This window comes from Phyllostomus discolor, chromosome 6 (genome assembly GCF_004126475.2).
Source record: "Phyllostomus discolor isolate MPI-MPIP mPhyDis1 chromosome 6, mPhyDis1.pri.v3, whole genome shotgun sequence".
NCBI lineage: Eukaryota > Metazoa > Chordata > Mammalia > Chiroptera > Phyllostomidae > Phyllostomus > Phyllostomus discolor.
Genome location: NC_040908.2, coordinates 145,514,918 through 145,585,639, shown reverse-complemented (window position 1 = coordinate 145,585,639; position 70,722 = coordinate 145,514,918). Strand labels below are relative to the sequence as shown.

Sequence of the window (70,722 nt, the reverse complement as noted above, 5' to 3'; positions counted from 1 at the left end):
CCTAGGTTGATGGAAGAAGATCTCACTGACTGTGCAGTCTAGTTTGTGGCTGAGAGCCAGTCTCACCTTCAGTGTTGGGCAGGCTGGCAATCATCTCACGCCAACCAACTCTGGCTCCCTCAGGAGCCTACGGCCCATGATAGAGTTTTCACCAACTGTTCAGTGCCAGAGCGACCCCTTACTGGGTGCTGGTTTCTATGGCAGGATAATCTCTTCTCCATCTGTAGTATCTTCATGGAAAATAACAAGCTTATTAAGAATATAACATTTTAGGTCCTGGCTGGCGTAGCTCAGTGGATTAAGCATGGGATGCGAACCAAAGCATTGTAGGTTCGATTCCCAGTCAGGGCACATGCCTGGGTTGCAGGCCACAGCCCACAGCAACCGCACATTGATGTTTCTCTCTCTCTTTCTCCTTCCCTTCCCTCTCTAAAAATAATAAATAAAATCTTTTAAAAAATTATAAAAAAGAATATAACATTTTGTTTTCTCAGAGAAATGTCTGTTTTCTAAAGAGTCTGTGGCCCCAAGTAATTATTGAAAAGACAGACTGTTCAGTGCTCACCTAGATCTATCATATTGAACACTATTTTTATGTGGTGGTGTAACTAAGACATTTTTAGATGCTGAGTAGAATTTTTAGATGCTGACTATAATTTTGGATGTTTCCACTATAGTGAATTTTTTCTTCCCCATCTCTAATGTGATTTGCCTAAAGAATGTATTTTAAGACAGAATTTCAAGTTTAATGCTTTCAAAAGTCACTTAAGGGAAAAGTGACTTTTCCAAAAGTGGATAAACAATTCCTTTTTCTGTCTCTATAAATTTTCATTATAAAATGGTTGTTGGGACAATCTGTTTAATAGATTGATTCTTTTAAACAAAGATTATTGGGGATTGAACTGGGCAATTTAAGAGACTCCGGAAGAGAAAAGATCCTATCAACTTCCAGAGAGAAAAAGCTAATTTCCTATGTGGGCTCCAGAATCAGAATGCCTTTGTAGTTCTCAAAAGCAGTGCTAGGAGCTAGAAGGCAAAGAGCAATGTCTTCAAAATTCCAAGGGAAAATAATTTCCAGTTTATAATGACCCAGCCAGCCCAAGATCAGCTAAGAAAAGACTAGAATAAAGTCATCTTTAGACACACAATCCTCTTCCAAGTCCATCTCTACCTTTCTTCACCCCATGATGGGTCCCCGGAGGCTGGCCTGTAGGGGTTGCCTCACTGGGCTCCGTTACCTCCCACTTCCGGTAGGATGTGGCCAGTAAAAGATATTGGCAGAGCTTGAAGGGAGAAAGAAGGAGGAGGTCAGGCTATTTGTTCTCTGGCTCCTTCCCTGTCGAGTCAGCTCAGGTTGACCTCCTTGCGGTCAGTGTTCTGATAAGATGGTCCGCAACAACTTCAGCTCCTCTGTCTGGGTTCCAGGAGGCATTCCCTCCCTTTGCCCCTCTCTCAGCCCCAGAGATGGGAACAGGCTCCCTGCAGTGTGTAGGGTCTGGGGGCTTTACCCCTTCTTGTAGGTTTCCCTTAACCTTGCCCACACTTCTAAAAATAAACCCTTAATTCAACATTCCTCAGTTACCCCATCAGAGCATGCTGTCTGTTTCCTGCAAGACCTAACCAACACAGATGCCTGGATAATCAATAGACAACGTCATGACTTGATGGCCGTACAGTGGTGACAAAAGGCTTCAGAATCACATCGAACTGTGTACACATCCCAGCTCTGTGATTTTCCAGCTGTGGAACTTTGGGCAGATGACCAGCACTCTGTGCCTCACGTATAAAATGGGGATGTTTATATGACCCTTCTCCCAGAGTTTCGGCGAGGATCAAGTGAGATAATCCAAGAAAGTATTTATTGCAGTGCCAGTCATTGAACTAGCGCTCAATAAAAGGGGGTTAGTATTATTTATTATTATTATCGTTATGCCACTGCTAGTCTGCCAAGAGCTGCCCACTCTTCAAAGGGGCCAAATGACCCAAATGGCCAGGATACCACCCTTCATAAACCTCACAGCCTCACTGGTGGGTCTCAAAGGGATGCAAAGGAAAACTGAGCCAAGCGAGGAAGCTTGGTGCCCAGCCCCTGATGTGCAGCTTGGTTTGAGAGGGCTGCTCTTGCTTTTTGGGTGGGATCCTGATGGGCAGGATGGGGCATCCTCTTGCAGCCAGTTCCAAGCTCCACCCGCAATCCTTGGTCCATGATCACGGTGCTGTTTGCCAGAGATAAAGGGGAAGCTGGAACCAAGATGCATTTCTGAGAAAAGTCGTGATCCCCAATGCCTGCCTGAGGCTCCGTGGCGGTCTTCCTAAGGCACCCGGCCAGGCAGAGCTGTCTCAGCCTTCGAGCACATGACTCCCAGCCTGGGATTGTTCATTAACCCCTGTCTCCTGCCAGCGCATGAGAAGCTCCAGGAAGTCCACCTTGATGGAGCTCTTCCTTTAATATAACTGGAGGGTGCCAATGTGCCCCTGTGAAATCGTCTTCTTTTTTTATTTGCCCCTTTAGCTCAAGACTTCAAGATTATTGGGTGATTGCGGGTGGGGAGTGGATGGGAGAGGATGTGTGAAAACACTACTTTCCAGAAAGAGGTAAAAGTGAGAAGGGCCAGCTCAGTAAATGTCAGAAATGAGTGTGTGTGTGTGTATGTGTGTGTGTGTATGTGTGTGTGCACACGAAAACATGTCTTCATATCTATGTGCTTTGGGGTTTATAAAGGTACTTTTCTTTTCCTGTGACCATGAGAAATGGCCTGGCTCTGAGGTCTTTGGAGAGCCACTGTGGTCAAATACTAACTGGGCCCTTCAGTCGAGCTGCCTCCTGCTTTGTTTGGACACGATACTGGTGCACCTGAACATCCCGCTCCTGCTCTCTCTTGAGCCCTGGCAAACGAAAATGCAAATTTGGGAAGAGAGAGCAACGCAGAATGAATCAGAAAGGGAAAACCAACCTTAGGATTCCTTGAAATAGCAACTTCATAACTCCCCCACAGTACCCTGACACTATTATTCACTGTATTTGACAAAAAATAATAGTAATTTCAGGGGCACAGCCATTGTAGGAAGCAGGGTATGCCAGAACGTGATCCAAACAGGAAGCGGGTGGGTCAGACTTTAGTAAACGCCCGCGGAAGCAGATTCTGGGGCAAAAGCAATTTCATTTCACTTTGGTCTGTGGGCCTTGTCATGACTGGGCCGGAGAGCGAGTTCGATTCTGAGGATAAGTTATGCTGAGTGGAAGGTTTCCCACTTCACTTCCTTCCAGAATTCTGATGCTGTACCACCCAAAACGATGGCCGCTGCTCTGGAGATACCACATCCTGGGAGGTAACAGTGGGTGAGCCACACCTCCCAGCACCTATTCCCTCGTCTCAGGAATGTTGATGAGAACCTGTAATTAAAACAGTTGTTATGAAAAGTAGAGAGAGTATGAGAGAGCCTAGGTACTCTGTAATCATGGCTAATAATAATAATAATAACTATTATTATGAGAAGAAGAGAAAGAGGAGGAGGAAAGAAGGAACGCTAATTCTGATTACATAAAAAAGTCACCCCACAGGGCCATCTGGGGAACATAAAGAGTTATTTTATAGTACGCTTTAAAGAAATTTTAGTGAGCCTTCTTTTAAAGAAGCTTGCTAATTTTCCTGTTGGGATTATTTCTTTGTTTCTAAGCTTTATCATTGTACCCCATTTTAATTATACAATATTTTAGGTCTGACTTCAAAAAGTGCATCATCTGTTTTTATCTTTCTCAGCCTCATCCACATCCTTGGTTACTGTTGCCAGGTATCCTGGGGTCACCCAAAGTACTTTTGTTCTAGAGACCTTTCAAAGGAAGCCAACCCAGCAGTTTAGAAACCTTCTCTTGTGTGTAGACAAAAATACATTAAAACAACCAAGGGAGTGATTACTCTCTGGAATAATTATTTTTAATGTCTTACTGGACACATTTGAAATGCTTTTCAGGTCCTTTGGGAGTTAAACTAGGAGGAAATCTTTTTTGTTTTAGTCTTGGAAGTTGTTTGGTAAATGTCTGTGATGTTTGCACATTGTGTAACACTCACCGCCCCCCCAAACTGTGCACCCAACCCCCCCCCTCCACCCCGTCCTAAATGATGTCAGGATTTCATCAGCATTAAACAGGCAACAAAAATACAGGGTGGAGAGGATTAATGGTTTCTTTGTGGCTTTCTGGTTATCTTCCTTTTTGATTATACTACTAAACACAGGTCTAAAGGCTTGTGCTTTTGAGTTCCATCAGCCAGTCACTTAGGTTCAGTTCCAAACCAGAAGAGCTCCCCCTTGGGGTCTCCTTGTTGCTGAACCTCTAGTGAGGCATCACTGACTAATTCCGGCAAAAAGATGCTGTCAGCACGCTTGGTATCTTTACAGGTCTGGGCCTCTGCAACTTGCAACTACGCTTTCCTAATCTTAACCATATCGTGATTAGCTAATTACAAACCCGGGAAAGGCCTTCTCTGTGAAACTTAACACCTTTAGTCCCTGCGATTACCAATGAGAGGAACTGGAGCGAATTCTTTGGCCTGGTGTCAGTGAGGGTTGTCACAAGGACACTTTTCACAGCAGAACGTCCACATCCCGCTGTGACTGTGACCAAGTCCTAGGGCACAGCCAGACTGCATGCAAGCTGAGGGCAAGGGCCGCCTACACCTGGCCCCGTAACGGGGCCTGTAATAGGCCCTTGCTAAGTGCAGATGAGTGAACGCCGTTCCGGAAAGATGGCTCTTGCCTCCCACGGGCCTGGCCTTAGAGAAAGCTCTGCCACTTACTCGCTGTGTAATCGCGGGCAACTCATCTGGAAAACGACGGGGGAGTTCTGCCAGCCTCTTGTAAAGTCCCTTGCCGCTGAAACCTGCTGCAAACTGTTGGTGCAACCTGTTGAGAACTATGGATCCTGTGTGCACTGAGTGACACCTGGGGAGAGGAGGCCATGAATAACTTCTTGGTATTTATTTAGATTCCTCCGGCCCCCAATAATTCCTTAGAGCACGTACATTTCTTTTAAAACAAAGAAGGCCAGCTGCCTAAAATAGTCTCATCTTTTGAAAATGGTTCTGCTGACGGAGCTCAGAGAGAGAACAGCAGTCTCCCTGGGGCTCTCCACGCAGGCAACCCCTCTGAAATGAGCAGGGGGGATTCCCCTCCCCACCTTTCAAATCTTGTTTTCAAACAGAGGTGATCAAGGAGCAGCAGCTTCGGCATTCCCCCGCCCATCTCAGATCCATCCATGTGTGATAGACGTAATTGGAACTGTCCCAGTGTAGCCCACTTGCCTTAAGGAAACAGGACAGAATTGAACTAACAGATGTTCCTGCTTATCCAATGATAATAATGATACATGGTGTTTATTTGGAACACAACTAAATGGTTCCTACTAACTTCAAGGTCCCAGTGCAAAATCCTGGATTCGGATCCCCTGGATTTATCTCACCCGCTGGAGTACATTGGCCGTTCAGACCTCTGAATGGATTATCCTCTTCCATTAGAGTGGCCTCATCCTTTCCAAAAGATAACATCTTGTTTCTCTGGCCCGAATTTCTTTCAAAACACAATTTGTGAAAACAATGTGTGAGAACACAGGACAATGGGAAGTGCTCAGAGGGAACGCTGCAATAAATATGTCAGGTCTATAAACTAGCTGGTGCTATTTATTTGGGTCCTAAGAAGAAAGTATTGGGATACAATAAATCTCAATCATTTTTCAACATCTCGGATTTCTCCAGTAACGCATAGATGATGGCAGCCCTTAGTGGATCGTGCTAATTTATTCGGGAATCATCAAAGGGAAGAATAAAACACATGTCTCCAGGCGACAAGAGCGGAGTTCGAGTGGACTGGAAAACCGAACCGTGGGGCAGCAGCAATATTTTTTGACGCCAGAAGTAAACGTGTCAACATGGTGAGAAGGGTTTTGTCCCACTCCTGGCTGAACTTCGAGGGGCGAGGTGGCTGGTGTCAAGGGACCCAACTTCGCAGTCTGTTCTCACACAGTGGCCCATGATTCACGAAAAAGACAGTCTGCAGCGTGACACGGTGAACTAGGTCAGAATAATATTTCTTAATGGCGATTCTTACAATGTCCTATTAATTACAGCAGCGGTTCAGAATTTTCTGTGCCTTGATAGGTTGTATTTTTACGTACGCACACATTTTTTAAATTTAATGTGATATAAAACTGAGCTCCAAGGAATCTCTACTATGCAAGTGGTGAAAAACGGTGTGGGGGAGAGGCAGCAAAATATGTGCCTGTCCGTCTATACCCCGAGAGCCTGTATTCAAGAGACGATCTCTGTGAGCATAAAAGTTTATGCTGCCTTTGATTTGTGTGGTTAAAAAAAAAAACAACACTAGCAATATTTAAGGATCTTGGAGCACAACATCAGAGCAGAAACGGTTTGCCCTAAATTTGCATGTATTCTCTGTTTTTTTTTTCCCTTATTGCTCCACAAGGATTCTCCCTCTTTTCTAGTTTAGTTAGTTTACGCACAATTCCTGCTGTGAACTGCCTTCCCCACAACCTGCCTTGCCACCTCTCACCTGCCCGTTTCTGTTCCTACCACTTTTTGAGCCTGGGAAGGACACATCCTCCAGCTCCATGGGGCGGGGCTGGGGAATGGAACTCAAAGCCCCCTCCTCCATGAGGCTTTCTTCTTTCTGCCCCTGTTAGACACGACCTTTGCTGTCAGTCCCCAGAGCAGGGTTTCTCACCCTCAGCACTCTCGACCAGCTGGCCGTTAGGCTGGATACACCTTTGCTGTGGGGGGTCTGCCCTGAACAGTAACAACATTTAGCAGTGTCCCTGGTCTCGACACATGGGAAGCCAGTAGCATCCACGTTCCTACCCCCACTGAGTTGTGACGGTCACAGGTGTCTCCAGACCTTTCCTGATGTCCCTCAGGGAACAAATCACCTCAGTTAAGAACCACTGCCCTGGGGCTTTCTCCAAATTGGATTGCAGAGTCTGAAGAACAAGGGTCAGGCTCTCAGCAGTGTTTTGCTACTTGTTCAAAGTTATCTGATGATTAACAAATAAAAGCGATTTTTAAAATTATCAGTTGGGAGTTTCTGAAAATTGACATGTTAGGTTCATTTGAATCAGGTTGGACCCCCAGAAAAATACGAAAAGGGATTGTATTCCTGCCTCTCTCTTCTTAGAAAAAAACTTTACAGAACTGTAATTTTAACACTATCCTGTTGGGTTGAAATGAGAAACCATCAGTCAGAGAAGGTCTCTTCGTCTTTCGAAACATTGTTGTTTTGAAGTCACAGTCACTAACCATCATCTACTGGCATCTACCAACCAGTGAGACAGGCTGCTTTGTTTTCCTTCTGTTGTGTATTGAGAGATATGTAACTAGTTTTAGTTTCCCTTTTCGACTTGGCTCTCACACACCTCAACACGAAGGTTTCTGCTTGATTACGATAACCATCCTCGTCCTTTCATTTTTAATATTAATCTGATCTTTTCCTCTTCTCGCCAGCTTCACTTAACTGGTGTCTTTTACCTTTGCTCTAACGGCATTCTTAAATCTTTTTTATAACATAAAATTTTAAGCAAGTGGAGTCCTTATCATTTACCATCAAAAGTACCAGGATCACACCCGGACCCTGACCAGTGGGGCTCAGTCCGTTGGGTGTTGTCACGCAAAGCAGAAGGTGGCCGATTGGATTCCTGGTCGGGGCACAGTCCTGGGTTTCGGGTTCTGTCCCCAGTCCAGGCACGTAAGACAGGCAGCCACTCCATGTTTCTCTCCCTTTTTCTCCCTCCCTTCCCCTCTCTTTAAAATAAAATAAAATAAAATAATTTTTAAAAACTTTAAAAAATGTACCAGGAAACTTTTGGGAGTAAAAGGAGAACAACTGATCATTAAATTGGGACAACAGCTTAAGCTGAGACTGTTGGGCCAACCCAAAATGTGGAGAAGTCCGAGAGTCTAGAAATGAATAATAAATACGACAGACAACAGCAGTTACTCCACTCCCAGGTTGGGGATGATTAAAGATAAACATTCTCACTAAGCAGCAAATCAAAGTTATGTGTTTCTTACTCATCATGTGTCACATCTGTCGATTAAGGTCTAATATATATATATATTATCTCTTGGGAAATTTTGTAATTAGCCTCCGTATCCACAAAGCAAAAAACTACTTGGGTTTTCTTAAATGTGTTTAATTTCTACCCGAGGGGAGGGGGGACCCCTTAGATCTGCAACAGTGATCACAATAGAAGTTTCATGGGTTTGTGATTTATGGAGACTCTGAATAAATGCACTATTGACCAGTATCAGATTGCTAGTGACTCTATCTTGTTTTTCCTAAGCAACTTCTCATAAACTTTTGTAATATCTTGAGCAGCCAGCTGATACTATGTTCAAGCCTGTTTACAAAGCTATTAATAAATACTATGTGGCAACTCCAGGAAGAGAGTCAAGCTGTTTTTTTCCCTCTCCATTGGCTGAAAACAATTTCCTGCTTATTTTGAAAAACATGGCATTACCAAAGTCCTTGATATAGGCTGGGTATTTTGCAAAGAAATTTAGTGGAAATCAATGGGATTCTAACTATTAGTCTAACTGGCTTCTAGTGAAAAAGGAAACATTGTCGATGCCCTGGTGGCGAAAGTTGTTTCACATATGAAAGTGTAAACGAAGATGGGAATTTGTTTTGGGGCATGTTCACATTCAAGTTCTTGATAGCTGATCTGTTTTGGGGGAAGTCAGTTAATATTCTCTGATAGACAAATGGAAAATTTAACGACTACCATTTGTTGATTTCTGACTACACTCAGGCACCATGGAGGCACTTGAGATGTGCTGTGTTAATCTGTTCTCAGAATAACTCATCGAGGTGAAAGTATCATTAGCCTCATTTTATAGTTATGAAAATTAGGGCTCCGAGAGAATGTAGAAGTCACCCAAAGTCAAACAGAAAATGAGTAACAGAGGAGAACTTAAAGCCCAGCCATCCGATCGCTAAGCCCTGCTCTTTGTACTGTTCTGTACTTCCAGAGTAAGAAGCTATCGCTGGGAGACATAAGGCTCAGCTCTGGGCCCAGGAAGATGGCCAGGCAAGGGTAACAGCAACAGTAACAGTGACAGTAACAGCAGCACTCAGGTTGTATATACTCCATGCCAAGTACTGTTCCTAAAGTCTTACGTATCTCATTCAAGTCTCACAACAGCCCTATGAGAAAGGCACTAAGTTCACTTTACAAATGAAGACCCACGAGAGCAAACGATGTACCCAGCCAGCACTCCCAGGAGTATTCCTTTCCATGGTCAGTTCCCATGTTGCTGGTCATCCGGATGGTTCTCTGCATTGCCTAGCCCTTCCTGGTTTTCAAATCTCTGTAATGCATTATTTAAGTTTTACTATTATCTTCACTTTACAGATAAGGGAACTGAAGAATCGACAACTTAAGTTAGTCCCCCAAAACCATGAGCACTGAGAGGCAGGATGTGAGAGAGCCCAGGTGTTTTTATACCTAGCCCAAGAGTCTTACTGTGGACCAGGCTGCACACCTGAAACGTGACTGGGAGGATCAATGCAATTCTCAACTTCGCAAGTTGAAGTTAACCTATAGCCTTTAGCACTAAAATGAGAGAATCTAGGCTTGATTTTGAAGCAGAGGCAAATGTTCCCTGTCTCAGAGCCTGGGTCTAGGACAAATGATTCCAATTTACTTCATGGCAGCAACAATCTTGCTTAAGGTCAGACTCCTTGGCAAAGGACTTTGCTTCCTGCCCTTCTCTCCAATCCAACAAGAACAAAGATTGCTACCTTTTCTTAACTCACACCAACGACACTAAGTCTAGAACTAATTCATTAATTAGAAGCAAAGAAAAGCAGAACCTGTCAATATAGAAAAGCAGCCACCATTTATTCAGCGCTTCCTCCAATGGGCTAAGTAATTACATGCCTTATTTCATCTGGTTCTCACGACTTGAATAGGTGCTGTTGTTATTTTTATCTTGAGGAGAAAATTGAACTTTTCAGAGATTTAGTAACTTCTACAGTTCGTCAGATGGTGGTGGTGACTGTAACCCAGCTCTATCGAAAAAGATGCCCTCCTGATTCCATAAAGTCCAGCCACTCATGGGCAGGAATTTACCCAGCCCAGGCAGTCTAAATCCTTTGGATCCTTCCTGTGTCTGGACAGCAGGGTGAGGTATCTGGTAAACGCGCTGAGGTGTGGCAGTGTGGATAGAGGGCAGGAAAAGGGGAGAGCAGTGCGTCTCACCTTACGTCATTCTCTGATCCGGCAGATCTTGTTCCTGTATAGTGGTCATCCTATCTGAAAGTATCTGACTTGTTTGCCTGTAATTCGTCATTCCTACTGAAATGTAAGCTCTGCACGCAGGGCAGAGCCTGTCCTGGTATTGCTATATTCCCAGTCCCTGCCACAGTGCATGGCATGAAGCAAGTGCCTATGAATAGTTGCTGCGTGCTGAATGAACTGGTGGCACCAAAAGGATGCAGATGCTGTCCTAGAAAAAAAGGGGGCAACACTTCCCCTTCTGTGGTAGACTTCTTGATATTTTTAAAAAGCTTCACAACAATAATTTCTAAAAGGCAAAGAATGCCTGATTTGCCAAGATTTACAGAGAGCTGTGATAATGATCTTTGCAAGACCTTGCTCCTTGAACTCCTTGTCTTGATAAACCTCTGCTAGGAATTCTGGCAACTCTCCTTCCTCACTCTCCACCCCTTTATTCCTCGTCCACCCCTAGTGAATACATATCCGTCTGCGGACCAGCTGCATATCCGGGTTTGCAGACGAAGGCCCAGGTGGCTCTTCGCTAAGGGCTCATCCGTTATCTGCACGAAGAGCCAGTGCCTCTCCTGAGTAGATTTTTTAAAAAAGCTAATCTGACCTTTGGAAAAAAAATGCATTATGCAGAAAGCAGCGCCTTTTGCTCTCAATTCTTTCCCTATTTCCTTATCTCTTCTTTCCTTGTTTCTTTGCTTCCTATCACGTATATCCCGCATATCTTTCTTTTAGAAAGTTGCCTACTGAAGACTGCATTCGAAATGCGAACTGCTGACTTTTCCCTTTCTGTCGTACTTCTTGAAGCACCACCACCACCACCACCGCGCTAACAGGCTTCTCTTAAAGAACATTCTCCCCCCTGCCCTGCTACTGCCCCCACATTCCTAACTCAGCATTTGGGTATTTTTGCAGCATCTACTTCGTTTGAAAGATAACACTGATAACTTGTTTTATATGAACCTTTATACACCAGGACCCTGCGGAGGGACTGACTGACTTCATCGGGATACTTTATGGCTTCATACATCTGAATGATTTATATCTCGTTTTGTCTAAGCATTTATGCTAATAAATTTAACAGATTCCCCGGTACTGCCGGGTCCTTCGTTTCTTCAGGGGGTCAAAGTGAGAGGAAACTAAAGTAGCGTGTTACTAAAGAAAGAAGGAAGAAACTGGCCCAACCAATTTAAAACACAAATAAAATTAGAACACAAATAAAATCTCTGATTACAGTTAAGCTGGAGCAACGGTCAAAAAAGTTCCTAGATCCAGATAGATTTCTGTAATGAAGCTCTTTCTCGGAGGCCAAATCACAAAAGTGACAATATTTAGCAAGTTAACTTACTGAGGAATACTTTGGTCCTATATAATTAAGTCCAACACTGAGGAAAAACTGACAACTATTAAACTGAGTGCAGCTGGGAGAGAGAAAGGGGATAAGATAAAATCCAGTCTATAAAATATGTTCCATTATCTTTTATAGGTTAAAAAACACAGAAGAAATACTTGGAAAGAGTTTTCTGAGATGGAAAGATTTTAAGATTGTGTGGGGATTTTTTTTTTTACAGGTGCAGAATAAACTGGGTGTTTTTTTTCCTCTTTTCCCCATTTTTCCCCTGTTGTTTGCAAAGTTGAATCTGGGGTCAGGAGTTCTAATTGTAACCTCAGACTGGAATTCCAGATGGTGCGCTCAGGACTGGAAGCAGCTCTCAGTTCATCAATTTCATGGGCCTACGTATCTGCTCTGGCCACGGCCCGGCCTCCATCCCCACTGTGGCATTAATGCAGAACAAATTGAGACATATCCTCTATATAATTAGTTCCAGAATTTAAAAAGATTTACGGTATAAGAATAGACGCCGCGCTGCTGAATCTTTTCATTGGGGACGCTCTGGGAGCTCGGGGACCATCTCGTGGTGGCATCAGAACAGACGGTTAACGATGCGAGCTGGGGGTCGGGGCTAATTTTTACACGGCGCGACCGGCAGTGCGTGCCGCCTCCAAACCGAGTCAGAGAATTGCGTTTTAAATGTCGATGGGGGTATTGGTCCAAAGATCGAGTTAATTTTCAAATTAAAGAGGGAGCAGGCGGGGGACTGGGGGTGGACTCTAACAAAAGTCCCTCCCTTATTTTCAATTTAAAGAAGTGTGATTTCTACCGCCAGCTCGGGGTTGGAAAGCAGCCTAAAAGCCTGCCCAGCAGCCCGGGGTTGGCAGACCCTTAAGAGTTGGAGTCGGCGGGGCAGGCAGCATCATCAGCGGTCAGACTGCTGGTGCTGCGCGTGGCACTCCGGGTGCTGGCCTCTGCGCCAGGCACCGTTACAGCCCCTGCTCCTCCCGGCGCGGGCAGGCGATCTCGGCTCTTGACAGATCGCAGCGCTTTGCTGTGTTTATTCAGTTGTCGGCAGCCGCGAGGTGACGCCCGGAGCGCAGCCGGGGGGTGCGCGCTGGACCCTGGGGCCGCGGCTGCAGGGCCGGACTCAGGGCTGGGGCTGCTGCAGCTGACAGCGCCAGGGTCAAAGTGGAGGGTTTATAGGTTCTCACTGCCCCCTCCCACTCAGTCGCGATTTTTTGATCTTGCAATAATTAAGCACCTTTCAGGCCAGGGTGCACTTTACGGATTGTCCAAATCCACATAAGTTTCCAGCGTCTCTCTCTCTCCTCATTCTTCATTCCCCATACCATTAGCTCTGGAGAGGCAGAGGAATGGTAGCGGGTAAAACCCCGAGTTGGACGTCGGGAGATCTGGGTTTCAGCTCGGCTTTACCACTAACGCGCTACGTGTCCTTGAACAGTAGTAGTTTAAAAAATGGTAACGTTTATTGTGTACATAGGCCAGCACTATCCCCTTCTCTACTGCTCACGACCCCAGGAGGCAGGCGCTAGCATCACATTATCCATTTGACCCATTGGGAAACTGAGGCTCACAGACGCTATGAAAATCGTCCAGGGTTACGCAGCTGTTCCTGACCTAGTAGAACTGACGCTCCATTCTTTGGCGACCAGTTCCTTGCTCCTAACTACTGAGTTCTACAGTTGCCTTTCCTCCTCCTGTCTGGGCCTCAGTTTCCTCCTATGTAGAACCAGGAGTTGAATTTCTGCCTCTGCTAATCGGTGGTGCAAACAAAATCCTCTGCATCACAAGTATCGGAGCTGGCGAGGTGGGAAGGTGGGTGAGAGGAGGGTGCGACCAGCCTTCCGCAGCCCTCGTTTCCCCTGGACTTGGGCCAGGCTTCGACCCACAGGAGGTGCCGCAGAGCGCCTACCTGCCCTGCTGGTGGAAGATGGACCACCCTCCCGACCAAACTGTCTGCCCTGCCCCTTCGCTCAGCTCAGAGAGCCGAGGGCGGCGGGCCGGGCGCGGACATCTGGGTAACCGCTGAGAAGTTACCCAGGGGTAGGAGAAGTGGGGAACGTGGGCGCCCTGCAACCGCAGTAGTCCTCGGATTCCCCAGCGTTGGCCCTGGGTTGCCAGGGCTTCCGAGCGTGAGGATTCGGGTAGGCGTTCAGAGATGTGGGACGCGCAGCATTTCTGGATCCCACCTCTTCGGACTACGAGTTCGGGGGGTGGAAAAGGGGCACCCCAAGGTTGAAATGGGGAATCACACCACAATGGTCTCAACCCCTCATTTCCTCCCACTCCACCCCACCCATTTCCTGGGCAAAAACCTTTATTTGTTTATTTTTTAATGGAAAGGCAGGGGGTTAAACGCCTTGCCTCATATGTGATTCAGAAACACAAAAGCTCACCACATTCACACTATCCTCTTTCAAATATTCCCCCCAAACTTGCAAACGAGAATAAGTGAGAAACAATCTTGACCTTTCGTTTGGAAATGGAAATCCCTGGCTTTTCATGAAGGATTCGCCTTCCCTTGTATCGCTTCAGGGAGTCTTAGTTAAGACAAACGACTTGGAAGTAGAAATAAAATTGGGGGGTGGGAAAGGCGTCTGGGGCATTCCAGGGACAACTTGGTATCATAAGTTTTGTCTCGCTGGGCCCTTCTCCACCAAAAAGACCAAATGCAGATGCCCTCCGCCCAGCCCTCGAGCCCCGCGGCCGGCTGAGAGGTGGCGCTTGCGGGCGAGGGGCTGGGGGGTCCACAGAGTGTAGGGGTGAAAAAGACCTGGCCTCTGGAGCTTTTTCATTACTTTAAGAAGCTTTTGAGTGGAGACGAAGCAAAGGCAGGCACTAAAGTAGCACAGAAATGTGTCCACTACCGCAATAGTGGCTGGTGGAGCGAGCAGGAACCGCGTGTTCCCGACCTTTGCCCTCACGGTCTCCTGCGCCTCCAGGACCAGCGACCCCAAGAGGAGAGAACTGCGCTTAGCGTGTAGGCCCTGAGCGCGCACACGCTTTGGGTCAGCTGCCAGAACCCACCGCTACTTCGTTTACTCAGTGCAAATCAACTAAAGCCGAAGCATCAGGCACAGGGAGTAAGTCAAGGCTCTTAAAACGCTCGGTTTCTTTGTAAAACTCTAACTGACTTCACTGCTGCTTCGCGTGGGCGTGGCTGGCAAGCTTCGGGCCCCATCCCCGACCAGCCTGGTGTAAAAGACCTGGCGACCGGCCGCTTCCTGCCGTCCCAGGCTGCGCCGTCGCCGCTGCCCCCTGGCTCTCCTGGGCGTTTCCACGCGCCGCTGAAACACGCTCTAGCCAGGGTTCCCGGCGCTTCTCGTTGCTTAGAGTCAGTTCCCACATAGATACCGACTTATTTTTGGAAACAAAACAGCACAAAATCTCAAACACTTGCTCTGTAGTGAGGGGGTCCCAGAGAGTGATTAGGTGGAGGGGGGAGTTTGATTTGGAGATGCCAGGATCCCGGAGCTCCCCACGGTGCGAACACCGGCTTGGAACGTGGGCCTCCGGAGGCTCTCCTCCGTGGTCCGCCTAAGTTGCTTGCCTTTCCTGACCAGTCACTGCGAATTCAGAATGATATTCCCGACCAGGGATGGAAGCAGAGCTCCTAGAGAGCGGCTCCGGAAACCAAGCCGCCCCTCCCGCTCCCATGGGCTTCGTACCCCAAACTGGGCGCCAAGATTCTGCGGCGGGAGTATATGGAGGCTGTGTGAACGTTTCCTTAAGGGTTTTCTTCTTTCCCAAACTAGCCACTATTTTCCCGGCTTCACCGTACAAGAATTAGATACTCCTCCCTGGAAAAGGAGGTTAAATGCCGCTGACACCAGTGTTAGGTAGGCGGTAACCTCCCCAAGTAACCAATTACTAGACGGTCGAAAACCGCCCCGTTTACCACAACTGAAAGCAACCTCCCCAAGTCACCCACATTTGCCTTGAGTGTGACTTCCAGAACCCGCAAGGGGCCACGCCCCTTCCCAGTGATCCCGAGATTATGACCCACTCCAGCCTGACCGCTCTAAGAGCGAGTCCCGGACTAGTGCGCGCCGGGCAAGCGAATCCGCCTCCTTGGAGTCCGGGAAAGTTCTCAGCGCTTTCCAGAAGTTCCCGCCCTCGTAGAGCCCCCTGCCCCTCCCTCCAACCCGCCCTTTTGGATGAACAACCCCATCCCTACCCGCGTCACCCACAGTTGCGGAGGGGACATTCGTTGCTCACCTGGAGAGACTCGCCAGTGCCTCGAGTCGCCCACGCTCTCGAAGGCCGAAAAGGGGAGGGGGAGAGGGTTGTGTCCCACAGGCCAGCTGAGAGCGCGTGGCAGGTAGGAGAGGAGGGTGTCTCCGAAAGGGACGCTCCCTCAGGCCCGCCCCTCACCCTCGCTGCGAGGGCGCCCCCGAGGAGTCGCGCGCACCGCCTGGACCCAACTGGGCTGGGATGTGAATGGAGCGGCCGACACTCCAGGCTCCTCCTCCTCCCACGCCGCCGGCCCCTCTTATTTGAGCTTTGGGAAGCTGGGGGCAGCCAGGCAGCTTGGGTAAGGAGTTCAAGGCAGCGCCCACACCCGCGTGTTCTCCGAAACCCGACCGCCTGTCCGCTCCCCCATTCCCGTCCGCCCTCCCACTCATTCAGCTATCCACCCACCCAGAGCCGGGCCTGCAGCTCAGGAACCGGGGCCCCGCCGCCTCTTCACCGCGATCCTGGACTTCCTCCTGCCGCCAGAGCCGGCTTCCACGTGTATCCTGGAGCCGGCGTCTTCGCACACGCTCCGCTCTGGACCTGGGTATCTTCAGCAGCCTGAGCAGTCCGGGATCCGGGGCCCCGGGGGTATCTGGGCCAAGTTAGGCGTGGCGGAGTCGAGCACCGAGCGTCGGCAAGACCTGAGGAGTCGGGGGACGTCCGGGGCCGAACTGCAGCAAATGGGCTCCGACTTGCGGGACCTGAACGCGCTGCTGCCAGCGGTACCCTCGCTGGGCGGCGGCGGGGGCTGCGCCCTGCCGGTGAGCGGCGCCGCGCAGTGGGCACCAGTGCTGGACTTTGCGCCCCCGGGGGCCTCGGCATACGGTTCGTTGGGCGGTCCTGCCCCTCCGCCCGCTCCGCCGCCGCCCCCGCCGCCTCCGCCGCCTCACTCCTTCATCAAACAGGAGCCGAGCTGGGGCGGCGCGGAGCCGCACGAAGAGCAGTGCTTGAGCGCCTTCACTGTCCACTTCTCCGGCCAGTTCACGGGCACAGCTGGAGCCTGTCGCTACGGACCCTTCGGTCCTCCTCCCCCCAGCCAGACGTCCTCCGGCCAGGCCAGGATGTTCCCCAACGCGCCCTACCTGCCCAGCTGCCTGGAAAGCCAGCCCGCTATTCGAAACCAAGGTAAGCCGGCCGGGGAGCGCCCCCTACGCGCGGGGTGGTGGCGAGGGGGCCGTCGTAGCGCGCCCGCACTCTGTCCAACCCCTCCCGGACCCTAGCTCCTGACGGCTGCCGCCCCGAGAACTGTGAGGGTAGCGGAAGCAGCCGCTGGGGAAGCGGAGGCCAGGGAGAGGGGGGACTCTTGGGCACCGGCTCCTGACATCCTTGGGAGCCGGGCTGTTCGCTTGAGGCGGGAGGTCTTCTGGGGGCCCCTCCGAACCCTGGAGATTCCGGGACCGCGAATGCCCTTGGGAGTGGCAAGGGAGAATCTGTGCAGTGTCTGGCTGTGCCTCGGAAGAGGTTTTGTCATTCAAGACACCGCCAAACTGTCACTTGGCATTGGACTTTTTAGACGGACTGTGGATTCAGAGTGGGACCAGCACGAGATGAGCAGCCCGTGCTGCCTCCGCAGAGCCCAAATGTCCAGGAACTGCGCTCGCCCTTACTACGCTGTCGGCACACGTTAGACGCGCGATAGGTGTCGTGGAGCACGGCAATGAATCAGTGAACAGGCTAGCGACGAATCAGTGGCTTTCCTGAAACTACGGCCGTGTCAGCGTGTGGCTCCCTAGTATGGTGGTGTGGAAGCGGATCTCTCCTAGGCTCAGGTGGCGGCCCCGCGGGCTTCAGGGCTGGATGAGAAACCCAGCTACCCGGCTCCAAGCTGTGCGGGGCCGGCTCCTACTGTAGTCAGTGAAATAAGGCCTGGGCTTCAGGCGCCTCCTCGATGAACGCGGGGCTCAGCTGCGGAGAGATTTTTTGCAAGACTTGGGCGTTAGAGGGAGGACAGGTTTATTTTGCTTCCGTCGTCGTGCATCGAGGTTCACAGCTCTAGTTTGCTCGCCCCGCGCTGGCACCCGCACTTGTCTTTCTCAGTCAGGAACCAGAACAGAACCAATTGTGCCCGGTAGTTTGGCTTCTACATTTATTTTAATTGTCCACCCTCCTCCCCCGCGTCCCCCGCTGTTTGAGAACCCCAAACCAATCCGGGTTGATTCAGTATTTTACGAAATACTTTAAAACGCAGTGGAGGATGCCTTTCCTGGAGCAACATTTCTCGCGGGCCTAGGGACTGGGACGTTTCTGGAATGCGTGGGGTGGTGGAAGCAGAGTGTGTGCTGTTTGCAGGGGGCGCTGGGACTCCCCAGACACGGAAGAAGGGCTCTGTTCTTCCGAGGTCGCGCTCAGCGTCTGAACGCTCCCTCCAGGTGGTCCGCCCCTACCCGAGCCCAGCGGGGAGCCTCTGGCCCGCAAGAAGCCCTGGCGAAAGCGAAACTGCCCTCTTCTCCTCGTCCTGGGAATCTGGGCTCCCTGGCCCTTGGAGGACAGTTAAGCCGACTGGACCCACAGGTCCCTCTACTGTAGCTCTTTCGAAGGGTGTTGGAACAGCTCAGTCCCTCTTAGAGGCTCGTGTTTTCCTATCGTGCCACTTCTGATTAGCAGGCTGGTGTACTTTTGGCAAATCCCCAGGTGTCAGCTTCCCAATCCCTAAGAGGGGGGCTGAGATGGACACCCTGGGTAGTGGGTTGGGTGTGATGATCTGTGCAGAAGGCTGACTTTCTCTCGCTTCAGGTTCTAAATACCGAAGGTAGAGCCTCCACCTAACTGTGCCTTGAGCTGGTCTGGCCACCAATGGCAGGCAGGTGTGTGATGTGAGTTTCCATGTAGCTGTGTGCTGTGTGGAAAGGCCTGAGAAACCATTGATTTAAGTCTCCTGACAGCAAAATACTATTGTGTCATTATCATTTGAGCCCATCTAGGTACTGTGAACATTTTTGGAACCTGGGCTCGGTTGCTTTGTTTGGGCCCCACATCCAGCCGTCCAGGGCAGGTCTGTCGCCTGAGATCCCATTAAGCCAGCGGGATGAGGAGGCCAACTGTTGGCTTCCTAGCCAGTGGGCACTAATGTAGTAGATAGGCCGGCTGCCAAGGGGAAAAAGGTTTGGGAGCTGGACACCAGGACTAAAAGGTGAAGAAGTTCCCTTCTCCCCACCCTGAGGAGAAGCCCAGTGGAGGGCTGGCCTCAGGGCGGAGGGAGCACAGCCTGTAAGCCCGACTCTGTCTGTGGGCTTACTTTTCTCTTGCAGTGAAAACAGAGATGGGTCACTGGCTCAGCTCTTGGGACTCACTTGGCAGCTGGGAGCTGGGGTGGGATGTCAGAAACTGTTCCAGCTTCAGCCCGGGTGTTGGCCCTGAAGCCTGGAGATTCCAGATTTATTCTCTTGACTTCCAGGGTTTCTGTGGCTCTTCCAGGAATGTAGGGGGACTGGTGGGAAGCTTGGGCTGAGGGAAGCCAGGGCATCAATTCCTTTCCCAAAGTGTGGGAATGGACACCAGCAGCCCCAGGCCAGACTCCCGTGGACAGGCATCAAGACCCAGATCCTCATCCCCAAACAGAGCAGCCCGGCCATAGCCAAGAGAGGACGATTTCTGGCACCCTCTCACCACCCACCCCCGCTTTTTCTTATTCCTTGAATATGTTTTTCCTATTTCTTGAAAACATTTATAGCTGATGTCTTAACCTCGCTTCTAAACACGAGTTCTGCAAACATTACGGAACACCTACTCATGCCAGACATGGAGGACTGAATATCCAAACCATGTGCCTCGACCTGTACCTGAAGCTCATAGCCTGACGTTGGAGAAGCCCCTTGTTCTTGGATCAGGAAATTTAAGTTCTAACTGGTTAGGTGTGTGCAAGACATTTCAGCTTGTGGCAGAGCTGGCACTCAAACCCAGACAGACCATTGAGGGCTGTTTCTACCCATTTTCCCAGAGATCTGGGCCCACTGTTGACATGGGTTCCTCCGTCCCACTGGATGGACGCCAAACCCACTGCAGTCGGTGTGTGAGGGGTTGCCAAGGCAGAAGTGGGGTGAAGACTTGGGTAGCCCCAGATTACGTGCTGGCATTTGGGGAAGGGAAAGTTGCTTGTCACTCAGGCAGGTTCCTCAAGCCCCACGGGAGCACCGAACCAGAACGCAAGAGGAGGCCTTGGCATCACCAGCCACCCTGAGGTCACTGGGGAGACCAGCTTGCCCCAAGGGCCAAGGGCGACCTCCTTGGGTCGCATTGGAAAGGGTGCTTCGTTGTGGGACAGATTTTCCCCGTATCCTTCAGTAGCTGCGGAATCATCAATATCAGCTTTCTGACCCAACTACCTTCCTGACTGAGCCTGCTGTCCACTGCACCCCCTAGCTCCTGGGCGGGGTGGGAGTGGGGACGCTGGCCGGGTCCGGTGGCTCCTGGGCTCCTCACTGCGGCGGGCGGGGGAGGGAGGCGCAGAGCGTCTTGCCTCTCGGCGCGGTCAAGGTTGCACGCCCTCCCCGGCTGAGACTAACCGTGGGAAAGGCACTACCTTGGATGCTGGAGCCTCTTCCTCTAAGGCCTGTACAAGGCGCCTTTGAACACGCTGCCCCTTTCTGCCCGCAGCTGCCCCCTCCCCCGGCCCCTGCCCCCGCGCTCTGCGCCACAGGCCTAGCGCGAAGCCTCAGGACAGCGCCCTCTAATCAGTCCCGCGTCAGATAAGCTTCTAATTAAAAGAGCCCTCCCTCCTTGGCCCGAGGGTTCACGAAACACAGCCTCTCCCGGGAACCTAAAGGAGAGGGTAGGAGGCCGGCCCCTGTCTACCCCGTTGTGCGTGTCGGGTCTGGGAGGGGCCCTGGGGAGCCTCGCCCGGCGAGAGGACCGCGCTGCAGCCGGCACCCAAGGCTTTGCTGCTATCCCGCGATCGCGGGGCCTGCCTCGGAGGACAGCACAGTGCCCGGGGCCACTGTTACTCTACGGCTCAGGAATGGAGAAGGGTTCGTCAAGAGGCAATTTCTTTGTCGCTTCCGTTTCTTCTTTTTCATTTAAAAAAAAATTCTTTCAAAATTCGGCCTTTGCTCTGCAAAACTGGGTGCCAGGAGTCAAATTTCGTTTGTAAGCTGATCGATAGGCCTCTTACAGAGCCTGGCCTCCGCTCCCCAAAGGAAGTGCCTGGAAGCCCCAGCGCGCTCACCCACGCCTGACAGCCAGCGGGGCCGGGGTTATCTCTGCCCACTTAGCAGGCGAGAAACGGAGGCCTCCGGGTCATGCAAAGTATAGAAGCTGGTGGCTTCCTAAATCGTCGTCCTGTGGCGCCAGTCGGTGCCTGACACTTGGGTTGCTCGGTACAATCCGGTAATTCAGACCTTTCTCCATCCTTCCTCCCGCTCTGACAAACCACATTCCCCGAGTGGGCCCCGTGGAAGCTTTGTGTCCGTTTTGGGGGGTTCTGTTTCAAAGATAGTGGAATGCCCTCCTTTCTCTGTCCAGCTTAAGTCTTCTGGGGCACTTGTTGCAGAGGGACCATACCTGGGGGATGAGGCCTGCTGGACCCCAGTCCCAAGAGTTCGGTGGGGTCTGGTGACCCAGTGCAGGGGCTGGGGTGGGGGGTGGGGGACTGGGACCAGCCCGGTGGTCCTACAGGGAGCCGTGGTGAGGGTCTCCACCAATCGCATTTATCACGTGGCCTGGACCTCAGGCCAGAGACTCCTGATAGGAGGGGCCCCCAGCCACTGAGTTCAGGGGCCCAGGACCCACCCTTCTCCTAGCCCTAGGATCCTTCTTCCCCAGAGGCTGCAACCTTTTTTCTAGAAGCTGGAGGGACGTATGTTTAAAGGAATTTAATGACAGTAATCATAGAAGGAGACTACATTTTTCAGCTGACACCACATTACTTTTTTTGTTACCTTCGGAGAGTTGAGGAAGAACACAAGCGGCACTGCCTTCGATTTCTTGAGAGGGAAACTGAGGCAGAGGAGCCCTGCACCGCTGTGAGGTTGAGGTCCAGTGTTGAGGCCTGGGGCTCGAGGAAGCTTGTCCCCGCAGTTGTGGTCAGAGTCGGACCCACTGGGTGCGATGGGTCCTTGCAGGGGGGGCAGGGGAGGACGCAGGGTCAAGGCTGGTGTGCCCACGGGAAGGACCCCTTCTTTCCCCCTCCCTGGCTGTCCCGAGGGCCCGGGGTGTCATGGCGTCGGGTCGCCCAGCCTCAGATAACATTACTCGGTCATTACTCTCCCCATTTAAAGCCCATGCCGCTCAACTGGCTCCGAGTAATTAATGAAAGTTGGTGCTCGAGCCCCTGATTTACCGCTCCGAGTCAGCGCGGGGTCAGCCGAGCAGATTCATTTCTCTCGCCGGCGCTGCCCCTGCGCGAGAGCCGCGGTGTCTGGTTCGGGGGCGGGGGGACGGAGAACGACTTTCTCCGCCGAGTGGTGGGCGGTTTTCATACTTACTCGCCAGGGGTTCGGTCCAGGTGGAAGGCAAGGGCGTAAGCAAACTAGGAAACCGCGGGGAGGTCCGGGTGTCACCTAACGTAGGGCCGGGAGCTGGTCCTGGGGCCATACCTCGGGGCTTGGGCCCGTCTTCCCGCCCACAGCCCTAGAGGCCGGCGGGTGGGCATGACCCTCCGCTCCGGATCCGAATGCGCGTCCGGGAGCCCCTCTGCACCGGGCCTGGTTCACGCCTCCCGCTTGACGCTGTTCTTCCCTCTGCCGGCCCGCAGGTTACAGCACGGTCACCTTCGACGGAACGCCCAGCTACGGCCACACGCCCTCGCACCACGCGGCGCAGTTCCCCAACCACTCCTTCAAGCACGAGGACCCCATGGGCCAGCAGGGCTCGCTGGGTAAGCGGGCGGGAGTGCTGTGGGGTCCTCCTTCCTGCTTCTGCGTCGTCCTCCGCCCCCCCCCCCCACCCCGGTGAATTTCCAACCTACAGCAAGTTGGGGAGGGGAGAAGAGAACGTGTAAAGGGATCTTTAGAAATAATTAGCCCAATCTCTCAATGTAAAAGATCTATTGCTCCCTTCCCCCAGAGTATGTTAGTCACTGCTCCACTCAACCAAGTCTAAGAATGTCCCCAGGGCCTTTTCGGTGTGTTAGGCAGTGACTTCTAAGAGAATGTACAGTGGAAAGCTTAGCTCATTCCGATCTGGACTCCCCCTCTCTGCACGCCAGACATCCAGGCCCCATTACCCCCACCTTAGCCTTGGAACCCGGCTCAGGATGCTCTGTCCCGGTCCCTGCCCGCCGCCGCGCACCCCGGAGCCTTCGGGGCACGCTCACTCCGCTCTCCCCGGCTCTCTGCAGGTGAGCAGCAGTACTCCGTGCCGCCCCCCGTCTATGGCTGCCACACCCCCACCGACAGCTGCACCGGCAGCCAGGCCCTGCTGCTGAGGACGCCCTACAGCAGGTAGGAAGGCACCGGGCTCGGTGTCTGGGTCCCTGGAAGCCGGAGGGCACGGGAACGTCCGATGCAGGGCGTGTAGGGTGCGGGCGGCGAAGGACGCTTTTAGCCCAGCCGGCTGCTTAGAGCAAATTAAAGCAGCCCTCCATGCTCTGATTGACAGGAATAGATTTCCTTGTTTCCTGATTCTTATTTTGAATATAAACGAGCGCGGTTACTGTTTGGAACCGAACAAGAAAGAAAGCTGCTTTGAAAATTTACTTTTTAAAAGGGGTCTTTACTGGGAGGATTTTAGCATCCCCAGGACCAAAGATTAAACACGGAGTCCACTGCCACGCGGTTCTCACTCTCCAAATCCCTTTCCGGCCGCTGGCGTACCGGCCAGACCTCTCTGCGACCACTTCGAGGGCGCGCACCCTCGCGCAACAGCTTTTCCCCACGGCAACCGCGGGGCTGCCTGTGCCCTGTGGGCGCCGGTTCGCCGCCCTGGCTCCGCGCTGCGGCGGAACGCGCGGCCGCGTGTGGGATGCGTTCCGGTGCCTGCGGTCCTGCGCCTACCCCTCTCCTGTTCTCGGCAGGCGGAAGGCAGCTTCTTTTCCTTCGAAGCTTTTTTCCTGTCCCTCGTGCCTTCCCTCGGCTCTGGCTCCGCCCTCCACCTACTCTCCCTCAAATTTATTCTTCAACTTTGGGTGAACTTGGCCGGCATCCCGCGTCTCCGATAGGGTTGCCTAGTAACTGGTGCACACACCGGCCCGCGCCTGGCGGGGAGCTCTGGAGGAGGGAGGGAGGTGGCAGCTGGGGGCCTCAGAGGCCGGGGATTGGGCGCGCATTACCTCATGTACCATCCCTACCCCTCACCCCGGCGCTGCGGCGATCCTGATACCGACTGCCCCCAAACTCCTCTCCATCCTCCCTCCCCTGCGCTCCAGGACCCGGGGCTGACGTCAAGGGAAGGAGGTAGTGAGGTAATGAAGGAAGGAAAGCGCCTGCCCTGGGAGACTGGGTGGGGGGAATGGCCGCGCCCGGGGGACCATCAGTCCCACAGGTGGAGGAGGGGCAGGCGTCCGCGCTGCAGAGCCCGAGGTGGCGCGTCCCCAAGTCCTGGCCCGCTTATGAAACAGCCTAGGACTGGTCTGATTCTCCTGCTCCTTGGAAGTACGGGCCGAGTTTTCCCCACTTTTGTGTGCCTGAGCTGCGCGGGCTTTGAAAACCTTTTATTTTGATCTGAAAATCCAGCGTATCTAATCGGATCTTGGATTTGAGATCACGTTCCCCCCCTTTCCTATTTCCTTTCCTTTTCTTTTACTCTTCCTTCGTTCCTCCCTCCCTTCCTTCCTTCCTTTTCTTTTTTCTTTTCTTTTCTTTCAGAGAAAGAGGGATTTTGCCTTAGGAATTAGAGGTGGATTTTGACTTAGGGCTCAGGAAAGAGACAGGGGGCAAAGAAATGCAGGCAGCTGCACAGATGGAGAGGAAGAGGCCACAACTCACCCTCCTTCTCTTCCTTCCTAGCTCAGATCCAGTTCAGTTCTTCACCGCAGGCCCAGGGCTTTGCCCCAAGCCTGCCATTGCGCTCTCTGCACCTCCCCTCTGTGGGTCAGGGCAACGGAATGGATGCAGAATCCCCAACCATCACTGTCTGTGCTGATCAGTTAGCAAAACTGGTCAGAGGTGCTGTTCCCCTTCTTGAAGAGCTGCTTCTGCGCCTTGCCAGAGTGGCTTTGCTCTTACTCCAGTAGCCATGGGGAGTGCAGTTGAAATGGCTCACCATGGGATGGCCTTGGCCTGCTCCTCCCTCCTCAGCCCCGGCTTGGTGCCCCACCCCAGGTAGAGAAGACCCGATGCCTGAGTGGGTGCTGTCTGGGCCTTGGGGACTGAGAGGCCACTGGAGTCTGGGTCAGTAGTGTCACGCAGCTACACACATTTCTCACTCTCCTTTCTCTGAAGCATAAACCCACCCTGTGGGACACAGAGGGCCCATCAGAGGGACTGAGCCATCCCCCTTCCCCCCAAAAAGTGGAGTCAAGGATAAAGTGATCACAATTACTGATTTAATGGTGATTCTCCACACTGAGTGTCTGGGGTGGATTTTGATTGAGGGCTGAGATTACTATAGAAATAGGAAAAGTCACTTGAATTGCATTTTATACATACAATTTTCACAGTTTTTTAGTCCAGTTTCTAATTAGCCACTGTAGAAAGCAATTTTGTCAGGTTCATCTTTTGAAAGTATCTGCTTATCCATTTTTTCTTTCTATTGAGTTGGCCAAAAATCCGAATGTTTTTTTCTGTAAAATAAAAGACACATTTTTCATTTTCACCAATAACTTTATTGATTTGAATATGCCGAGTATGTGGGCTATCTCCTACGTGGTATAGTGTTGATTGTTTTCAGTTAATGTCTTGATTTGATCACTATCAACTTCAACTGGTCTGCTCGACCATGGAGCATCGACCAGCGAGAAATCTCCAGCACGAAAGTTCACAAACCACTTTTGACACCTTTCATCAGTCAGCGCGTTCTCCAAACGCTGCACAAGTCTTTTTTTGCGTTTCAGTTCCATTTTTACCTTTCTTGAAATAACAGAGCATAAGTGTTGTGTATTTTCTTCCAACTTCAATATTATAATAGCTACACAAAGATTCACTGATTTTGATAAGTTTTTAAAATAGGCGCGCTGATATGACAGCTGCCACAATACAATCTAACAAAATTGTTTCAAATGAAGTTAAAGACAACTAGAACCATTGTATTGAAAAAGCCAAAGGAACTTTTTGGCCAACCTAATACATAATTATAACTTTTTGCCTCTCGTTTTCATGAATGTCAGAAAACACCATTTTCTCCTGTTACAGAACATTTCCTAAGCAGTGACATCTCCTAAAATGGAGTCTGTGACCCGAGTAGGAATAGAGTTTGTTCCCTTGAAGTTTGTGCTATTGGAGTCTTTGGAGCTCCACTCACCCTAACGTCGCAAGATTTCAAATCCCCTTGCAAACAAAGATCAGGTGCTTCAAGCCGAAGGACATGTGATCCATGTGCACTGTTTACATAGCTGTGCAGACAGGTGTTCCACGGTATTCGCAGTAACCCCCTTCCATCCACCTATTACAACAGTTGCTGACCCAGGGAGGCTTCAGGTACTGAAGTAATAAAGCAGGAACCCAGGTGATAATGAGGTATCATGAAAAGAAGTCTTGAAGGTTTAGCATTGCCTGATATAGCAAGTAATTAATAAATGGTAAATATTTATTGGTGGTGGTGTTTTTATTAGAAGGTTTATTGGCACTACAGCCGAGGCCGTAGCTTCTCTCTAAGGGCTGGGTTTCTTCTGTTCGCTGTCCTTGAAAGAGGTAAAGTTGTTCCCCTTGGGCTGTCACCGGCTGGGGACCACTGTGTTCCCTTTGTGTGCCCTTTTCACAGAAACACTCTGGCGGGGGCCTCCTGTGGAACCTTCGCTTCTCCCTCAACTCTCGGGCTGGCGGCTTGGGGAGAGGGAGCTGTATAGACATCTTACATGGCATTTAAGCAAATTGCTTTTTTAAAAATTCTCTGTAGTAACCATGCCTGATGCCGCAAAACTAATTATGCATTAATTTAGCTTAATTGAAAAAAAAGATCAGGTGCTTCCCTCACAGTAGTGATGAATGGACAGGTGTAGGGGCATGTTAACATTGGGTCTATGCATCAATATCACCACGGTTGTGTCATTTTCTTCTTTCCAATCCCCCTCAAAAAGGTTTGAAAAGTTATTTAAATGATTTTGGGAACACAATGTGTGAAAAAGCATAAAAAATAGGACTGAACTCTAATCACGGAATAACTCAATTTTGGGATTTTTCATGTTCAGTGGTGCTTTTCTGTCTAAAACTGGGACCTCGTGGGAAAGGCTTGCTTGTGTTTTGTTCTCCTCCTTGCAGTTGATCCTTTGAGGCAACCTGCCCAACTCCATCCCCACCCCTCTTCCCAAAGCGCTGTTCCCCAAACTTGGATTTGGTCTTCCGCCCCAGCATGAAGGAAAGATAATGGTACATATACAGACATTAAATAAGCAGTGCACAATGTGAACTTGCTTGGAGGCAATTCTCAGAATTCTCTACTTGTCAGGAGAGAAACTGACAGCAAGAGAAACATGGCAAGTTCTCCCTGTCTCTCAGGTAGCAGATCTGAAGGGTTACAGCCATACCCATTTGTGTGTTGGTGTAATCAGTAGTGAGTAGAAAATGCGCCCAGTCAACTTGTGGGAAGTGATAGGATATGGTTTCCCCACCCTCCCTGCTTCCCTGGCCCCGCCCCTCCTCACCACATGTTGCAGGTGGGTAGAGTTTTATCTGTAGGTCACCAAGGCTTATGAAACTAGATTTCAGTCCTTAGGGAAGCCCATGGTCACGCTGGGTGGAAGCTGGAGTCCCTATAACACAGGGACTAGGATTTATTAGTACATGATCCCTACATGTGCCGAGTGCTTCACTCTCAGTTCATTCATTTAGTTCTTCCGATTAGTCTCTGAAGTGGGTGCGCTAAACTCCATTCTGCTGAGGAGGAAATAGATGTAGAGACTCAGAGTAACTTGCCCAGGCTCACACAGTGAGCGATCATCAGAACCAGGATTCGATCCTCAGTATCTCTGACTTCAGAACCCATCTGGGCTCTGGACCACTGAGGGACACCAGGCCACTCCACTCGGAATATTCCCCTTATACAGTCCATGCCTTTGCTGATGAATAACAATGGCAAATTCTTATGTAAACTTATTTCACTCAGGCACCACTCTAAGCAGTTTACAAGTATTGACTTATTGAATCACGTGGCAACTCTTCGAGGTATCATCCCTCTGAGGTTATCACCCCCACATCACGGAGGAGGAAACCGAGGCCCTGGAGGTGAATTTGCCCAGTGTGACACAGTAAGGGGCAGAGATGGTGTTTACGTCCCGTGGGTGAGGCCCCGGAATCTGTGCTTCTACCCAGTGCACCCACCTGCTGCCTCTCCTGATCCCTAAGTGCCACCCTCTCTCTCCAAAGGTGGCATCTTCCCTAGGTCTCCCTGAAGAAAAAGGTCTTTGTTTCCCACAGTTTTGAAAGAAACACATTATCTGTTAGTTTACATGTACCTTTCAATGGTAAGCACTTCGTGGGTTGAGGGGCACTATTTTTCCCTGGTGAGTATTGTTGCAGCCAACTTGACTTTCTCCTTAAGTTGTAACTAACAAAGCAGCTCTGACTTTCCAACGGTGGACTCCTCTAACTTTGCCTTTACCACTGGACGTGACTGTTGGTGAAGTTCAGTCCCAAACAGCTAAAGAAATCCAGAGCTGGGACCTGTCTTCCCATCCCCGGACCCAGGAGGAATGCTGCTCCCAGGGACACCCAGCTCTCTGCTTGCTCAGAGGCAAGGTCCCAGTGAATGTCGGACCCCATGCTCCCCTGAGGGGAGACAGTGGTAGAGTCCACCCTGGTTAAGTCTAATACAATGTTCCCTCTGAATTCTATGTGGAACGAGCAACTAGCTGGATCTTCCCTGCTCATTTCCCTTGAACCCTCTTCCACAAGCCCCCTCCGCCTCCTCTGGTTGCTGACCTCCGGTTCCTGAGTGTGCCCATTGCGCAGCTTGATTCTCAGAGCTACTTTAAAAAGGAGTTCTGTGCACTATGCTGGGAAAATATTCCCACACGCACTCTCTTTTGAGACATTCTAGTTGTTTCTCTTTCCTTTTATCCTTTTATGTGGTTTGCATACTTTCTTGTTTTTAATCTGTTTTTTAAAAGATTTTATTTATTTATTTTTTAGAGAGGGAAGGGAGGGAGAAAGGGAGAGAAAGAGAGAGAAACATCAATGTGCGGTTGCTGGGGGTCATGGCCTGCAACCCAGGCATGTACCCTGACTGGGACTCAAACCTGCGACGCTTTGGTTCGCAGCCTGCACTCAATCCACTGAGCTACACCAGCCAGGGCTGCATACCCTTCTTTAACAACAGTGCTACTAATGTAAATGAGAATGTTTCCTTCAGCAATTCAAGAGACAATAATTGCTGAGTGACTGTTTTTTAAAATCTTCATCTAAGGATATGTTCATTGATTTTTTTAGACATGGAGAAATGGGGGAAGAGACAGAGAGAGAAACACTGATGTGAGAGAGAAACATTGATTGGTTGCCTCTTGCATGTACCCTGACCTTTCGGTGTACGGGATGATGCTCAACCAGCTGAGCCGCCCCTCCAGGGCTGCTGACTTTTTATTAAATGTGGATTCACAAATGGTGAAGTGGACAATGGAGCCTGGTACCAGTAGATTGTCTTCCATGGGAATGAAACTTCGTTAGCAGCCCCAGAGTTTCTGGGGAATCCAAGTCAGTGAGAAGTTTACAATCCCTTATTTAAGTTAGGTTTTGACTTCGATATCAATCGGAGGACAGTTTATGTCCAAGGAAATGAAGTCATAGTCAATGCTGCCTCTTTTCACTTGTGTATCTGAGTACACTTTACATGGGGTGCAGGTTTTACTTGACAACACTGGTGTGTGTTTCCCACGTAGGCAGGCAGGAAGGCAGAGAGTCCGGAATGGTTTCCAAGGTGGTCTGTTCGTGGTGTTTGATATCAAAGCCAAAAACTTGCACTGGACTTGTCTCCAGGGAGGGGGGAAACCTAGTTTCAATATTCCTTCAACTTTTGTGCTGACCAAGTGTTTATTAATAGAAGTTGAATCCCCAGTGGGGTTTTCTTTGGTTAACTGGTGAGCTTGAGAGAAATTACAATACCAGGAGATTGACTGTAAAATAATTATTCACCATGGCCTGCTGGGCAGAAATTTCTTGACAGGCAGCCTCCGAGGCGCCTCAGAAGGAAGAACGCAGGAGAAGGGCAGCGTGGAAGCCTGGCCGCAGCCTGAGCAGTGCGTGAGCCTTGCTTATCAGGTAGAGGTGAAGCCGCAGAGACCTCTCTGTCAGTGTGGGCCAGAGCTGTCACGGCGAGTGCTGGAAACACGAATTCTGATCATGGATGCCAGTTACGTTTGCCTGGTTCCTGTTTGGCTTAAAAAAATCACCCCATGGACAAAGTCTTTTTTCCACCAAGATGCTACTTTGTGGGGGGATTGGGGAACTGGGTAAAAAAAGGTCAAGGATGAAGAAGTACAGATGGACAGATTGGTAGCTACAGAATAGTCACGGGGATGTAAAGCACAGCACAGCACAGGGAATATAGTGAGTGATATTGTAATAACTATGTCTGGGGCCAGCTGGGTACTGGAAACATCAGAAGGACCGCTTTGTAAAGTATCTGCTTGTCCACCCACTAGGCTGTACACTTGAAACTGATATAGAATAATATTGAATGTAAACTGTAATGGGGGAAAAAAGATTCTACTTTGCCAGCTACTAACCATCGGGCAGAGGTAACTCCACTCTCCACCAGGTTCTGTGGTTCTGTTCCAGTGGCACTAAGATCTTTTCTACCTTGTTCTAGTGAATATAGTAAACACATTGAAAGATGAAAATGTACTTGAATTACAAATGCATTTGAAGAGTGGAGGAGTTCTAGTCCAGATAATAGCTGAGGGTTTTCGTCTTCCTTTCTTTTTGTGCGGAGGTTAAGAACTCAGTAATACTGCAGTCCAGGCCAAAACAAACTCTATATGATCTACTACCGATTTCCTTTTAAGTTCCCCTCTTTGCAAAGACTGACTTCCTTTTATTTTACTCCAGCTTGCATTAATCCCAGTAATAGAAGTTTCTTTCCTCTCTCTCTTGCCTCCAACTTCAAACATTTCTTACATAGGAAACAAGTGTCTTTTTTTAAAAAGACCTACTTAAAAAAATATAAAGGACACCATGACTTTGGGAATACATTTTGGCAGCCTGCGATTTCAGAGTTCATTTCCGCACGGACAGTTAGACGGGGAGCTGAAATGCCTACGTGACCACTGTGGCTGCTCTGAGCCAAACCGCCTGCTTATCTGATCTCCTCTGGGGATGAGGTGGCTGACACCTTCAGTGGTTATTTAATAATTAGATGCCTTCTTTGTCAGGGGCCATATATTCTTTGAGCAGTGCTGCCTCTTTGTGTGGGTTTTCATGATGAGATCTGGGTGTTGACTGATCGCCCAGAGAGATCAGAGCCTGAACATGCATGGGCCCAATATTTTTAGCTCGAGCTCACATTTTGTCCTCGCCCCAGCAGCAGTTATTGTCATTGCCGTCCTGGGCTTCCAGCTGAAGGATTGTGCCAGTCCAGCCTCCTGACTGAGCTGCTGAGGAGCCTCGGCCAACAGAAGGCAGGATGTGGTTAAAACTGTGCTCTGATCCTATCGCTGGCCTCAGGAAACCTATGAGTAGTTGGGGATTTTCTGAAAGTCCTTCTTCCCATCCTGCCTCTCTCCTTCTGAGGATTTACAAGCTGGGCTCTCAGGGCTACTGCAGTCAAGAGGTGGGACTCCGGTTGGGACCTTGGCACATTTGTCCTTAGTTAGCTCAAGGGGATGCGTTGGGCATCTTGCATCTTGTAACTTTCTGGAGACAGAGTAGGTTATGCTTCCTTGCATGTGTTCCCTTCCACTTCTAGGCTCTTCCAGTCTGTATTATTATTACTATTATTCAAATGGTAGCGAGAAGACGAGGCTCAGGGGCCACATGATGTCTGAAGCTTTCAAAGGTGCAGGGCAGGGTGGGGGTTGGGGCATCAGGCATGTCAGCGGCAGGTACCTCTCTGAGCCCTCCTTTGATAAATGGGGATCGTAAATAAATATACCTGCCTCACAAAGTCGCCGTGGAGAATCAGTCAGCACTGTGCAAGATTTGCTAGATTAGAAATATTAAAATACTGTATCTGTCTAGTCCTCGAAGAGCCATTATTAGAGCTTTACAACATCTCTGTGAAGTTAAACTGATTGAGACTAATATTCCCATTAGACAGGTGAGGAAACTGAGGTGCAGAGAGCTGAATTGATTTGCTTAATTTGCTCAAGATTCTAAAACTTACAGAAGTAGCACTGTCTGGCAGAAACATAATACAAGTCATAGATGTAATTTGACATTTGCTAGCAGCCACATAAAAAAGAAACAGTGAAGTTAATTTTGAAATATTCTCCTTAACCCTGTGTAGTCAAAATCTTATTTCAACATGTGGCACTAGCCATATTTCAAGTGCTCAGTAGCCACATGTGACTCAGTGGCTGCCACACTGGACAAGGCAGTGAAGAGCATTTATTAAGCACCTACTAGGAAGATACCGATGTGTAAGATATAACTTGTATTTAAGAAAGTTTGTTCTATGGGGGCCAAGAGCATGTCCTTAAAAATATGTTCTCTTTGAGGTACTTCCTAGTGACCCTTAGGACTCTGTTGGATTATTTTTTGAAATCTGTGAGAAAATGCCTAAACCATAAAGCTAGATATTTGGGACTCATTAACCCATGTGTAAACTTCTGTCACTCATCTTGTTTCTCAGCCCCCTTAAAAATTAGGATTTTCTTAGACTTATGCAAGGATGAAATAATTTCAGAAAGATCCCACATCCCAACAGGACCTAGGAGGATTGTCAACTGGAGCTGAGTGATTTTAGTTGGTGAACAATTTTTAAAAAATCAGTGACAAATACATAGAGCTGCCTGGGGAATACAATGCCTGTTGGCTGAGATTAATGGCGAGATTAATAAATGGATTGCTTGATGAAAAGGCGAAAGAGAACAAAAACCAGTAGAGATTGTGGAGGAGGCTGCTTATTAATGAACTGTCAACCCAAGGAAAGTTCAAGAAACTCTTCTGTGTTAAATGCAGCAGGCTGGCACTTCTAATAAAAGTCGAGGTCCTTCAGGAATTAATTACACTGGCCTTACAGCAAGAATTCGTGGAATTGAGAAACGCAGTGGCACAGACCAGCACCGGCCGCTGCTGCAAACCAGGGAAGCTGCAGGAGAAACAAATCATTTTTTTCCCATTGATATGTAGGACATTGTAGTAGCATAATAGCTGGTCAGACATGGGGATGAATGATGGGGTCCAGATATACACTGACTAATGAAACTACACATACTTTGAGATTGAAGTCACTTCTCATTTCATATGTAAAATTCCCTTCTGGAATCTGATTTTCTCCTTATCCTGTGTACCCGCCACGGAGGAGTCCCAAATAATTTTCAGAGTGATTATATGGGAGGCAGATGGGCTTGGCCATGATTTATCAAGCTACGCCAAGAGAGAGCACCGTGTTCATTTATTCTGCCTTGCTGTAGTTTCCCAGTTTGGTTGGCTCGACAACACCTTCTCTTAATTAAACTTCGGTGTTGCTTTGGCCCGATGGGTGAAGCAACCCAAAGGAATGCCGTGACAAGATGGAGATTGTCCAGAATTTGCAATTTGATATCTCGAGTTAGATATCGAAAGCTTCGTAGCTTTTGTTTACCTCTGCCTCGAAGGTAGAGTGAAAATTTCTTCTGTACTGTGTTTAGACCAAGGGCTCCCAAACAAACCATTCATCTCTCGGGTTTCAAATTTCATAATTAACCACTTCAGTTCAGGACTAAATGTATTCCTAATAGAGCTTGGGAATGTGCCTGATGGTGCATGTGCTAGTTTTCTAGGCATGAGATAAATAGAAGATAAGTACACTCATGAATAAATAAAAATGAAGACACATGCAATAGAGGTATTTAAGAGACTTGCACTTGCAGGCTCCTTGGAGAGGGGTGTTATTTCAGGGACTGGATGTGAGAAACCTTCTATAATAGCATTTAGAGCGACGTTTAAAACCACACGTAATGAAGACGTTTATGCGAGTTGGATGTGCAAAATACAAGGGGGAGAACAACTTTTTGTGGGGGGGAGAATAACTTTTGATTGGTTCTCGTGATCATGTATTTCTCTTTTGGGGTCTTAATGTAAACAATCAGCCATTGTTTTCCCTCATCCCACTTTTTAGAACTGGTTAAGGGGCTTTTAGGAAAAAAGCTCCCTTTACTTGTACCAGAATAATAAAATGTATGGGAAATGATTCCTTTAGCTGTGCGTAGAGTTTATCATCCTCTTTCTTTTGCTTGTCACATCCTCGAGTATTGGACCATCCACCACCCATCACTCTGACTTTTCAGGCCCTTGTGATCCACATGACACTTATCCTTTTGATTAAAGCAACTTAATGGCTTTTTCACGAATAATTAATCTGCTGCCTTTTTACTTTCAGCTCCAGGCTTTTAACTTTAATGTTGAGTTATCCAGCCTGTGTTGCCTTCCAAAGTTTCATTACCTTTAGCCTCTTCCCTTCAAAGGTTTAATACCCCTTTAGAAACTTCAATGTTAGCCATTGTAAGTTTTTTTAAGGCTTCCAAATGACCCCCACATACCTTCTGCAGTGTACGAAGTGTCTGACTGTGCGGAGATTAGTGGGATGCAATGGAAATTATTTCAGGCTCGTGTGTTCTGTCATCCTGGAGAACGTGGGGGCTTTCACAGTAAAGGGAAGCTAAAACTCCATTTTTTCTTTTGAAGAGACAATTGCACGTTTATATTTTTGTAGTTTTTGTGTTTCTAACTCTGCATGTTTTTCTAACAGTGACAATTTATACCAGATGACCTCCCAGCTTGAATGCATGACCTGGAATCAGATGAACTTAGGAGCCACATTAAAGGGGTAAGATTGTCTCTATTCCATTGCCCTTTGACAGTAACTTAACGCCCTTTTGAACCATCTTAAAGGTGCTTATACCTTCTGATGAGAGTACAGTTTTAGAAGAGTAGTCAAGGCTCCTTTCAGAGTCCAGATGTTTTCCTCCCACCACCAGTTAGTGGGTTGTGCTCAAGTATTAAATTTGCAGGCATATAAATAAGGGACGTTTTGTCTGGAACAAGGGAGTTAAGAATATTGGGAAACCTTAACATGGCCTTTACATACTGAAATTTTTTTTTAGAGTTCTTCTAAGTTGTCTCCATTCAACCTCGTTTAATGTTTATATCTTGCCAGTGATACCACAGATGTTACCTATTACATATCTTATCAAGAAATGCTTTGTGTTTACAAAGTTGAGGCTCTAAATTTACATTTGAGAGATAATGATTTGGATAATGCAGAATCTACTGTTCTCATACCTAGTTGCACCAACAAGCTGCTTCACACTCAATATACAACTACAGTAGGGAGAACATAAACTATCAAACGTAGGTAGGTAGGGGCAATTCTCTCCACCTGAAAATGAACAAAGACAAGCAAGTGGGACTTGCTTTCTCCAGCGAAAGACCTTACTTCCAGCTTTCTAGCAAGCCTGGGTTGAAAGACAGTTGGATGTGACCCTCGGGACGCTTCTGTGATTTATCAGGTGATCTTTTAGGTCACCTCATCTAGTCTCCCTGATAACATTATGAGGCCCTGGTACTGGTACCCTGTTTTCCAAAGAAGTAAATCAAGCTCAGAGAGTTCAGTTCCCAAGTTCACATCATATGAAGTGGTAGAGCTGGGACTCTAAGCTCAGACCTAATTCCAAAAGCCCAGGCTCTCCCAGCCTCCCCGTGGGGACTTTCACCTCACTGTCAGCTCCAGCGGGCCTGGAGGCTCAGTCCAGCACTCTGCACCAGACAGCTGCCTTCACATTTCTGTGTATTCAGTGGCTTCTCATCAGATTCTGGGTTCTGGGGGGCTTTTAGAGCCATGCATGCTCCATTCCCTGTTCCCCACCTCTTCTTCTCTTCTAGAGTTGCTGCTGGGAGCTCCAGCTCAGTGAAATGGACAGAAGGGCAGAGCAAGTGAGTGGACAATGCGATGATGGCAAATGGCATAGGCCTTGTTGGTGGTGCCCGGGGGCGATGCAGGAGTTAGGACTGACGAGGGGTGATCAGGATAGCCATCGGTGCCCTGGGATGGGAAACTTCCAGTCGTCTCTCTCTTTCTGCTTCTTATGTATTGAGGACATGCTGTGGATGAAAGTGGAGGTGGTGACGTTTCTCATCAACATACTCCTGGAAAACAGTCTTTAGAATGATGCAGTAGCAACCCTGCTCATTTCTTCATGACTCTCATAAACTACTAAATTTGTGGCATTACACATATTGCTGTTAGATCAGTCAGATCTTTCAGTCCTACTTCCCTTGCCTTTTCTCCCTTTTCCTTTACATCTCTAAGGGAGAACCTAATTGTTACCCTGAGTCCATGGCCAGACTTCCTGCAAAGAATTTTTCCTTGCCAGACATCTGCGCCTTCCTCAGTCCTGGAGCTTGTACCCTGGGATGTTTCTGGAGCTATTTCTTCTGATTTCATTTTCTCTGCTCGAACACCAGGACCAGCCTCCCTCTCCTCATCATCCTTCCCTTTGTTGGCTCAGTCCTGCTTTTTTGGGTTGTCCTTCAGTAACCAGCAGAGTTGTTTCTCGTCTTTTTTTTTTCATCTTTTAAGACTTACTGTTAGATCGTTCTCTCCACCCCACCCCCAATTTTTCTTTCCTTTTTTAAAAAATATTTCATTTATTTATTTTTAGAGAGGGAAAGGAGGAAGAAAGAGAGAGAGAGAGAAACATCGATGTGTGGTTGCTGGGGGAATGACCTGCAACCCAGGCATGTGCTCTGACTGGGAATTGAACCTGCGATGCTTTGGTTCACAGCCTGTGCTCAATCCACTGAGCTACTCCAGCCAGGGCTCAATTTTTCTTTTTTATCCAAATCTCCACTTCCTCTCTCTAGACCCTAAAATAAGAAGCTTCCTGTTGATTTAATTCCGTTCTTCCCCCACTTGCATCCAAGGAAGGGGATGCCGACAAGTTCAGCATTCCACCTCCTCCCAACTTACGTTTCTTGGCATCTTGGTCCTGCTGTTTCTTTCTGGGTCTCTTCCTTTCTTCCCCCCTTCTCCACTCAGCATTCAGTATCTCCCCCCAAACTGAATGCCACGAATGGAAGGAACATGATTTTGAAGTGTGTATGTCACAGTTTTTAAAAAAGTTTGAGTGCAGGGTTTTTTTTTTTTTGCTTAATTACAAAAATTACAGATAAGGAATCTCGGCATCTGTTTGAATCTGGGTCTTTCCACAGTTGAGATAATTTTGACATCTTTCAAGGTCTTTAGACATGTGGTAATAATAGTCACTTGCTGGGGAGTCAGAAGCTATACTGTAGGAGGAAATGCCGAGTATGAATAATTTGTCTTTTTCAATTCCACATAAGAAGAAAAAAACTAGACGAGTTTTTTCATAGGTCTGATGCTTACATTTTGAGGCAGGATTTCTGGAGTCAAGATGTATTTCTAGAATACTGACTTCATTCAGAGAGCTGTATCACAAGGATCAGGTGGCCGCAATAGTCTCGCAGAAGAGCAACTCTTTGGAGAGCAAAACCCCTGTGCGGTTGCCTAATTTACTAACCTGATCTCTCACGCTGGGCGTGTCCTTTCAGAGCATGAGGCAACTCCTCCAACATCTGTTCCCATCTATGAATGGCACATTTGTCCAAGGGTGGATGTTAACAGTACTGGACCCCGGGTGAGCGGCTGTACCCATGTTTCCTCTTCTGATCTCATGACAGTCCTAGGTTTGTGGCCACATCCACCTTTCGGATGAGGGGGCTGGTGAGATTAAGCCACCTAACCAAGCTCACGTAGGGAGCCAGTGGCAGAATGATGCTGAAACCCTCACCTGTCTGACTCTAGATTCTGGGCCCTAGATTAGAGTTTCTTGAGCTTTCAGATTGTGACCACAGTAGAAATACCTCTCACACTGAGATCCGATACACACACATGCGTGTGCATGCACACACGCACAACACGAAGTTTCAGAAAAACAGTACTTACCCGTGGTCCATGCTGTGTGCACTGACAGTTGCTACTTTATTCCACATCATTTCTCAAGTGCTGGTGGTTATATGTAGATCAATTTTACAAACCACGGGTGGATGATGACTCACAGGTTGCCTCTCTTAGCTCGTGAGGACAATGCCTCCCTAGCTCTTTCCTCCAGGCCCTCAAATAGCTGAGCACGGGATTCTGTTATTCCAGCAGAAAGTTTGGTTTTTCCTAGAGGGGACGTAATCTGGGTAGGTGTCATTATTCCCTGTAATACCAAATTTACTTTCTTTTGTCATGATATAAGAACACTGAAAATACACTTCAGAAAAGATATTTCATAAAGATGGATAAAGAGAAAAAACCCATCTTCTGCTTTAATCTTTAAGCAGTGTCCTGACACTATTTTGAAATCGGTGGTAAGAAAAGCGTGGTGACAAGGTAGATATAGAACAGGAAAACGGGAGGGTTCACTCATGCTTTGGAGAAGAAAGATGTAATTCCCATGTTGCTCATAAAAATGAGGTACTATCAATTTTTTATTAAAAGATCATGTACTTCAGACTCACCCCCACTAAATACATGTTCATGTCTTCTTTCCTTGACAGTGTTACTTTTATTAAAAAAATAAGGTTGTTTCCTCTTGTCCTAACCAGTGCACGGAGATGTCTTCCTTTAGATGTCTGGGAGGTGATGGGCTAGTGGGCGGGGCCGGTTTTCGGGGAGAGCACAGGAAGCAGAGAGGAAAGCCTCACATATAATTGGGAGGGGCGGATGCCACTGTTTTACTCTTGTCTCCTTCTCCCTTTACTCGTTTTCTAATGTCTGCCTGCTCCTGGGACCAGAATTACTTTTATGACCTCACATGGGATATCATTGTATTTCAATTTCAAGTCGAAGAGAAGATACTTGATGAAACCACTTTTCTTAACTCTGACCCTTGACCTCACCCACAAACAAACAAAATTAGATTTTTCCAGTGGGTCACTGAGAGGAAAAAGTTGCCAGGGACCTTCTCTAAGTATTAGTCCACCTTTACGAATAATTCTGTTTACGGTGCCTTGGCGCTGCCTGCTTTTATTTCTTGAAAAAGATTTTCTATGTGCTCTTAATGGCTGCTGAATTTTTAAGGCTGCTCACAAGCCTTGGCTACTCTGTCAGCCTCTGTTTTGTCTCTCCTGAAGAAAATATCCTGCAAAATGGAGAAACACAGCAACCTTGACCGTGGTCCAAGTTATTAAAACAAGGAAGAAGTTATTCTCCGGGGATGTGGGTAGGGGGAGTGGGAAATCGAACACAATGGAAATGGTAAAGGAGTGCTGAGCAAAATGAATGTCCCTTTGCTGGTCCAAGAAGTTCGCAGACTGTTGGGAACACACAGTATTTGACCTGTGGACGCTTGAAAGGAAACACGAAAGCCTCGTGACGAGTGATGTATGGTGCGAGCAAAGCCGCGCGGTTTGGTGGGGCCAAGGCTGTTGAATCTGGAGAAGATTCCCTGCTAGACATGGTCTCATCCCTGAGAACCTGTGCCAAAAGAGATAGCTGTCTTCTCTGGCTGGGAGCTCCGATACACAGCCCAGCACCTTCCCTCTCCAGCTCGTGAACATAAGGTACTTGTCCAAGAGATTTACTTCTTGAAAATGCATAGCTGCTTTTAAGTGACTCCTGGAGCTTGAGACGCGAAAGCAAAGGTGGAGAGAAGCAGCTCTGTGAACACCAGCATTCCTGAGTGTGCTCCTCCACCTCTGCCCCCTGCAGAAAGTTAAGTTCTCCTTTTAAATAAACGGTTACATTGATGCTTTGTGAGCAAGAGTACTTTGCCTTGCGTGGGACTTGGCTAGGCGCTGTTAGCCCTAGTGCAGAGCTGAGCCTGGAGCCTGGGACTGCGCGGCTCTCAGGATGGAGAGCGAGACTCAGAATAAGTCTCGTCCCTGGTTCCTGTCCGAGTGGATTGATTCAGTTGCTTTTTTGCCTTCACTTTTCACTTCCTTGCTGCTACTTTCTCCTCCCTAGTTGTTCACCTTTCCAACTTTTTTCCTTTAAGCATATGACCAATGGATTTATTTAATTATGTATAAGTTATAGAAAAGTTAGAAAAGACAAATATGTAGGGGAAGAAATGACACTCCTCTCAATAGCCCAGTGAAACTACAGTAAGTATTATGTTGCATATGCCTTTCAACCTTTTTCTGTGCGTACACACATACATTTTGTATCACTTTCTAACAAATGACCGGATTCTGCTTAGATCTGATTCAGCAAATGCATGGCTATAGCCTACTGCCGTTTGAACCTTCACGAGGGCGTTGACTTTTTGAAAATATTGTCAACCTCTCAAAAAATAGTTTGGGCTTTATAGACTTCCCGTCTCCACACCATGTTCCTAACTATTTTATTTTAAAGCAAAGAGTCATTTTGTTCTTGTAAAGGAGAGGAAGAATGACAGGTTTGCTCCAGTCAGGAGAAGGAGGGAGCTGAGTGGGAAAGATAGAGAAAGGGCGGGTGGTGACAAAGGGGCCAACTTGGACATGAGGAGCTGGGTGCGCTCAGCACAGGGGGTGAGGTGGGCTGCACAAGGACTCTAATCTGTTGGTGGAGGTGTGTGTGTGAGAGTGAGTGTGTGTGTTGGAGGGGAGAGGGTAGCAGATGAGTGGAGGATCTCTTGCATGAACTAAAGGAGATGTTGAACTTCTCATGTCTGATCCCATCATGGTCCCTTCTGAGATCTTCTGCTCACCATGTATCCTTCTCCCTGTCTTCCATCCGAGAAAAAAACCCATCCCTTGTAGCTAGAAAAACATTGATGTAGAAGCTGCATGAATAAAAAGTCGTTCTGAAATAAAAGTTGATCTGAAATAAGGGCTACTGTGCATTTTAGAATTTTTTTCCCTGCTCAGAGCAAACAAGTTCATTTATTCTGGGTTTATTTATTTCTAACTCTTCATTTAAAAGGCTAAGCCACAGATGTAGTGTTCTTAAGGCTAAGATGGTGAGTCTATTGAAAAATGAAAACAATTTTTTCCCTTTGATCATGAAAGTAACACAGGCTTATTATTTTTTTAAAATTCAGACAATACCAAAACATTATAAAGAAGTACCCACGTATTTGTTTTCTGATGAGAATAATCAAGAAGAGGCAACCCCTAGCGCCCCCCCCCCCTGCCCCCCGCCAAAAGAACACAGAAAAAAACCCAACAACCCCAGGAATGGATGGGAGGGGATTGGATTGCTGGAGCAGTGTCCTTGAGAGAGCAGAGGCTCTGGGAGCCAGGGTGTGTTCCCAGTTAGCGAGGAGTCAGGACACTTCATTTAGTAACAGTACTGACTTACGAGAGTTCTTTGTTTGAAAGGACGTTAACCCTTTGCTGTCATAGTTACTGCCAATCTTTTCTGTGGTTTGTGTTTTAACTGTAAATGTTTTTTTCTGTCAGAATTTTTTTTATATAGGAAATGTCAGTTCATGCATCTTTTTGTTACGTGTATTTTCACCTTTATTGAGATACAATTGGCATTTAACATTATATAACTTTACAATGTACAGTGTGATTATTTGAAGCATATATTTGCATATGTTGCAAAATAATGACCGCAGTAGTGGTTTGCAGAATGGTTACCTGCGTAGTGGTTAGTTAATATCTCTGCCACTTTATCTGAAGCACAGAATGGTGGCTGTAGATAACAATACTGTATTAAATACCTGAAAGTTGTTAAGAGGGTAAATCTTAAATGTTCTTACCGCACCATAAAAAAAAAGGTAATTGTATTAAGTATTTTCCTCGGCTGCTTTTGAGTAATAAAGGCTCAAGTTTTCAAGTTTTGGCTTTTCAAGTTTTAGTTTCAAGTTTTTGGCTTTTATATCATGCCTGGAAAGATTTTTTCTGTCCCAAAGTTCTTTTTTCAATGTACTTATTTATTGGTATATTTTTGATTCGCTTTTTCCATTTAAACATGTAATTCATCCTGCATTTATTTGGCAGTTGTATTTCACCTTGATTTGTTTCTGGATGACTAACCAGTGTCCCCAAACTATTTTGAATAATCTGTCTTTTTCTCACTGATTTTTTTTTTTTTATCAATTCTTGGATCCTATCAAATTCCTTGCATCCATTTCTAGACTCTGTTTCCTTCTTTTGATCAGTCTGGCTCTTGCTGCCAAGTATCAGATTGGTGTTTTGTTTTGTTTTTTCCTATAACTTTATATTCTGTTCAATGATCCGATATTTCCCTAGCATTATACTTTTTAAAAACTATTTCTGGCTACTGTCTCTCGTTTATTTTAAGATGAACTTTAGCTTCATTTTGTTAATTGCAGAGAAAGTCTATCAAAATTAGTTCGTTAATTGTGACAAATGCACCTTACCAACGTGAGATGTTAATAATAGAGGAAACGGGGTGTGTGGTATAGGGGAACTGTCTGTATTATCTTAGAAAGTCTTCTGTAAATCTAAAATTGTTCTGAAACAGCAAGTTTTATTTTTGAAAGTCTTAATTAGGATTTTGATTGGATTGCATCCAGTTTAAAAATAAGCTTTGGAGAAGATTGACTTTTGAAAAAAATTTTAATGCTTTCTTCAAGAACGCATTTTTTCAACCTTTTTTGGGGTTTTGTTCTATGTCAGATGTCCCTGTTTAGAATTTCCTCCTTTTCAAGATTTTTAACAGAGTGCTGCTGGCCTCAAAGTGTGAGCGAGTGTGTTTGAGAGTGTGATTCCTTTGGGTGTATTACAGGTTTTTCTTTGTTTCTTCACCACGAATTACTTTGCTGTGTTACTAACATCGGTTTGGAGGGTGTGGCCTGCAGAAAAGATCGCTCTGCTCGGCCTTCGTACCTACAGGCCTCAGTTTCAGCTGGAGACGCAGGAGGGACCTTAGTTTTAAGCGCTCTGTGCAGGATGCTGGGGTTTTAGGGAGGGGATTTTTTAAAGTAACTGGGCATGTTTGAGTAAATTTTTCTGTTTCAATATTGTGTGAGTGGGCTGGGTGGGAGCGGTTGGGAACATGTGTGAAGTTCAGGGTTCATTTCTCATGTGGATTCGGGACCTTCATTCTTGGGGTAAAGCTAGCAGCAGTCTGTGGCCCTAGAGCAAAACGCTGGGGGTATAGAATCCAGTGGATTAGATAAAACTGGGATTTTGATGAATTAGTACCTCAATGTCAGACCACGTGCAAGGGGAGACACAGATATTTCTTATATGGTCTGGTGAGGTGGTTTGTGAGAAAGCGAATTCCTGTGTGCGTATGCACTGACATAGGAAGGGAAGTCATGCCTAAAAATATTCATGGCCCTGGTCAGGTAGCTCAGTTGATTACAGCATCATTCCAATGTACCGAGGTTGCGGGTTCACTCTTGTCAGGGCGCATGCAAGATGCAACCAATGAATGGATAAATAAGTGGAACAACAAATTGACGTCTCTCTCTCTCTCTTTCTCTTTCCCCTTTCTTCTCCTCTCTCTCCCTAAACAATCAATAAATAAAAAATTAAAAAAACATATCCTTCCAAATAGTACGGGCCAGTAGTAAACATAATGGATGTTTTTGGATTATGTTCTCCCCAAACTGTTTTGAGAAACTGGATTTAAAATATGTCTTAGCTCTGCTCCGAGCGTGAAATAAGAGGAAAAAGGTCAGCTGGAGGAGGTGTGTGCGCCCTTTCAATGGTAAGGGTGGCTCTATGGTCCGTAAGGGTTGATTTATACAAGCATTTTTGTCAGGCCATTAACCATTCAGCCAGTGTCCCCTATTAAACAGTGGCCAATGACTAGGCTGCATGGGAAGTGGAGACATATGAGCTGTGACTATAAAGAAACTTTCAGAAGAGGAGTTTAAACCAGGTTTTAGTAATAAGAGCGTGGTTGGGACAAACGGGCATCTTCCTGAAGGCAGTACTTTGAAGGGACCAGTACTCATTTACAGGTATCCTGTTTTGATGTTTGCTGAAAAAATAAGTCCAGTTACCTTTAGATAACTGTTAGATTACATATTAATCTGGGTTTTTTTTTTTCTATAGACAGTGGCAGGACCCCAGTTGTAACTAGCATAGGTCAAAGGAGAAATTTATCGGCTTAGTATATTGTATTTATAAACCCCATGTCTGGATTCAGGGGTTCAGACAGTGTCATTAGAACACTTTCATTGTCTCTTGTCTCTGTTCTCTGTACTGGCTGCCTTCTCAGGCAGGTAGTCTCTATTGAGGCAAAAATAGCTCAAGGAGAGACCTCTATGGTGGTTCTTCTCCAGCAAAAGACCCAGGGAAGGCTCTGATTGGCCTGGATTGGATCATGTGGATAGAAAATGCAGTGATCTGATTGGCCAGGCCCTAGGTGTGTCCTCACCCCTGGATCCTGAGGGTGGAGTTAAAGAAGGGTGATTCCCTGAAAAGAAAAGAGGGTTGTATTGTCAGAGGAAGGCGGGATGGATATGAACTGGTCAAAGCAAGAGATACTCAATAATTTACAAAGTCAGAGTTAATGAAAGTGGGGTGAGTCCTCTTCCCCTCCAGATATTATGTGGAGATGGATGCCATAGAGATGAATGAGACTTGGGTAGAAAATAAATGGAAGATGGAGTGAGGGGAAAGTCTTCTTTCTAATGCTCATCAGAAAACTGTTCATTAAAAGGTACAGTAGTTAGAATTACTACCATTGTGCAATTTCTCATTAAAATAGACAAAATATATTGTTTTTGTTACAGTAAAAAATGTATAGTTTTCTTGAGGTCTGACCTGAAAGGAAACACCTGAAGGCAGGAGGAAGGTAAATTTTTTAAGTAAAAAAAGTAGATGATTCTTTTCTGTAGACTACACTTCTGAGGAAATTTTATACCTATGAATTATCAGATTATAGGCATTACGTGTTTTCTTTTAGCTTAATCAAATTTAAGTTTGTTGTTTTATTTTTAGGTTCTACTTTCTCTGCTGAGATAGGGAAAGAAATTTCATTTTTTGTTTTGTCTTTTCCCTTTATATTCTCAGGAGCAGATTAATCTTTTGGTTTTAAATATATCATTGATTTGTTAGATTCCCATTATAAAAGATTAAATGACACAGGCACAGAAAAGAGAATGACTAGATGGCATTGCTGATACTATTTGTGCAGAATTTTGAATTTTATTTGAATAGTGCCCTTAGCTTACCACACGTGGGCGAAGAATAAATTAATGTCCATATGGAACTAGAGGTAGCTGTGCTAGGTTGCCCCCAGCTCGGAATTTGTGCAAAAGGGTAACCCATTATCTATTCATTTCTCCAAGGCGGGTCTTATAAATGGATATGAAAGTGAGTTTTGGAATTCCTCTGGCTTTAAACCTAAGCTTTCCAGTGTGACCACTGAGGCTTCCTAAAGGAAGTTTCCGGTTCCTTGGGCCCTAAGTCCTCCAGGGCTCAACGTCCGACCGTCTCTGGCTCACCCTTGTGTATGGTGCGCATTTGTGCTGAGGCTTGTTTTGTTGGTTCTGGTTTATTTTGTTGGTTGTCCTCTCTCAAGTCCCTTTTATACATAACTGTCCTTCCCACCCTCTCCCCATCCTGTGTTCTCCTCTCTTGACTGGTTGGAGATAGCAGGTCAGTTGGGCAGCAGAAATTCCCAGAGTCTGGGTTTGGCAGATTGCCTCCTCGTACGGCCTTTTAACTCTGGGCCTCCGTCTGTCTCCTGTGTTTTCTATGTGCAGGCAGGTAGATCGAGAGGCTCAGTTAGATTTGGGTCTTTTTGTTTTTTGGCAAGAGTAATTGACCAGTGGTGGTGTGTTTGGCCTTATTTCAAAGCGCAATTTCTTAACGTGGCTTTCCATTGCTCATGTCCCTCCAAAGGCAAAGCAGCACATTATACAGGTGTGACAGTTCTCCAGGCTTGCAGCGAAGTGTATTTCCAACGCCAAAAGGAATCAGGCACTTAAGTGTCTCATGTATGAGCCTCACTATCAAGAATAGAGAGAAAAGAGGGGTTGATGGGTAAATTCCTTTTTAAAATTATTTTGAGACACAAGAGTTTGAAGTTGTCCCAGGCGCTTCTCTTCCATTTGATATACTCTGCAGGGATGAGAAGACAGAGATGAGGATGGGGTTCCCCCCCTGGGCTAACGACAAAGGGTGGAAAGAGAAATGACAGGCCAAAGTTTTTCCTTTTTGAATATTCATATCAAATGTTAATTGTTTTCAAATTGCTCTCTTTGCTCCCCCCCCCACCTTTTTTTCTACCTCTTCTGTTGATAAGGGATTTCAGGGAAGCTCTGGTTTTCCTCATCTGTAAAATCTCAATTCTTTTTTTATTAATCTTCTTGTGTCTGTGGAATATCAAAATTAATCATTTCTAAAGAAGCTACTCTTCAAACGTTGTTTTTTTCTGGGCCAAACCTCAATGTACAAGTTTTTAGCATGAAGGTGGCTCATAATTTGTGTTATATGAGGAACATTTTTCTCTTTTTGCAAACTTTCTCAGGACAAGTGATCATGTATTTTAAAGCTATCTAGTAAAAGCCTACTGTCTCAGGATACGTTTTTATGCATTGCAAAGCTGTTTAGGAAAATGTACAGTCCACACCCAGTGCCAGAAATGAAGTCAAGAGGAGTATGCATCTGCTTATTAGTTCATTTTCCCAGTTAGGTAGAAATAATTTTTTTAAAATAAAATTTGTGCTCAGTTTTGACTTCTCTATCACACATAAGCAGACCATTTCCATCAGTGCATCTCATACTGTCTTTTTTTAAAGATTTTATTCATTTATTTTTAGAGAGGGAAGGGAGGGAGAAAGAGAGAGAGAGAAACATCAATGTGCAGTTGCTGGGGGCCATGGCCTGCAACCCAGGCATGTGCCCTGACTGGGAATTGAACCTGCAACACTTTGGTTTGCAGCCTGAACTCAATCCACTGAGCTATGCCAGCCAGGGCTCATACTGTCTTTATACCAAGTACCTATTATGCCTCAGGACAGAAGATGAAGTGTACTGACACGTGGGTATTCTGAACTGGCCCCTCATTGCTCCCACTCTTATTCCACTTCCACTACATTTTTAAAAACTTCAACAGGCTTGGTTTCATTCACAGCCCTGGAGAAAAGAGTGGGGATCATTCAAATGTTTCCCAGGATGATAGACGTGATGGACGTGAGCCCAGGATGGGTTCCCTCACCAGAACTGCCCCCCTCTTTCTGAAGGAAGAAGAGCTGAGCTGGCCTGCATGCAAACCCCATCTCTCCACTTGCCATCTCACGGACTTTGCACAAATAATTCAGTCTCTCCTTAAACCCTGGTATTCTGTGCTGTGCAGTGGAGGAGAATACCAATGAGCAATGGTTAACATTTACTGAGGGCAGCCATGTACTGAGCTTTACCTACCTCATTTCATTCGATTCGAGGAGGGGAAGGGGCTGTTTTTCTAATTTTACACAAAGCTACAGCCAGGGGAAAGTGTCATTTGCCTCAGGTGTTTTATCTTAGTGACTCCTGGGGTTGTGCTGAGGATAAAAACTATGGATTTTATAGCTCTCAATCATCAGGCTTGTAAGAAGCATACAAGAAACAATTTTGGTGATTGTTGGCCACCTATCACATCTAATCATTGACCTGAGCATTTTGTTGGGATAAGGTTACTGATTGATATTAAACGTTTACTCCCCCATCTAGCTTACTTCTTTGATTTTCAAACTAATCTATTAAAATAGGTTATTAGCTTCACTTTACAGATGATGAGACTTCTCATCTCCGGAACTGTAAGAGAATAAATCTGTGTGTTTTAAGCCACTGAATTTGCAGTAATTTGTTACAGTAGCTGAAGGAAATGTTAATGCCCTTGAATGAACTGCATGGCACATACGGTTTCCTTTCTGTACCTTCCATGCCTAAACCTACCTTCGAGTGGGCCAGTGAAATTTAGAGGCAAACCACTGAAACTTAGAGGTAGACCCGTAGATGACAACTTCTAAATTTTGCTCTAATAGCGCTGGCCCTTCTGGCTGTTCCGGTATAGCATCCTCTTAAGCTTTCTAGGGTTTGGAAAGTTCTACTAGTCAGTTTTCAAAGAACCTGGCACATTCCCACCTCTAGTCTGTTGCCACGTGGGGTGAAACAACAGAATCGAGCTGGAATTTTCCAGTTTGCAGCTTCCACTTCACTGCCTAGCCTTAAAGCAGAAACTGCAAGCTGGTCGTCTCTAGGTGAGAGGATGTTTTGTATGACCCGACAATGAGTCTGTCAACTTTCCATCGTTTGCCAGAATTTAACACTCAGGTGCTCTTATCTGAAATTCCAGACTTCTGACTTTTCTTGGAGAATGGAAAGACCTGAAAATGCTGGGTTCATGATCATTGACAGGACCTGGCTGGTACAGTGGAGTCCTGGTTACCTCCTCTGGATGGGACGTGGGGTGGCCGAGGTGACTGTCCTCGCCAGTTCAATTTCGTCTTGCTCTCCAGGGTCACTGTCACTTCTGTTTCTCATCTGCTTGCCCCCAGTAGGCTCATCTGAGTGTGTGGCTCTGCTTTAAAGAAAAAAAAGGACCAAATGCATTTTCTGACCAGTTTAACAAAGACATAAAATAATTTTGCCCCTTGGCCAATAGTCTGGAAATTCATGGAGAATATGAGAGGTGACAAGAGCATTAAGACAGGTAAATGTCTTAGTTTTCAGGTAGAAAACAACAATGACAACGACAACAGTGAATCCTGGAAAGCACAGAGCTGTGAGGTTAGCTTGAATTCTTGGGAAAGTTATTAAGCCAGACCTTTGGGAGCTTGTAGGAAAGAAAATGATGGTTAGGAACTAAAGTGTGTTAACCACACACAAGGCAGTGTTCAGGTCCGTGTCTTTTTTGTGGTGGAATTACTGGTCTCATGGTGGAAAGCCACTAGTATAGTGGGTCTTTATTGCCAAAAGACATTTGATAGTTCCTTTGATGTCCCAGTGGGAAAGATAGGGAATTATGCGCCAAACAAGTCATTGGATGAATGACTTGTGCCTAGTTGAGCAACACAACCAAACGGGCTGTCTTACGTGTGTTTATCACGCTGCACGTGATTTTTAGTGCAGTGCCCTGTGGCGGGAGGGGAGCCGCAGTCACATCTCTCTGAGCTCCCTGGCCCGTGGCTTCACCTGCCGGCACCTGGCCCACTGGCTCTTCCCTGAACCACAGCTGCCCTCCTTCCCTCTCACTGCGAACCCCTGTGATCCCCCTGACGATGATCTTGGCCAAGGAGTCGTCAAATCCCTTTTCCCTGTCATTCCGCTGGTCAGGTGCCTTATCTGTCAAAGAGAAGCGTACTAGGCAACAAAATGGAAAGCCATGAAAACATTTTATAAAGCACCAATTCCTTATCCTAAGCAAGCCCAGCCTTCCTCAGGTTTGGATCATGTGCCTGGTTGTGCAGAGTGCTGGGGTTCCTGTACTTTCCTTCCCGTTATCTGGGTTACAGGTGGATCCAGTCACTACCTGTATTTGTATCTGAAGGGTGATTGGGGTCTCTCAGTTGCTTGGTCAGTGGGATTCACACTCTGCTCTAGAACCTTCTTTCTGGTGTCAGCTCCATGAATGATAACACCCTCGTCTCCGGGTTAAGATGAAATTTTATCCCACAACTGCCCAGGGCTCTGTGGTCCCTTTATTTGTCAGGTGCATGTTTGGCTCCAGAAATCTCTTCATTAGGTTGGTGGCTCCTTGCCCTTCTCAGAGGGCCTCATGGCTCCAGACCTCCAGAAATCCTGCCCTTGCTCTTATTTGATTCATTGTAGTAAGTGGCAGTTCTTAAGGCTGGTCTCTCCAGGGGTAAAGCTTGGCTTCACTTGACTGTCTAAGCTAGCAGCTGGGTCTTACCAGTGGCTGTTGTTCCAATGGCGGCCATCATCTGCCTGAGCCTCTCTGTCTCAGCTTAACTCCTGCTGATGGCTAATGCTCTGTTGGACTGGACCCCATGCAAGTGCCCAGGTTCTTTATGATGTCTTCCCTCCAGCTGCCCCTGGAGAATCCATCTAGAATCCTATCACTTCATGAATACCGGAGACCAAGTATACATACTGTAGATGCAGTAGCTCCCAGCAAAGCAGGGAGGCTCCTTTCCTCTTAGGAAAACACGGGAAAGCTGCTTTTCAAATGTAGAGGTAACATGAAACAGGAATGAAAGCAAATGTTTGGAAGCCAAGTCAAGAGTCAAAAAGATTTCAAGTTGAGAATGACTTGCTAAAAGAAATAGAGTGGAATTTATGTGTGTAGTCCTGAATTGCAGCTTAAAAAAATCGCGTCTTGCCCTGACCACTGTGGCTCAGTTGGTTGGGTGTCATCCTGCAAAGCAAAAGGTTGCAGGTTCGATTCCTGTGCAGGGCACATGCCTGGGTTGTGGGTTCGGGCCCTAGTGAGGGTGTGTGCAAGAGGCAGTTCGATCGATTGTTCCTGTCTCATATTGATGTTTTTCTCTCTCCCTTTCCCTCTCTAAAAAGTAAATAAATAAAATCTTAAAAAAAATCCTGTCTTCAGGCTCAAAGTAGGTGATAACTGCCTTCACTGCAGTTCATTCTGGGGTGGGGGCTGTAGTTGGAGATCTTATTTGACTGACAAAGACCACTGTGACCTCAGTGCTAAGAAGTGATGTGCTCTTAGGTGTGTAAATAGCAGTAACTGTCCAGATGGAGGGGGAAGCCCTGGGCACCCATGGGCCCAATGCATTGTGTTGTGTTTGACTTGCATACTGATTTTGGAAAATTTGGAATGGAACCCCTTTGGGTGAGGCATGTGCTCTCTAGTCTCGGGCACCGATGTTAGTCACTTCCCTGACTCTAAAGGCTTTTGTGCTTGTGGATGGTTCTCTCTCCCCACTCCTTTATAGATGCAATCTTCTGGGGCCTAGGAATCCATCCTAAGCCCACACTTTGAGAGGCACTTAATAAAATGAAGAGGATCAAGAAGAGGAGGACCCAGCTAGTAAAGGACTTTGGATACCAGTTCTTGTAATAGTGGAGAGAACCACAGTTCTGTAGCCCGGAGAGCTGTCTTCAAATACCTGAAGGATTGTCATGTGCAAGAGGAGTTAGATTCAGTCCACCTTGTGGGACATTTATGGACTATGCACCTTTTATTTCAGTCACTAAAGTGAGAGGATACGTAAAGGAGCAAGTTGGTCTCTGTCCTCAAGGCCAAGTTTACCATAGAGCAGAAGAGATAACACAGAGATGGCTGTAAAATGGTAATACTCATTCTGTGGTTCTTCAAAAGCCAGAAACGAGAAGGCCAATTTCAGCTTGGTTGAGAAAGGCTTCTCCTAACAACAGAAACTTTCCTCAAGCAGACTGGGCTGCTTTAACAACCTGTGACCAGTCATACTGTTCAACTGTTGGGGATGAGCTAGAGGAACTTTGAATGGCGGTTGGAGTAGATGACCTTTTCACCTTTATCCGTGTATGGTTCCAAGACCACAGACTTGATTTCCTTTCCTTATCTGGGGAGAGTCGTCACTGAGCCCACGGGCTGTACTCGGCGTCCTGTGCAGACCACACAGGAAAGTGTTGGGCTGCCGGGTTTCCACAGTGTGGAACTGCATTGTGTGCTTGTCCTCTGTAGACTCGAGAGCCAGTAGGCAGGGCCCAGCTCTCTTTCTAATTCATGGACCCGGTGAAAGAGTCCAGTGGCATATTTGGCGGCTGCACTCTTGTTGCTGGTTGCTGCTTTTGTCTGTTGGCTTGCATCTGGCTGGGAGGCTCCTGTCATTCCTTTCGAGTGTCACAATGCTTCATTTCCCGGGACAAGTATCCTGAGTAATGTCTATGTCCCGTGCCCCCTACCCTCCAGAAACCCAGAAACATCCAGAGACCAGCTGCCAAGACAGGATATTCCTAACTCTCTTCCTTTGATGGCAGAACTTGAAGATATTTCTTCTGCTGTATCCTAGAGACCCTCCGGCCCTAGAAAATCTGTAAGTCATGCGTGGGCTGCACACAGAAGGCTAAAGCAAGCAAAGGCAGCATCTCTTCACAGCCTTGGAGGCAAAATCTTCTGGCCGCAGCATTCTTGTCCTGTCCTCCTCCTACTGCCCCATCACCATTGTCATCAACTCTCACTTCCCCAACTGTCTGCGTAATTGTAAGGAACGCAGACACGACCTCTTTTTCTTGGCAAGCACGTTTGAAGCTTCAGAAAGGCAGATACTATCTGGGTTTGGCATGTCTCTCCAGTGTTTGCGCAGTTGACCCTGGTTCAGCTCTTTGAGGCATTTCCCTCCAGATATGTCAAAAATCACCTGGAAGATGTATAAACAAGGTGTGTGTAGCAGGTCAGGGGGCGCTAACTGCCGCGCACCTCCCCAGGCTTCTGTCACCGCTCTGTGCAGAGGAGACAGACGGTCCTTTCTCAGAAGTAGCCAGAATGAGTGTGAAACCCTACAGCTGCTGTGGCCGCGGGGCGTGTGGACACATCAGTCGTCCTGGCAGACACTCTTCCCTCTCGGGAATTCCTTCCCCTGGGTGAGTGACAGCTGAGCTGGCCCCAGGCTTTCCCCACAGCTTCAGCTGGAGTGGGCTCATCAGCCCAGCTACCTGCTCCTGCACCTGGAGCCCTGGAACCTCTAGAGTAACAGCCAGAGGGTGGAGGTTCTCAGCCCCGATAGCCATTAATTGCACCTGGAGGCTTAACCACATGCTGGTCTGTGGACCCCGTTCCCCAGAGGTAACTTTCTAAAAGCAGCTTTACAAGTATAGTTCACTCATTTGGAGTATATAATTCAACAGTCCTGGTATAGTCAGAGTTGCCCGACTGTTACCATAGGTTGGGAGCATTTTGAGCGGTCACTCTGCACTTCTCTCCAGCTTCCCCAGCCCTGGGCAGCCAACCAGGGATCTGCTTCCTGCCTATAATTATGCCTGTTTTGGACATTTCGTATACATGGAATCACACAGTAGGTGGTCCTCTGTGATCGACCTCTTTTACTTAGTATAATGTTTTCAAGGTTTGTCTACATTATCATGTATCAGTATTTCATTCCTTTTTATAGCGAAATAATATTCCACCTTATGAATATACACTCTAGCTTGTTTCCCCACCCCGCATCAGCGGGCGGGCATTTAGGTGGACTCCACTTGTCGGCTGGGGGCGTTAAGTGCTGCTCATAAATGAAGCGCACAAGTTTCTGTGTAAACACATGATTCATTTCTCCTGGGGATACACCTAGAAGTGGACTGCTGGGTCACATGGTAACTTTATGTGTAACCTTTTGAGGAACTGCCAGGCCTTTTCCAAAGCAGCTGCACCATTTCACAGAGGAATTTCATAAACGCTCTCCATGGTGATTCTAGATGTGAGTATAATGTGCTGCCCATGTGGAATAAAAGCCCTTACTCTGCCTCATTTGGAAGTAAAGACACTGCAGAACAGATAGCAGCTTTTTCCCGAAGGAGAGAATACTTTTGGAACAGAATACGCACACTTTCCAAGTGGTTATTTTCAACATTCCGTATCCGTCGGCCCTCACTAGGAGTCCAAGGTTAGCCTGAGCCTCAACTCGGGGACTGGTCAGTCTAGTGCTGGGGGAGATTATCCAGTGTCCATCTTTGGCAGGGGCTGGCTGCAAAGAGTTAAGTTGATCTGGAAAGCTGATCTGAAGGTTACGCAGAGCAGGGCCACAGATGTGTAACCACTTCTGAGGATGTAACATCTCTTCTTGTGTCATCACTTTCTGGGTGCTCTCTGGTAAAAACTGAGTCATGAGGTGCTGACAAACATCCATCGCACTTGATGTGAACTTGAGGCATCTGCTCATTCCTGAGATATTTGCAGCTGTCAGCCCTGCCATCCAGACGGTAAACAACGTGCTGGGGATGAACTCCTGCCACTGGGACTCCCCCCGCTTGTCTGAGTGTCTGAGAGAGGCACAGACCCAGACGGCGCAGCGTGTCTGCGAGGATCTGAGCTCCAGGGAGTGCTGTGTGGTGGCGAGGCCAGGACTGAGCGGCCCCGCCCTGCATAACACCCTGCTTCCAAAGTAGCCCCAGTGGAGGGAGGCCAAAATCAGCTGTCGTCCTGGGAGCTTTTAAAAACATTCCCGCTGCTGCAGATGCCCATTTTCAAGTGGTGCCTGTGGACCCACCTGAGCCTCGTTCTCTCTTCTTCGTGTTTGCAGCCACGGCACAGGGTATGAGAGCGATAACCACACCACGCCCATTCTGTGTGGGGCCCAGTACAGGATACACACCCACGGCGTCTTCAGGGGCATTCAGGTGAGTACCTGGGGTCCAGCTGGAAGTGAACTTCCCTGCCTCTTTCCCTTCTCCACACCCTTTCACTTCCATGCTGATGGCTGTTGGACCCTAGCAAGTCTGTTCCTCACTGTATGCTCCTGTGACAGTAGGGACCCCTCCTTTTCCATGGGGACGGGTAGGGCAGCCTCCTCCTGTCTGGAGGCCAGTGTGGAGGGGGCTGCCTCTCTGGCTTAGGCCAAGATGCTTCCTGCAGAATCCCCCCTTCCTTTTTTTCATGGTTTAATTTGCCTTTTCCATGGTGGGCTGCACAGCTCTTATATTTTGGGCAAACTGGGCTTACTCTTAACTTCTAAGAAGACTTGGTCTGCATTGTAAAGCACCCAGAGGTGGACTCTATCTTGCCAAGTGTTGCTATAATATTAATAATAACAACTGCCTATGGCTAGACACTTCTTTATACGCCAGGCATTGTGCTAAGTTTTATACATGGACTTAAAAAAATAGACTTAATTTTTTAAGGCAATGTTGGGTTTAAGGAAAAAAAACTGTGCAGAAAGTAAAGAGCATTCCAGTAACCAACCCCTCCACCTGCCACGATTAGCATCTTGCTTTGGTATGCATATTTGTTAAGATGAATAAGCCAATAGTGACCCATTATTGTTAACTAAAGCCCATAGTTTACATTAGGATTCACTTTCTGTGTTGTGTAGTTCTGTGGGTTTTGTTAAATGCAAACCCCCATGTACCTACCATTAGACTATCATACAGAATAGTTTCACTGCCTAAAAATGTCCTGTGCTCCCCCTCTTCATCCCTCCCCCTCTCTCTTCTTCCCCTGCCCCCACAACTGGTGATGTTTTTATTGTCTGTATCATTTTGCCTTTCTCCAGAGTGCCATGTAGTCGGAATCACACTGTGCGTAGCCTGTGTGGCTCCTTTCACTTCGTAGTATGCATTTAAGCTTCTCCCATGCCTGCACATTGACTCTCCCGCCCCATTTAACCCTGAGCACACCTTTATGAGGTAGGTACTATTATTAGCTCCGTTTTATAAATGAGGAAACTGAAGTCTGGAGAAGACAAGTGACTTGTCCGAAACCACATCTCTGTAAGAGGTGGAGCAGAGACTTGCAACACATCTGGTCTGACTCCAGAAGCCCTGGTTTTAAGCACCATGTTACACTGCCTCACAGGGAGACGGAAGGCTGCGAGCAGTTTGGGGGAGGAGGGAGTCTCCAAGGAGAGTGCAGAAAGTGAAGTGAAAAGGTAAACCTTTTAGAGAATCAGGGGGACTCGGCGAAGGTCACCTCTGAAGAGCCCCCTTTGGCGGTCAGGACCACATGCAGTTCCCAGGGGTTTGCATTGGTGACTTCTGCACGTGACTCCTGGCTGCAACATGAGTAACAGTGGTGATACTTTTCCAGACTAGTCAGTACCCTAGAAATCAGTTGTGTGTGGGCCAGGTCCCCACGTGACCTGTAGGGCAAGTAGCTCTGAGATGTTCTGATTCATATTTCCAGAAGCGTTCTGGTGATAGAACAGTGTGCTCCCTCACCCCAGGCCTTCCAGTGGTGGGAATAAAGGCAAGGGTCACAGAAATACAGAAATCTGATGGAAGTACAGAAAGAGTCATCCCATCTGTCCTCCAACAAATACCATCAGCCTCCTCCATCAGGACCACCGACAGCTCAATTTTGTGTCCTATCGCCATGTGCGTTGCATCTGGAGTGAATTACAGGAAATGAAAAAAAGTTCCTATGCCTTCCTTTCCACCAAGCCTCATTTGTCAGCCTCACTGTCACGGCCTCTGATTGGCTCCAGCCCAGTCCTTTTCTCCCGAAGCACACCAATCCAATACAGTGGCTCACCATTGAGATTTATATCACCATTTGCCTCGGGACACTATGGCTTACCAATATCCTAGTTACCTGTCACTGCAGGACTCTTTCTGCAGAATGGGAGACCTCACAGTGCCAGGCTGTGTGAAAGAGAAAGTAGAACACAGGCACTGGGGGTGGTGTGGCAAATGCCCAGGGCAGAGAATGGGTGAGTTCAGAAGTATTTCCAGATCTTAAAACACAGAAGTGCTCTTTGGCCTCGACTTGCACATCTATAAGAATGAGGAGGATTCAGCCGCCCCTCCGGCACCTGCGCTGCTCCAGTCTGTGACTTATTTTGGAGAGTCACAGAGATCTGGAGAGCAGGAAGGGGAGCTTGCCTCATCTGTTTCCTCTAGCTCTTTGCCACGAAGGACTGACCGTACACATACTCACGCTCACCAGGTAAAGGGGGGCAGCGGAATGCCCTGTGGAGGATGTGGACAGTGCGTGGAAGGCAGGCCCAGTGCTTTCTGGTGCTGTTATTAAAGGGCTGCACTGGCTACATGGGGCCCCTGGGGCATTCAGCTCCCCTTCACTGACAGAAACCCCCAAACTCATGGGCACCTTCTTTACTCACACGTGGAAAGTCTGGCTAGTTTGAGGTTCATCTAGTATCCCGCATGTCTCTTCTCATAAGGACTTCCCTACCCACTTCAGAGTGGGGCGCCAGTCATGTGGCCAGGTCTCTGAGTGGGAGGGAATGGAGTAGAACCTGGGTCTTCGGACTCCCAAACCTCACTGCATCAAGTGCAGAAGTGGAGAGACAGGATAGACTGGGAGCTCTTCCGGTCACTAGCATTTCCTTTCCAGATACTCTGGATCAGCGACCCTAGACAGACTTTAAGTACCGGTTCTGGTTGACCCGCAGTGATGACATTAGAGCACTGCATCGTAGAACGTCCTGATCTGTCACCCATTAGTGGTGCCTGCTGTGGGCATGTGGTGTGTGGAGGGGATGGTTTGAGGCCTCGTATCTGCCATTCCTTCCTTGGCTGTATGCCAATGCTCCCTTTCTCTTGGACCGATGTGCATGTTCACGTGTGACTTAAAGCCTCTGTTTCTCTTACACTCTGCTTACAGGACGTGCGGCGTGTGCCTGGAGTAGCCCCGACGCTTGTCCGGTCAGCCTCTGAGACCAGTGAGAAACGCCCCTTCATGTGTGCTTACCCGGGCTGCAATAAGAGATATTTTAAGCTGTCTCACTTACAGATGCACAGCCGGAAGCACACTGGTGAGTGTGTCCGCCGCCCAGCCCTGGTTCCCGTGGCCTTTGGGCCGGGGTGACTCCGGAGCTCTGGCTCCTGGTTCTCACACTGCCAAGGACACAGGAGATTCCAGGGATGGAAAGCAGGCATTTCTTTGAAAGTTCTGGCATACGTGATAGAAAAAGGCTGCATCCTGATTGTCCACGAGTTAATAAAGAAGTCAGTAAACCCCAGGAAGGACAGAGCAGAGTGGTGGGAAGAGAACTGCGCAGAATTAAAGAGCCTTGTGTTTCAATCCTGGTTTCATCACCGAGTGCGGAGACCTAGAGCGAGTTCTAACCTCTCTTTGAACTTCCTTTGCTCAATGTGGAAAATAGAGATGATGGTGCCTACCGCACACAATGGTTAAGACTAGATGAAAATGTAATATCAAATTGAATGAAAGGACTGTGAAGCACCTAGTGCAGTGCCCTATGTCAATAGGTCTGAATAAATGATAGCGTTACTGTTAGAATACTATTAGCATCTCTAAAGAGAGAGGAAGTAGCCTGCGAGTTTGGTAATCCGACGGTTTGGAGAACTTGATGGGCAAGGTTATCCTAAGATTAGGAAGAGATGGTCCAAAGAAAAACTTAACTGCTTGGGTTAATAATAACCAACCAGTTGAGAATGAGAAAATGGATTATATTTAATTTTTATTCTTAATCTTAAAAAAAAGACAGTGATTTTTGATGATGTGGATTTTCCCACAGGCCAGTGGGTCTGCCTCTGGGAAAAAGGGCTGACCGTGTCTGGTTGTTGGCCACCTTGAACATGAACGGCCATTTCACAGGTGTTTGCCCTTGGCCAGTGGGCACTAGATGGGGGTGAGGAGGGGTCTCCCCTGCAGGGAAACAGCGGGAAGTGCAGGCTTTCCCACAGGGCATCGGGGCCATTCTTTTCACAATGGAAGGACGGCTTTGTGGCGATGATCACCATTGTTATTTTACCGTCACTGCTGGCATTGCTTCGGGGACCTTGGAGAAGAAAGTGACCTGCATTCAGATCTCTAGACCGTTGGACCTTGCTAAGTGGTTGCATCTGGAGGAGCAGTTCTGGCATAGACCCGAATTTGCACTCGGTAGGCCCTGTGCTTTCAGGCTGGAGAGGAGCAATCTGGTGGCCTGTTCTATTTTTACATATTTCCCTGAATGGGATCACTTGGAAAGTAAATGATAAGGTCATGAGGGAAAGGCTAAAGTAAAATTCTGCCTGGGAAAATGTGAGGGAATAGCATACATTGAAGGCAATATAGTTGTAAAAACTTCTAACGGGAAAGAGACACGGACAAGAATGGAGGTTAGATGTCTGTGTGAAGGGAAGACAACAGATGAGATAGCCAAGACCACCAGGCCTGCTGGTGCATCCAAGAAGCTCTTCTTGCAGAAGATGAGGAAGGCAGGCTGATATATAATAACCCTGTGGCCCCTCTCTTGAAAGAGTACAGCTTAAAAATTTATTTATTTTTTTAAAGATTTTATTTATTTATTTTTAGAAAGGGAAGGGAGGGAGAAAGAGAGAGAGAGAGAGAAACATCAATGTGTGGTTGCTGGGGGTCATGGCCTGCAACCCAGGCATGTGCCCTGACTGGGAATCGAACCTGCGACACTTTGGTTCGCAGCCCACGCTCAATCCACTGAACTATGCCAGCCAGGGCTAAAAAAATTTATTTATAATTACAGTGCAGACTATTAAGTGATTTTATATTAAATGCTTTCTATGTCCCAGGCTCTCTCCATGCGTTATTACACTTAATCCTCACACATGAAGCGATGATCAGGTGAGTAGGTGCAGCCCAAGCAGGACTTGAACTCATGCCTTTCAACTCCCAAGTCACCAGCCCCCTTCTCAAAGAGCGAATGGTCTGTTTTGGAGCCAGGATGTACACCAACGAAAAGGGACCAAGAGAGTAAATGATAATGTACGAAGCCGGAGGCTGGAGGAGTTGGGAAGAATTGTTCGGAGTATCAGTTTGAGCTGGTGTCAAGGTTTCTTGGAGGAGGAAGGGTTTCTTGGAGGACCATCGGGGTTGATAAGATTGGGCAGAGGAAGGAAAACAGGAGCAGAAGCAGGCAGGCAGGGAAGAGAAATGAGGCCACATAGGGGTGGTGTCCTCTCCAGGTCGCAGAGGCAGAGCGTAAGTCCCTGGGCTGGATACAAGTGGCAAGTCCAGGAGAGGCCCCTGCCCTTGGATTTTCCAGCCTGTGGAAGAAGGTAGACCTGGACACAACCCACCACGTCAGACATTCTGCAATCAGTGCTGTCACGAGGGAAGGAAGGGCTTTCACGTGAACATGAGCTTCCAGGAAGACATTTGTGAGGAACACACAGCAGACTTTTTGCTGGGTAGGAACGTGGAGATAGCGACGGAGGGTGTTTAGTGCGAGCAAAGTGCAAGGCAGGGATTTCGGGAATGGTGAGCTCTGGCGTAGCAGGAGTACAGATTCATCGGGGAAACAGAGGAGGCTCTGCAGTTGGAGAGGTAACTAGGGACTGCCCTGCAACGGAAAGACCCTGCTGAGCCCGGGGTGGCTTGCTCTCCATCCCAGAATGCCGGTGACTCAGAATTCTCATAAGAAGGTGGAAAGGCCCGAGGTCGCGTAGTGCAGTCCTGGGGCTCAGTTCCCAGTGTTTGGCTGAACTTTCTCAGGCGAGGACAGGGTGGGGCTTCTTCACTCTGACGGAGGAGGTTGTGCAATCCCACTACTGGCTTCTCTCTGATAAAGGGACAGCAGAAACTTTCTGAATGCTTTGACCCTCGTTTAACTTGAGCGTCTCACGATCATGGAGCCTTTTATGCCTGAGTCAGGAATGAGGAGATGGTGGCAGAGAGCACCAAACCTTCAGGCCGTAAAATATAAAACACCCATGTCGTGGGGCCAGCTCCAAGGCGCATCTGTCCCAGAATTCTGCCTCCGACTCAGTCGAGGAATTAAGGCTTCTTCGGTTTATTCTTTATCTGACTATTCTCTGCCAGTGATTTTTGAGCCTGGCTTCTGTGCTAGGTACTGGGCTAAGCCCTTTATGCGGATGGTCTGGTTTAATCAGTTTATAAATCCTCGGAAGTTGTCAGATCATTGGCTCCATTTCACGATAAGGAAACTGCACCTCACCCAGCACTTAAAGTGGCAGAGCTGGATGTGACCCCCGTGTCAGGCTCCAGAACCTGAGTTTCTGTTCACTTTGAACTGGGATGGGAGGGACCATCCTCATTCACCTAACCCGCCCCCCCCCCCCAACCCACACCCGCTGTCCACAAGCCCATGTGCAGGCAGGCCTTCAACCGCACGCTGCAGTTGGCAAGTCCACCCTGACATGCTCCACTCCAGTCCCCAGAGGAGAGGTTGCCTTTCAGGAGATCTCCACTTCCAGTGTCATTTTCAAATGGAGTATGTGTCTTCCTCCAAGGTGAGAAACCATACCAGTGTGACTTCAAGGACTGTGAGCGAAGGTTTTCTCGTTCAGACCAGCTCAAAAGACACCAAAGGAGACACACAGGTTTGTAGGTTCACTTCTCGTTGCTGGCAGTGTGTTCCCTTGGGTTACGGCTGATTTTGTGCTTTCCTGTGTTGCTAAATATGGATGTGAGAGGGTCAGCCATTTGTTTCATTTTTTTCAGTTTTTCCCCCCCAATCTCTGGGGATTTTTTCTTCTCTTAAACAAAAAAAGAAAGAAAGAAAAAGAAGCATCTCACATTTATCATGCAAACCACGGAACAACAAGATCCCACTAGCAACTTGCTGATGAGACACTGAGCATCAGTAAACACCAGAGGTGGTGGGGATCAGAATTCCATTTGTAGCGTGCAATTCTCTTTTTCAGTCTTGGACACAGCTGAGACCTCGGTCAGAAGCTGGACAGCTGTGGTTAAGGAATAATTGTTTCCAAGACCAGAAGCAGGTCTTCCGGGGTTATGCACAGGACCCCAGGTGGTTGGTGCTGGGCCTGGGGGAAATCTGAGGGTGAGGCAGGCGCTGCAGGTGTGGCTGGCTCCGGCTGCTGGGAAGCAGGCCTCTCGGGCCTCGTTGCGCCCCCGCGTGGCCAGGGCTGCGGCTAGACCTTCTCTGTCCGTTTAGGTGTGAAACCCTTCCAGTGTAAAACTTGTCAGCGAAAGTTCTCCCGGTCTGACCACCTGAAGACCCACACCAGGACTCATACAGGTAAAACAAGTGCGTAAACTTTTCTTCACATTTATTTTTCATTATTTTTTTATAATTACCGTTGAACGAAGTTGTATTTGATGAGGGAGACTGGAAAAGAGTAGTGTAAAAGGGTTCTCAGCAGGGTTAGACTGAGATGAGAGAAAGAACGGTATGTGGTTATCTTTAAATAAGAACATTGTTTAAGAAAGGACAGGGGGGTGGATGCAGAGCAGAAGGGAGATGTCGGAAGAACCCTTTTCATGAGCGTCCAGAGCGAAAGCGAAGAGATAAGTTAGGTCCCTCCTGTTCCCAGTTCATTGCATCATATTTTTATCACCCAGCTTGATAGGATAATCAACCTTACAGAAGAACAGCAGAAATTCTAACCAGCCAAAATGTAGCAAGCTAAACATTTGTCCTCCTGAAAGTTCACGTTTCACCTCACTGTGTTCAGAGGCTGGAATCCTTTCGCTGCTAAAACTTAATGCTCCCGGAGCCGTCACGCTGTGTGCCCGCCTGACGTCGGCATGTGGCTGTTATTTCGTTTACGCTAGTATCGAGAGGGGAATAGTGCATTTAAGGTTTTTGCTTCTCTACAAGGCTGGTGTGATTCATAATGCAAACAGCACCATCTTTGTTGCGTGTTCTATAGCTTTGGAAGGAGAAGCAATGCCTAGGCTATCTTTATCTCTACACCAGTCTCGTAAGAAGAGGAGGGCTGGTGTGATTTATCCCCATTTTATAGATGAGGGGATGGAGGCACATAGCACTTTAGTGGCTCATGTAAAGTCTCAAAGCCAGTAAGTAGCAAACCCAGTTTTATCTGCTCCCAGCCCACTGTATCCCCACTGCCTTCTTTACTGGAGGAAGTTGTTGGGGTTTGGGGTTCACTGCCCAGCCTGGGGAGGAAAGAGAATTGAGAAGACAGCCCAGGTCGGCAGAGGTGAACACCGTTGGTAGGCGGAGGCGAGCGAAGACAGTGAGGGACAGGGCTGGACATGGACACAACTTGGGCAGCATGGCTGGAGGCGGGGGCCGGGCAGCAGGGGCCAGTCAGGCAGAGCAGAGGAACAGCGGTGGGAGGTGACAGGCACAGCATTGTGAGCACCCGGCTTCTCGACCCAAACAGGCCGCACCTGTAGATAGAGTCAAGGCATCTGTGCCCTGGAGTTGGTGGGATGGGCATGTCTTTGGCCCGCCTCAGGTGCTTTGGTGTTGTTTCTTTGCCTTAGTCCCGAGCTCATAATCTAGATGGGAAGGGTTTCCATTCCTTGTACTCCGACCCCCTTCCCTGCCCATGCCTGCATGTGTGCGAAGGGACCCGTGTTACACGCAGACTGTTGAATGCTGTGCTTGACTGCCCCATGCCCCCAGGTTCTGACCCTGGGCTGGCACCTCCCCTGGGACATGTCTCCGTGCTTGTCCTGCCCAGGAGTTCTCAGAAAAGACACAGTGGGACCAGCGATACCAGAGATCTCCCAGGTGGCTTCTGTGGCATTTGTACGTAGCACGAAGTCACAGTGCTATGCCCATTACAGCTGGGCCCAGGAGGTGGGAGACGCTAAGTGTGTGGGCTTTGAAATGACACTGACCTGGATTTGAGTCTTACCTGGGCCTGCCCTCCCCGGGGTCTACCTCATGTGTAGAGTGGGGGAAACAGTGCTCCCCTCACAGAGGTGTTCTGTGCGGTTCACGAGGCCAGGCGTATACATACGATGCCCAGCACAAGGCACTTGATAAATGCTACTTCTCTTCCCTGTACAGAATGTGGCGTGAAAAGAACTTCTGAAGGCGCCTTAGATGGAAACCTCGATCTTTTGGCAAGCTTGTTAAAAACCCTCAAGACTATGCCTGAACTAGAATTTTTGTGTGATAGGAATTATGCTCTGAGTGACACTTGGAGGAAAAAGACGCAAATACCACGCACACTAGTGTCAGTGACTTGTTTAAAACCACTCAGCCTGTCCAGGACCCTGTGCAGACAGGGACGGTGAAGCTGCCGTCACAGCTCCACCACTGGGTGGCGGTTGGTCAGCAATATCCGGGGGGATGGTCCCGAGACCCTTGCAGCCCCCTTAACCTCAGGTCCCTACTTGGACAGCAGAGGGAAAACATGTACACAGTTCACGAAACAGGCTAACAGGAGAGGCTGAAACAAAGTTTTCCCCCCACGATCAAATAGGAATTACCTAGACATTCCCATTCACAGTCTCCTGTCTCCCAAGTCTTTTGACTTAATCATATTTTATAATGTTTGAATAGTACTTTTATCCATGAGGCCTCCGCGGTATGGCTGTTTCAGAGCTGCCCCTGGGATGAGCCTGGTGTGTTAGCTCAGGGACAGAACCAGGGGGAGGCTGGAGCGGGTGCCTTGTGAGGACTTAACACGGGCTTTGGAGAGTGGCACTGGCCCCATCTCTCCCACTGCGAGCATCTGACTGGCGATTGTGTCCACAGGTGAAAAGCCCTTCAGCTGCCGGTGGCCCAGCTGTCAGAAAAAGTTCGCCCGGTCAGACGAGTTGGTCCGCCATCACAACATGCACCAGCGAAACATGACCAAGCTCCAGCTGGCACTCTGAGAGGTCCGACCCGGGGACAGCTCTGTGACCCAGGCTGGACACTGTGGGAAGAACTACTTTCCAATCTGACTTTAAGAGTCCTCCTCACTTGCCTCTCTCAGGAGGGAATGGCAGTTCATCTTCTTCATGCAGCTTCCCAGACAAGATGCGTGTACTACTGGATCCTACCGGCTCTGCCCAGAGAAGCTGGCCCCTGCTTTGCCAACTTGTCGTGGACTCCGAAGGCCCCGGAGAAGTGGCGGACGGCATCTGGTCCCTTAGACGCCTGCCGCTGTTTCGGTCTGGATTTTCCGGCGTAAGAAGAGCCACTGTTGATAATGTTCCCCCACCCTCTCCTTCTTTTTACGCTCATTTTCACTGGGAATGGGGTCGTTGTACCATTTTCCGTCATAGAATATTTATAGGCCAGGGCATGTGGATGTGTCTGCTAATGTAAACTTTGTCATGGTTTCCATTTACTAACAGCAACGGCAAGAAATAAATCAGAGGGCCGGGCCCTGGGGTGAGTCCCGTCCGGCAGCCCCGAGGTCAGGCAGGCTGTGCGCCACCAGGCAACTTTTAAAACTCGTGTGTGTCCAGCCGCTGAGAAAAGAATCAGACCAAACCAGTACCTCTGTAGAGACGTCTCAGAGAATCTTGCCACTCGGTTAGTTCAATGTTAACATGAGCACAAGGCTCTTAAGAAACTGTGCTTGGAGATCTGAGATTGTGGTTTGGTGTTTATTTTTGATGTTCTGAGTTGTAGCCATCTGCACCTTCAGAGATGTACATATCTCCTCACGGGAAGGAAATAGAATTCATTTTCGTCACCTGGGGTGCCCCTTAGAGTCCTTAGAGTGTACAGGCCACGCTGGTTATGTGGCTTCAAGGTGTAAAAATTAAAGCGACTCTAAAAGAAATAGGGGCTGATCCAGGATCTCCTCCGAGAAGACTGCTCTTCAGTAACTTAAGTAACTTTTGGTCCACAAGTATATGTGCAAAAAAGGATGTACTTACTAGTGGGAGGAAAGTACTAGTATGTACTTACTAGTGGGAGGAAATCCATTGTTTAAAGGTAATTGGGTGTGTGTGTGTGCGTGTGATTTTTTTTTTCATTTTTAAGGGGGGGAGTTTATTATTTACTGTTGCTTGAAATTATTGTGTAAATATATATATCTGATGATGATTTGCTCTTTGACAGCTAACGTTAGCAAATGTATAAATGTTAGATGCATCACTGTCTTGGTGTTGATCTTACAACGTATCAATGATAACACTAAAAATGTAACCTGCATTTTTCACTCCGCTCTCAATTAAAGTCTGTTCAAAAGGAAAGTGGCGAGATTCTGTCAGCTGTATTGAGGTAAAATCTTGAGGACAGTCGAGCCTCTCTCGAAGAGGTGAGAAGATACTGCTGGCATCAGTGGCCACTAGTTGAGTCTGTCCAGGTTCTGAGCATTATTTATTTCTCTCTGTCGAAAATGAGGGGGGAATCGTCCGTCCTAGAAGCAGCCAGAGAGCCCCGTCTTCTGCCGGCCTCCTGGAGTGATCACGCCGGTGCTGCAGGTGAATGGGCTTGCGGATAACATGGGAACTGTGTTCTGGGGCCCATTTGAATCAGCCTATCCTGGGGTTACTCCTTTTTCCAAGTCAGCAAAGGAATGCAGGGAGACGCTAATGCTCACGGGTCCTTTTTGTGAAGCTCACACACGGTCTACCAGCTGAACAGCCAGTGCCAGTGACTTGACAGCGATAGTTGCTGTGAATCAGCTCAGCAGGTTGAAAACTGCTTAGACTTTGCAGGACGGCCCAGTGCGAAAGCAAAGATCTACATTATTTACAAACTATAAACTCTGTCCGGTTGTGGTGTGCGGTTTTTCTGTTGTAAATAAGGAGATTCATCGTGGAGCCTGCACGCATTCTAGGTTTCATGTCTTCCTTTACAATGTATCGTGAGCAGCAGGCGGCTCAGCAGCCTCGGACACTCTTTTCTGCCTGGAAGTACAGCTCAGAGTTCTGGCTGCCTGCAGTCAGGTCCTGGGGGCCCCTCTTAGGTTGCATCTGGCTCTTGCATCACCGTTAATTATAGCGAGCGTGGTGACTCATTTGTATCAGCCCTTTTTATCTTTTCCTGCCAGAAGACAGCACTTCTCTGGAGAGGCTCAGGACAAGCATGGCAAACGTCAGCGAGCCCACGGGAGCCAGGTTTCACAACAAAAGCAAAGTTGTATTGTTTCAGCAACACGAGGAAAACCAGAAATTCTCACGTTAGCCTGGCAGTTTAACTTACAGTTAAGGTCACGGGCTTTGGAAAGCAGACCAACCTGGGTTCTCATCCTAAATTCCCAGTTTCCTCTTCTGTGATACAGAAACAAAAGAGTGCCCTGCCTGATAGGGTCTGAGTGAGGACTAAATGAAAAAGAAAAAAAAAGCATGAAAACATCTAGCACACAGCAAAGGCTTAAGAAATGTTATCCAGGGAGATGACAACCCACCTGCCGGGTTCCTTTATCTCCCGCTCCCCCTGCATGTCCCTGCGGCGTCAGGCATTGTCACAGGTCAGCTCTGCAGCGTAACAAGCAGATCCATCCCGTGTACCCCAAACCAGAGTTCAGGTCTGTAGCCAAAGAGCTCTCGCCAGCCTCCCCACAGAGACTTGCTTCGTGCCTTTTATAAAACCCCCGGTGGCATCGAGCGCGTGTTTCTGAGACCCACGGTGTTGACCATTGGTGGGTTGTCAGGATGGCAGCTGGTCAGCAGGAGCTCCAGGTGCAGCCTGGCCTGGAGGCCGTATTGGGTGCAGTTTTCAAAACGTGCACTTTCCGTCTTGCTTTACGGTAGTGCTGGTTCAGTATATTGTCCAGTATTTTAAACAGGCCACCTTTAGTCTCCCCGTTCTGTCCCCCGAGGACCTCCCCAGGTCGTTCTGGTCACCCCTGGTGCTCCCATCCCCGATCCCATGGCACTCAGAGTGTGTGACAGTGAATCGCATCCCGTGTGGGTGAGTCGTTCTCCCATCCAGGACGGTCTGTAAGGCAGACAGGACTCGGGCAGGACACGTGTTATTCCTACTTCACAGCCGGGGCAGCTGAGGGTCGGGGAAAGTCGGCAGCTGGGGCAGGACTTGGTCTTGGTGCTCTGTGCTCGCTTCCCTCCCAAACGTGCCTGACAGTCTGACTTGCGCTGGGCTCCATTGTTCCGTATCTGTGAGTCACATCTTCCCCACCACGCGGGAGCTTCTGGAGGGAAGAAGCAGAGCTCCCTTTCCTGTGCTGCTTACATCAGGGCTTCTCAACCTTAATAGCCTTGGATATTCCCCGAGGAATGTGTTCAAGTGCAGACTCAGATTCGGAAGTTCTGGGGCCGAGCCTGAGGCTGTGCATTTCTAACCGGCTCCCAGGCGGTTCCCGCCCTGCTGGACTGGGGACTGCGGTTTGTGTAGCAAGGACCAAAAGGGTGGCTCGTAAATCCTTGCTGAAAGGTGACTGATGAGATTTGCACTTGACATTCCTGAGGCTGCACAGAACCTTTCTAGAGTGGCCTGGGGCTCTGCTCTGACGGCCCAGGGGGCTGGGGGTCGGGACATCCATGCTGAAAGCAGAACTGTACGTGGTACCCCAGGTGCATCCATCCACACTGAGGTTTATTTTCAGTCTGTCCATCCTCTCTCAGGCACTTTCCACAGTGGTGGGAGACCTCTCCAGGCAACATAAGGTGTGGTGCATGGCCACACCTGCGTATCCAGTCTTTGTGCCTCAGTCAGTCCTCCTCTCAACAACCAGCCTCTGCCTCCCTGACACTCACAGACTGAAATCTTACAGCTCTGGGGAGGGTTCAGTCCCATGAGCCAGCAGCCTCACCAGCAGGGAGGAATTCCCCGTGCCTCGCTCCCACTGAGAACCACTTGCTTAGCTCTCTTGGGCACTGAGGGGCAAAGGCAAGGACTCCTGGAGGCATGTTCCTCCTGCTGGGTGTTTGCACCTCTGGTTTGGGGCTCACGGGTCCCTCAAGGAGGGGTGCGTGTGTGTGTAAAATAGTGGTTCTCAGCAGGGGGTATTTTTCTTCACACCTCGAGGCAGGCGGAGTGGCCTGTGGGGATTTCCCCCAGGTAAACGGAGAAAAACCACAGTAAGGGGGACCAACCCCTGAGAACATAGGGAGGTCCTGGCCCATTGCAGTCTGGCCTTTGCTTCTATTTTATTTATCAAGTGATTAAAATCTGTGCAAAACTTAATATATCTATTTAAATCACCAAGGTGATGGTGACCACACCTGATCGGATTTCTTGCACTGAGGAGCAAGTAGCTGCTTTAGTGGAGGGCTCTGGGCTTTTTTCCTCTTTTCAAGTAAAATCATGATTCTGTTAGTTTTCCAACTGGTGTTGAGAAGAAAAGGCAGCCAGACAGTACAGGAGGGGTCAACTCCGAGAGCTCTGGAAACCCACCAGACCAGCCTGTGGACAGCCATATGCAGTCACGACCCCCCAGATAACGCCGGGGTTCGGGTCTGGCCAAGGGACGAGGACCAGGCCTGAGGGCCAAGACTCTGGGAAGTTCGTGTCTTGAAGCACAATCTGAAAATCAGCCAGCTATGAGTGGCAGTCTCAGACAGACAGATCTCAGATGCAAGTAGCTAAGGCAGACCAAATTAGCCCATGTGAGTTTAAGGGATGAAGGAGATGTTTTTATGGAGCAGGGGAGGATTGAGGGATGGTCCTGGGGGGTGGGGCTGAGATGCCTGTAGAGGGTGGGCTGAGCAAAACCAGTGGTCTCTCCCCCTCACAACGTCCCGGGAGCATTGGCGATGTGGACGCCGAGCGAGAGGGATGGCCTGCCACGGCAGGGATGCTGAGGGCCACTGAAAAGGCAGCTGGACTCCAGGGGAAAAGTGAAGGAGGGGTGGAAAGAGGGAGACGACTCTGGGAAGAAACATGAGACAGATGAGGAATGGAGTGCACACGTCAGGGAGGTCTGACAGGAAGAGGGGCTTCTGTCTGACAGGGCTTGACCCTCGTGTGACCCCCCTGTCACCCCCCACCAGCTCTCTGAACACACAGCCAGGGCGTCCCCTAATCAGCGATGCTCAGGTGCTAACATGGAAATGGTGATAACGGGCGCGATTTATTGGACCCGTATGGACGGGCCAGTGACATTTTACATGCACTCTCCTATCGAGAACATTCCCATTGTACAGATGGCAAAACTGAGGCTCTAAGAAGTACCTCACACAGGGTCATACAGCTCACACATGGCGGAGTGGAGAGTCTAACCCAGCGCTGACTCAAAGCCTGAGTTCTTCACGCACATGCTGCACTGTTTGTCTCTCCCTCGTCTCGGGGCGTGCCGGCCCAGGGAGCCGGAGGGGCGGGAATGGGACAGCAACACCTTCCTGCCCGCTTGCTTGTTTGGAGACTGGGAATGTCTGTGCGGTGCCCAGAGAAAGGGGAGACAGGACTGGCAAAACGTTCCCTCCTCCCGTGTCCAGTCGTGGAGGCTGTTTGTAAAATATGTTTTCATTCAATATTTTATATTAAATACCGGAACTTAAGAAATGACATGGCATAATGTTCGCCGGACAGTGATAAAAGGGGAAAATTGAGAAATACATTTAAAAGTTCAAGGTCAATGAGCACTTTTTAGAAGCAGCATCCTGCTTTCTCAGGGAGCTCTGCGTCAGAGGGAGCTGCCGGAGGAGGAAGCTGCTGGTCTCCAGTGAGGGAGGGAGTGGGGCGACCCCTGTGGCTGCGTCCCATGGACAGGACTGTCGCCTCATCTCAGCGGGCAGCCTCCACTTTTCCAAGGTGTCTCTGGGCCCTTACCGTCCAAACAAAGAGGTTCAGGGAACCTATCACAGATATCTCCTGTCCCAGTGTTTCTGAGGCCTAAAAATATGGCTAACCATGTCAGCAGCCTTTACCACTCATGCAGGCACAGCCTTCCTTCCAGGACCAACCCAGCAAACCCCTCTCTGCAGGGGTCGAGGGGCTCGGTGCTCCCCAGTGAGGGTTTATGGCAGTCTCATCACGGGAGGAATCCAGAGGGGCTACCCTGGTCCGAACCTGCCTTTGTCTAGCACCACCTTGAGTGAGGCTGAGTTTACCTCTTCCCGTGGCCTCCTCCTGATAAAGATGCCTCTACATTCCCGGGGTGGGCAGTGTCAGGGAGATTCCTGGCATGGCCACGTGGACACAGCTGCTGCCATGAGCTCCACGCAGGGATTCCTAGGTCCTGGGAGAAGCAGCTGAGCAGATGTGCATTTTGAAAGACCCTCCTCATGTACAAGTTCTAGAGATATCCAACCGCTCGTGTCAAGACACGTGGTTCTGTTTGCTGGTCCAGCCCCTGGCCTATCCCACTGTTTACCTCTGACAGGAGCAGCCTAGAAAGTCCCAGAGCGAAAGATGAGGATTGTTGAAAGAGGTCCTGGGGCACCCACGTCCTCCAGGAGGGAGGGACATCTCAGCGGGCCCATGCAGAGGTTAAGAGAACAGCCTTTGTCATTCACACCCGGGAGCCATGAAACACCTCCTGAACCTCAGATCATCTGCTCAGATAACAGCACTGCCTCTCTCCAGAGGCGTCTGAACACAAGGGGAGTGAATGCCACAGGAGCTTAACCCACATACTCTCAAAGGTTTCTTAGGTCAAAGCCATTCAAAAAGGATTGCCCCCAGGGCCTGGCCTCCACTGGCCCTGGGCCACCTCCACCAGCAAGCCAGGGTCCTGCC

General features: G+C 48.3%; 1 protein-coding gene across 4 annotated transcripts; it reads left to right on the top strand.

Annotated features, from left to right (window-relative positions):
* Positions 1-16,463: 16,463 nt before the first annotated feature.
* WT1 (WT1 transcription factor) lies at positions 16,464-64,720 on the top strand. 4 transcript variants are annotated; one of them, XM_036029193.1, is made up of 9 exons: positions 16,464-17,012; positions 22,576-22,698; positions 23,161-23,263; positions 34,797-34,874; positions 54,094-54,190; positions 57,132-57,282; positions 60,704-60,793; positions 61,372-61,464; positions 63,895-64,720. In XM_036029193.1, the coding sequence occupies exons 1-9, from the start codon at positions 16,568-16,570 to the stop codon at positions 64,014-64,016; spliced, it is 1,302 nt and encodes a 433-aa protein (XP_035885086.1). In that variant the 5' UTR covers positions 16,464-16,567; the 3' UTR covers positions 64,017-64,720. The 4 variants fall into 4 exon arrangements, with proteins under 4 accessions (XP_035885086.1, XP_035885087.1, XP_035885088.1 ...); XM_036029194.1 differs by lacking the exons at positions 61,372-61,464; positions 63,895-64,720 and adding an exon at positions 35,930-35,980 and having other exon boundaries at positions 60,704-61,364; XM_036029195.1 differs by lacking the exons at positions 16,464-17,012; positions 22,576-22,698; positions 23,161-23,263 and adding exons at positions 23,956-24,222; positions 35,930-35,980.
* The last annotated feature ends 6,002 nt before the right edge of the window (positions 64,721-70,722 follow it).

Excerpts from the sequence above, each read along its gene's own strand:
- WT1 (XM_036029193.1), top strand. The coding sequence starts at position 16,568 with ATGGGCTCCGACTTGCGGGACCTGAACGCGCTGCTGCCAGCGGTACCC. Across the intron at positions 22,699-23,160 it reads GGGCCAGCAGGGCTCGCTGG|GTGAGCAGCAGTACTCCGTG; the intron begins GTAAGCGGGCGG and ends GGCTCTCTGCAG. Across the intron at positions 60,794-61,371 it reads ACACCAAAGGAGACACACAG|GTGTGAAACCCTTCCAGTGT; the intron begins GTTTGTAGGTTC and ends CTGTCCGTTTAG.